General features: G+C 39.6%; 3 protein-coding genes and 1 long non-coding RNA gene across 11 annotated transcripts; 1 reads left to right on the top strand and 3 right to left on the bottom strand.

Moving 5' to 3' along the window:
* Window positions 1-1,250: 1,250 nt before the first annotated feature.
* Window positions 1,251-8,743, bottom strand: LOC307014441. 3 transcript variants are annotated; one of them, XR_013801217.1, is made up of 5 exons: window positions 6,884-8,743; window positions 6,333-6,415; window positions 6,107-6,177; window positions 4,481-4,574; window positions 1,251-3,749 (listed from the first exon to the last, which is right to left on the bottom strand). It is a non-coding gene; the product is annotated as an uncharacterized lncRNA (long non-coding RNA). The 3 variants fall into 3 exon arrangements; XR_013801218.1 differs by having other exon boundaries at window positions 1,251-3,461; window positions 6,333-8,743; XR_013801219.1 differs by having other exon boundaries at window positions 6,333-8,743.
* An 8,589-nt stretch (window positions 8,744-17,332) lies between these two features.
* Window positions 17,333-53,230, bottom strand: LOC307014437 (uncharacterized protein). Of its 3 annotated transcripts, XM_079642333.1 has the most exons (4): window positions 52,804-53,230; window positions 50,445-51,013; window positions 38,847-40,013; window positions 17,333-17,471 (listed from the first exon to the last, which is right to left on the bottom strand). In XM_079642333.1, the coding sequence occupies exons 2-3, from the start codon at window positions 50,811-50,813 to the stop codon at window positions 38,880-38,882; spliced, it is 1,503 nt and encodes a 500-aa protein (XP_079498459.1). In that variant the 5' UTR covers window positions 50,814-51,013; window positions 52,804-53,230; the 3' UTR covers window positions 17,333-17,471; window positions 38,847-38,879. The 3 variants fall into 3 exon arrangements, with proteins under 3 accessions (XP_079498459.1, XP_079498458.1, XP_079498460.1); XM_079642332.1 differs by lacking the exon at window positions 17,333-17,471 and having other exon boundaries at window positions 35,986-40,013; window positions 52,804-53,229; XM_079642334.1 differs by lacking the exons at window positions 17,333-17,471; window positions 52,804-53,230 and adding an exon at window positions 51,891-52,775 and having other exon boundaries at window positions 35,986-40,013.
* LOC307014435 (zinc finger protein 862-like) lies at window positions 17,479-29,960 on the top strand. Of its 4 annotated transcripts, none has more exons than XM_079642328.1 (15): window positions 17,479-17,937; window positions 18,192-18,271; window positions 18,436-18,598; window positions 18,708-18,791; window positions 18,872-19,308; window positions 19,386-19,561; window positions 19,661-19,830; window positions 19,941-20,179; window positions 20,267-20,524; window positions 20,608-20,817; window positions 20,894-21,124; window positions 21,241-21,393; window positions 21,461-22,500; window positions 22,638-22,781; window positions 24,026-29,960. In XM_079642328.1, exons 2-13 carry the CDS (start codon window positions 18,194-18,196, stop codon window positions 21,635-21,637), a joined length of 2,376 nt encoding a protein of 791 aa, XP_079498454.1. In that variant the 5' UTR covers window positions 17,479-17,937; window positions 18,192-18,193; the 3' UTR covers window positions 21,638-22,500; window positions 22,638-22,781; window positions 24,026-29,960. The 4 variants fall into 4 exon arrangements, with proteins under 4 accessions (XP_079498454.1, XP_079498455.1, XP_079498453.1 ...); XM_079642329.1 differs by lacking the exon at window positions 18,192-18,271 and having other exon boundaries at window positions 18,872-19,042; window positions 19,133-19,308; XM_079642327.1 differs by lacking the exon at window positions 18,192-18,271.
* On the bottom strand, window positions 30,111-34,482 carry LOC307014433 (uncharacterized protein). The gene is made up of 2 exons (XM_079642325.1): window positions 32,757-34,482; window positions 30,111-32,398 (listed from the first exon to the last, which is right to left on the bottom strand). The coding sequence occupies exons 1-2, from the start codon at window positions 33,151-33,153 to the stop codon at window positions 30,261-30,263; spliced, it is 2,535 nt and encodes an 844-aa protein (XP_079498451.1). The 5' UTR covers window positions 33,154-34,482; the 3' UTR covers window positions 30,111-30,260.
* Window positions 53,231-62,533: the final 9,303 nt, after the last annotated feature.

Here is a 62,533-nt window from a genome sequence, read left to right on the forward strand (position 1 = left end):
TAATGGGTGTAATTTAAAAAAAAAAAAATTTATTTAACCTTTATTTAACCAGATAAAAAGCATTGAGATAAAATCTCATTTACAATGCTGACCTGGCCAAGAAGGCAGCAACGTTACACATAACACATAACACAAACATATAAAATACAGAGAACATAACTAAGAAAACAAAAGACGAAAAAAAGCAGTTACTACATTGTGCACATTAGGACAGTAAGAAAGGCACTACTTATTACTGCAAGAGCAGCTGGTGGTAAGGACTTCTGACAACTTCAATTTAAAACAGGCTATAGAAACAAGTGCCGTCAGTTTGAGGCGTGATTGAAGGTCATTCCAAGACCAAGGACCATAATAAAAGAGACTCCTTTTTCCAGCCTCAGTCCGCACAGCAGGAACCTGGAACCGTATCAAGGCACTGGATCTGAGGTTGTAAAAGTCACAAACTGGAGCAAATCTGGCACATATGTAGAGTGGAAGATTTCCTAAAATGGCTTTATACATTAATAAAAACCAATGCTGCATCCTACGCATAGTGAGTGAGGACCATCCAGTTAGGCTATACAGTGTGCAATGATGAGTCCTATAGGGTGCATTTGATATATAACGCAGTGCAGCATGGTAGAGTGGGTCAAGTTTGGCCAAGACAGTGGGACAGGCAAATCTATAAATGGTGTCACCGTAGTCCAGCTGGGACAGGAATAAGCCAGAGACCAACCTTTTACGGGATGAAGTTGAAAAACAACATTTAAGTCTGTAAAGGAAGCCAAGACTGAATTTCAATTTCTTTGTTAGAACTTCGATATGGTGTTTGAAGTTCAGATTACTGTCCAACCAAAAGCCAAGATATTTGTAGATATCAACAAACTCAACAGAGACGCCATCAAGGGTGTCAATGGAGAGGCAAGAGGACGCTGACTTGGGAGCAAAAAGCATTGCTTTGGTTTTCTTAAATAGTTGGAGCTCTCCTGTGGATGCATATTGTGCAGTGGAACTGTATTCAATCTTAAGAAATGAAATACTTGAAACTATTTAAATAGCCCATCATAATGGGTACTTTGTTTCTGCACTGCCCCGGGAAATACACTTCAAATTTGCAGAAACAGTCACCTATTATTGTAACCTAACTATGTTAACATTACAGACCCTTTGGAAAGTCTATGTTAAGGAAGGCGCAGAGATAATAAGAAATAAATCATATTTAAATTCATAAAATGATGGAGCAATGAAAAACAAAAGCATTATACACCTAATTGGAGCAGTGATATTGCTTTATTGCAGAGCCAGTGATACATTGTATAATCTGTGTCCTGTGCTGAAAATAACAAAGATATTATTGTATATGTAATATCGACAAAATGTCATTAATGTTTTACTCATCAAATGTATTTAAATAAGAAAAAAATGACCTTGTGAGTGTTGAACAATATTTTACTCTGAATGAGTAAGTACAAGTACATTAAGTACAATTATGTCAAACCTAAAGAGCCTTGAAAACCGTTGAAACCATCCATACTTTAATAAAAGAATTACCCAAACAAAATACAATTCCTTTTTAGTATGCACATGTACAGTAGGACTAACAGTCATTCTTTCTGTAAACAAGAGACAATTAAACAGTGTCTCAGAACCCTCTTCTGTAATCAACAAGAATGTGTGTGAATGTTAATTTTCAGCATGTTTTAAAGAATGTATCTGTTTTCTTGTGCAAACAATTGTCACACTTACTGTAAGCTTAAAATTAGAACGAGAATGTCTGGCCAACAGCTTTCAATATCAATATTCCTGCCTACACAATGTCCATAATCCAGATGTTGCCCTCTAGAATAGAATTGAACTCCATGCGGATGTCAGGAAAACTGTCATAGTTGTCAGACAGTTGCAATATCATCCCACATGTACGTCCAATTGGCCTTCTTGTGAAACTGCTTTGAGCTATGAACTCCACTTGGATTTCACCAGATGTCAACAAATTAGAGCCAGTGCAGAACCTCAAAAATCTTCCAAGCTTTTCCTCATCAATTTCCCTGATGTATCTCTTCAGGTGAAGTGTGACCTCAGCTTCCTTTGATTCCACCTCTGTAGGAAAGTGTAATACACTTAACACCTTCTTTGGTGTTGGTTTGAGGTATCTGTACATTTTGGTGAGTTCCCAAGAGTTCATATGCATATGTGTCAATGTGATCTCCCTCCAGCAGTCGATGACAAACATTGGTTTTTGTACCTTTTCTTTGTGAGATATTTCATCCAAGATTTCTGGGAGACTAGCAGCACTGACCCTCTTCCTACACTCATAGCTGTTAAGCACGTCAAGAAGTTCATCAACATCAACAGAAGAAAAATCTTCCAAAGCATCCCTGAGGAGATCCTGCTCCTGGCGGCTCACACATTGAAGAAAGCTTGTCTGCAGGTTACTGTGCGCAGCCCCAAACAGCATTTCCTCTAGAAAAGGTGGAGCTAGCTTGATTGGTATGTACTGGCAATCTTGAAATCCTTTCACAAAAATTCTCCCAATAGCTTTCCATGTAGCAGTAGAGAAATCATGCCCGAGGAAAGGCACTTTTACAGTTGTTCCAAGGGTGCATCGTTCATAAAACTCTTCCCAGAAGCTACTGTAGACATCTCTGACAACTCCAGACCCACTACCCTTTTCTACTGATTGGTCAGGAAGTAGACGTTTCACTTTCAATGTTTTGTACATAATGACAGGGTCAGAAAATGCTGCTATCACTTCATTGAAGCTGTTTGAATGGTGTAAAACCAAAGTAATGTCTGGCAAAATCCGAAGAGGGCTTTGGGGGTTATGTCGATTTATGCTATCATCAGGTTGATATATCAGTGTGCCACTAAGACTGTCATCACCCCCTGTTTGCGCTGGACCAAAAGTGTTCTCAGGGTCAGAGGTATCTGCTTCGAAAACAGTATAGTTGGTTTCTGCAGACAAAGTGATAGGATCACTGTTAATGTTGGCAAATGGGCTTGCAGGGTTCTCTCTGTTTACTGAGGACTCTGTGAAGCTTTCTTCTGTGACGCTTTCTTCAGAAATAATGAACACCTCTGGAAGGTAGTCATGAGATTCATCTGTCATCAACTGATTATTTTGTCTCTATTGTGAACTCCAGTGTGGACTGTTTATTCTGTGGCAGTAAATCAGGCTCAGACACAAAACTATCACAGTCAGAGTCATCATGAGCCTCTTCATGCAGCACTGATTTTGGTTGAGTTGCTATGTAGAAGCGTAAAAGTGGGAGTTTGAAAGTGTCATATATCATTTCGATAGAAACATCATCCAGGAAATGATTTTGCTTGAAGTCCCAAACGTCAAATTGAAATCCAATTTGTGACCTTTGCTTGATTTACCCTCTGGGAAGAACAGAGCCTTTCCTTCTTTCAATAATTTTGTTAAAACCTCCATAAACGTTAATAGGGACCTTCCTTGTGCCCCCATCTTGCTTTGCTCTGACCTGTGTTGTTACTTCATCAATAGTGTGAACCCATCCTATTTCTATATTTCTTGTGGACTGTTTATCTTTTCTTCTTGATTTGCGGGACGTTTCTGGCACCTCTTCTTCACTGTGGCCTTCCTTTTTTAGTTTGAGCTTCTGCCTTAGTTTGTCAAACAGACCCTCTTTTCGCTTTGACGTGTTAGTGTGATGCTTGCAAAAATGAAACAGAGCAATCCTGTCTCCATAAGATGGAAGATAATTGGCCAGCTGAGCATCTTCCATCAGGAGGATGACATCTCTGTCAATCTGTAAATAGAGAATATGAGCATGTCTGTCACTTGAGATGTAGGATGAGACACGTACCTTATATATTTAAAAGTAATATTAAGCCTAACATGAAAGTTATCTAAACAGGCCAGTTCAGATGACAAGCACACCTCTGCTCCTCTCAAGATTTAGTTAGTAATACAACCACATATCTTATTCCTACACAACTTGAGTTAATAAGTTTTTTTTTAGTAACACTTTATTCTACTACATGTGAATTATAGCAAGTTCCTAAATGACATTGATGTTGAATATTTGAAAAATATAAATTTATTGAGGAATGTTCAAAACTCACAGTATTTTAGGTATGACTTAATTCCAGAATAACAATAATAATGACCCTTCCAATAAAGTCAGGACTTTTGTATTTAGAAGTTATGTCTTATAAACAAAACATATCAATTAGATAATAATAGTTGACCCCCACCTCAATGATCAGTTATTTAATTGGAAAAAGGTTAATTTGAAGTATCATGTACATACAGTATAATCCAAAAATAGTTATTACATGTGGATTCTCAACGTGGCTGCTAACAATCATAGTTTGATTTTTGAGCCAGCCCAGCACTTTATTCGAAGGGCCACAATCATGATGAAGTAATGTAGAGGTAAATATATTGATTACTGATAATGGACAACAAAATAAAACGTTCAAGATCCTACTCTGAGTAACACAATGTGAGTGGTCCATCTTATATTCACAAAAATACCTTTTGCTCTTCAATGAAATTGACCGTGTCCTCCGGGACACCTCGACCTCTCAAGAAAGTCACAATATCTGACAGTTTCTCCGCCATCATGGACCTGTATAGTACAATACACAAGAGGAAATGCAAACGGAGAATGCAAAGGAGTTGCAGACGAGAGGAATGAGCAGGATGTGAGCAGAACTGCAACTGTACAGTAGAAACAAGTCAATTCTGTAACACAAAATTAAAGTGTTTGTATGAATCTTTTCTCATTATTGTTTGTATATGTGTATAAGTGGATCATTTTTTTAACTCTAATATCAAGTCAAACTCAGTTAAAGACCACAATAGGCGCATTCACACCGCAGTAATTTTCCCACAAAGGTTCATGAGAACTTAGTTCATCAGAACTCTTTAGTTCTGATGAACTAAGTACAGATCGCGGTCACACCGGAATAAGTCCCTGGGGGTGGATTAGGCAAATGAAGCCGCTGACGTCACTTCTTCTTCTTCTGCTTCTGCTTTGGGTTTACTAGCAGGCCGCAAACAACTTCACGGCGTATACTGCCGCCCAAAATCCCCGGCCGGAAGTCCACGGTTGTTGGGGACTGGCTTCAGTAGAAGCTGCTGGGACTCCCAGCAGCTTCTACTGAAGCCTTCCGAGTAAATCGCCAGAACGCCGACACCTCTTCATCTCCACCGCTCCCATGTTTTATTTTGTGTTGCCATAAGTTATTCTCTCTGCGTTTCTGCGCTGGGCTAATGCTAATAATGCTAATAAAATGGTGGCTTCACAACACTTTTTTTGAGTTTTACGGTGCGTGGTTTGCAATCCGCCCAGCCAATCAGAAATATAGCTCTTTTCTCACAAGAGAGCCGCATGAGATTCCCTGCTCTCTAGCAGGGACGGAAAAGGGGGTAAAAAGGTTCTCATGAACTAATTTTAGTTCCGGCTCTTTTTGGTGTGAACGCGACATTTCGGAACTATATCGGAACTAAAGTGGGAAAAGTACTCCGGTGTGAACGCGGCTAATGTTGTTGACTTACTCAGCTATGCCTTCATTAAAGGAAGACTAAAGAATGTTCTAAGTTTGATTTTACAAAAAAAACTTGCAAATGTGTAGGCCTATATGGAAGAAGAAAGGTAATGCACGGGATACATGGGATCAAAACATGCTGTTAGAATTTCTGTATCTGACTATGTAAACTAAAGCAATATGTTTTATGGCAGCATGCGGCTCTGATTCAAAAGCCTGTATTGCTTTGGTAACATTGTTATACTAATATGTTATGTTTATCTGAGTATTCAATTAATGTACCAGTAGCAATATTCTTGCAATTACTTCAGATGCCTGTGCCTCTCCAAACTGATCAAATATCATCATAGCTTGTCTCTGACAGTAGTATGTCACACAATTCCAAATACAAGAACCTGTCTCAGGCTTTGAACTCTAGTTGTGTTCCCATTGTGACAAAAGCAATATCAGTAATGTGTTTTCAACTATTTATTTGTTTGGTGTATAGTATATCAACAAAACATGATTGCTGCTATACTTCCAGTCAACATACTGTAAACCAGACATACACAGATAAATTAGAAGCTAATGCCAGTTTATCTTAGACCAGTATACCTCACCTAATGCATACCTGTTATTTTGCAGGATTCTGTTGAATCTTTTGAGTAGAGGCCATGTAGCTCAGGGTACCTACTGCCAACACTGAAAACATGATACAGCAATTCAGTTCGATATAGAAGTTTGCATTCTGCTGTCCTAACAGGCATCTTTAATATGATCACACTGGCCATGAAACACAAAGGTGACAACTAACATGCCGTGTCAACCAGAAACGAAATGTACTGGGCCTACCATACCTGTTCCCAGGGTGGTCTGTTTACTCCTACTTGGGCTGCTGCTGTAAACAAACAGATCTGCCTCTGAAGTTTACTGGCCAGGCCTGAGAGAGACAAGTAGAGAGACCAGCTAAACATTATGTGCACTGCAGCTCAGCCTGTGTAAGAGTATGTCTGTCGCACTACAACGCCAGTAAACAATATATTGAGTGGATTTAGACGTTCATGATGAATGACCGAAAAATAACTGGGGAAACTCGCACAGGACAGGCTAACGTTATCGGCTACCATCTCTAAAATCACGGTTCTCTAAAATCACGGTTCGGCTCCTCCTAGGGACAAACAGCGACAAAATACAGTGACTGAAGCCCCGTTCTTGACTCACATGTAGCCTAGCTAACGTTATCTTGCAGTATGTTATTAGCTAACGTTAATTGTTCTCGTCTTCATGTGGCTTATCCAAAATATATGAAGCCCTGCGCAAATTAGCACAACTTCATTGAAGAATAACGAATCTTTAAGCAAAACAGCATTTATCAAACATGTTTTCATTTAAAGTAAAGTTACGTTACCTGTTGACTGGTGAGCTGGAGCGTAGTCTGCTGGAATGACCTCTCAACCACGTATAGTTTCGACTTTATTCTCGTAATATTACGACTTTATTCTCGTGACATTACGACTTTATTCTCATAATTATGACTTTATTCTCGTAATTATGTCTTTATTCTCGTATTATTACGACTTTATTCTCGTAATTATGACTTTCTTCTCGAAATCTCTGTTTTTTTTCTCTTAGTGTGGCCCTAATACTCCGTCGTAAAAACCTGATGTGAGCACTTGCAGAAAAAATATCTGAGCTTTTGTATATACATTTACACTTGTATAAAATATCCACGTATCTGTGAACCAAATTTGAAGTCACATAAGAAAAGAAAAAGTTGTGTAGCTTGTAGAAAAAAAATGAACTTAGTGATGAAATGTTTACTTAATGTTTAAATGTCTTACTTTTTTAAATATATTTTCCATTACAACTGCAACTTGGTTATTACAACCTCTCAAATCAGTCCTTACAACTTCACGAATCTGCTCTGTGGCAGTATAAATCGAAAAATCTGCGGCCTTGACTTGTGCTACACTTCTTGCGATGAATGTGTCGCAAAAGCAATTTTCACCTGTAGATGTGGGGGAGGGAGGGGGGTTGGAGCGAAGGGGCGGAGCTATCAGAACGACGAGGCTCGGGTCAGTCACACACAGTCACAGCCATAGTCAGGTCGAACCGGATGACTGCGGGGCTACCAGTCCGCTGACGTGGCGCGTCAATCAACGGTAAGTTTTACCCATTACTTCCCCAGTATTACTTTGAATATTATTATTGTGATTGAGGATTAAATCCGCTACGAAGACCACCATTTTATATTGTGCAGTTTAGTGGCAAAATAAGTCAGTTAGCCAGCTAACGCTAGCTTTGTTGAGTTTATGCTAGCTAAACAAGTAGTGGTTGTAGTCTATTCAGGAGTTATTAATATTAGCCTACTGCTTTGGCACTAACGGCTGATAACCGTTTAGGAAAATAAAACCAATTGAACTGTACTGAAATAATGACACGTTTTATAATTGTCTTGGGCTCCTGCTGTGTTTTTAAAGCCTTTGTAAATTATCAATGTTATTTTCTATTTAGAACGAAGACTTCAGAATCTTAAAATCCCTTGACGTTTGTATGCAATTGTGCTAAATTCAACACTGGAATCAAGCAAATATGAATATGTTTGCATGACCTTAGTTATTTATATTTCGCTATCACTTAATTATAAGTTTAATACATTTAAGTCAAGCTAAGGTACATGTGATGGTAGCTAGTTAGTGTTCTTACCTGTGAGGCCTCCTCCAAAAAGCATAATAACCAGACTGTACCATTAAAACTACAAGTACCAGTTCTAGATCCTTGACTTTAGACAAACAATTCAAAAGACAAAATGTATTTAAAGACCAATCTTTATTTGAAGGTGCCTCTTAACCTGGGATATTAGTTATACAGTAATAGGATTGACAATCTAAAAAAACTGAGCAACTCAACGGTTCACTTTTATATTTCTTATTGTCTAAAGCATTTATTATTTTCATTTTTCCCCTCTCATATTCAGTGTGGACGGATTGAGACAGCGTGGTGTCCAGAGAGCTGCAGAGTTTTCAGGGAGAAACCTCCGTGTGATGTCCCTAGTTTTACTGCTATAGGCTTAGTTTGTCGGGGGACACCTTACTTCTTCCTTCTCTCTGTCTGTACCTGTGTACTCTCATGTTCCGAATAACCCTTTTTGGTGTCTATCTACGGCGGGATCCTGAGTCGTGGATGATCCTGTTGCTGTGGTCCTGAGTCCTGGATCGCAAGCTCTGGATCTAGAGTCGTGGCTGTGCCTGTTGCTGTGGTCCTGGATCGTAAGTCCTAGATGGATATCCTCATGGATTCATCTTCTTATTACAGACATATGCATTTCCAAACATTCGGTCTACCTACGCTGTACAATGTATTATCTCTTTGATTTACACACTGCATCTATTGCACGTCTGTCCGTGTTTTGAATATTGCTCAATTAATTTATATTTTTCAACATTCAACATCAATGTCCTTTAGGAATTTGTTATAATTCACATGTAGAAGTAAAGAGTGTTACCAACAAAAGTAATTATTAACTGAAGTTTTCTAGGAATAAGATATTTAGTTGTATTACTAACTAAATCTTAAGAGAAGCAGAGGTGTGCTTGTCATCTTAACTGGCCTGTTTAGATAACTTTCATGTTAGGCTTAATATTACTTTTAAATATATAAGGTACTTGTCTCATCAGACATGCTCATATTCTCTATTTACAAATTGACATGTCATCCTCCTGATGGAAAATGCTCAGCTGGCCAATTATCTCCATCTTATGGAGACAGGATTGCTCTGTTTAATTTTTGCAAGCATCACACTAACACATCAAAGCGAAAAGAGGGTCTGTTTGACAAACTAAGGCAGAAGCTCAAACTAAAAAAGGAAAGCCACAGTGAAGAGGAGGTGCCAGAATCGTCCTGCAAATCAAGAAGAAAAGCTAAACAGTCCACAAGAAATATTGAAATAGGATGGGTTCACACTATTGATGAAGTAACAACACAGGTCAGAGCAAAGCAAGATGGGGGCACAAGGAAGGTCCCTATTAACGTTTATGGAGGTTTTAACAAAATTATTGAAAGAAGGAAAGGCTCTGTTCTTCCCAGAGGGTAAATCAAGCAAAGGTCACAAATTGGATTTCAATTTGACGTTTGGGACTTCAAGCAAAATCATTTCCTGGATGATGTTTCTATCGAAATGATATATGACACTTTCAAACTCCCACTTTTACGCTTCTACATAGCAACTCAACCAAAATCAGTGCTGCATGAAGAGGCTCATGATGACTCTGACTGTGATAGTTTTGTGTCTGAGCCTGATTTACTGCCACAGAATAAACAGTCCACACTGGAGTTCACAATAGAGACAAAATAATCAGTTGATGACAGATGAATCTCATGACTACCTTCCAGAGGTGTTCATTATTTCTGAAGAAAGCGTCACAGAAGAAAGCTTCACAGAGTCCTCAGTAAGCAGAGAGAACCCTGCAAGCCCATTTGCCAACATTAACAGTGATCCTATCACTTTGTCTGCAGAAACCAACTATACTGTTTTAGAAGCAGATACCTCTGACCCTGAGAACACTTTTGGTCCAGCGCAAACAGGGGGTGATGACAGTCTTAGTGACACACTGATATATCAACCTGATGAGCTCCCCCAAAGCCCTCTTCACATTTCGCCAGATGGTTTTACACCATTCAAATAGCTTCAATTAAGTGATTGCAGCATTTTCTGACCCTGACATTATGTACAAAACATTGAAAGTGAAACGTCTACTTCCTGACAACATCCACTACAAACTCCTGGTCCTCACTTACAAAGCCCTCAACCATCTTGCCCCCCCTACCTCACTGACCTCCTCATCCTCTACCAACCCCCCCGGTCCGTCAGATCCACCTCAGCCGGTTTGCTTTCCATCCCCAAGGCCAAACTCCGGAGCTTTGGGGACAGAGCCTTCTCTGTGGCAGCCCTGAAGCTCTGGAACTCCCTCCCCCAAGACCTCCGTGAGTCTTGAGTCCCTCACCCTGTTCAAGTCCCGCCTCAAGACTCATCTCTTCAACTCTGTATATCCATAAGCCCCCCCCCCCCCCAATCAACTTCCTCATGACTGCGCTTTCTGTTTATATTATTTTATTTGTTTTATTAATTTATTATTATTTTTGATTTGTTTTGTTGTTGTTGTTTTTTTTTGCCTGTCCGTGTTTGTCTACCCTCCCCCCGACTGTAAAGCGTCTTTGAGTTTGAGAAAAGCGCTATATAAATATAATGTATTATTATTATTATTAACTCAGTAGAAAAGGGTAGTGGGTCTGGAGTTGTCAGAGATGTCTACAGTAGCAGTAGAAATGCTGTTTGGGGCTGCGCACAGTAACCTGCAGACAAGCTTTCTTCAATGTGTGAGCCGCCAGGAGCAGGATCTCCTCAGGGATGCTTTGGCAGATTTTTCTTCTGTTGATGTTGATGAACTTCTTGACGTGCTTAACAGCTATGAGTGTAGGAAGAGGGTCAGTGCTGCTAGTCTCCCAGAAATCTTGGATGAAATATCTCACAAAGAAAAGGTACAAAAACCAATGTTTGTCATCGACTGCTGGAGGGAGATCACATTGACACATATGCATATGAACTCTTGGGAACTCACCAAAATGTACAGATACCTCAAACCAACACCAAAGAAGGTGTTAAGTGTATTACACTTTCCTACAGAGGTGGAATCAAAGGAAGCTGAGGTCACACTTCACCTGAAGAGATACATCAGGGAACTTGATGAGGAAAAGCTTGGAAGATTTATGAGGTTCTGCACTGGCTCTAATTTGTTGACATCTGGTCAAATCGAGGTGGAGTTCATAGCTCAAAGCTGTTTCACAAGAAGGCCAATTGGACGTACATGTGGGATGATATTGCAACTGTCTGACAACTATGATAGTCTTCCTGACTTCGGCAGTGAGTTCAATTCTATTCTAGAGAGCAACATCTGGATAATGGACATTGTGTAGGCAGGAATATTGATATTGAAAGCTGTTGGCCAGACATTCTCGTTCTCATTTTAAGCTTAAGTGTGACAATTATTTGCAGAAGCAAACAGATACATTCTTTAAAAAATGCTGAAAAATAACATTCACACAAATTCTTGTTGATTACAGAAGAGGGTTCTGAGACACTGTTTAATAGTCTCTTGTTTACAGAAAGAATGACTGTTAGTCCTTGTATATGTGCATACTAAAAATGAATTTTACATGTCATATTTTGTTTAGGTAATTTCTTAATGAACGTATAATGATTTCAAAGGTTTTCAAGGCTCTATAGGTTTGAAGTAATTGTACTTAATGTACTTGTACTTACTCATTCAGAGGAAAATATTGTTCAACACTCACAATGTCATTTCTTTCTTATTTGAATACATTTGATGAGTAAAACATTAATGACATCTTCTTGATACTACATATACAATAATGTGTTTGTTATTTTGAGCACAGGACAAATATTATGCAATGTATCACTGGCTCTGTAGCTTATATATAGACATCTAAGTTTTTTGTGCCCCACCACTTTTGTACATATAAAAACGCCACTGGCCATAAGGCTTTAGTTTGTCATATGAGTCCATATGCCACAAGGCGTTGGGACCTCTACTGTGGTACTGTCGGCGCCGTAGACGTCTTGCTCGTCGTAGTTCGACTCCTTCTGGATCCAAAGCCTTGATTACAAGTCTCATCGTTTCTTGTGAAACAACAAATCCCCTTTGAACAGCTCGTAGATGTAACCAACGATAGCCTTGTAGTCGGTCAATGTTACGACTTTATTCTCGTAATTATGACTTTATTCTCGTAATTATGACTTTATTCCCGAAATCTCTCAGGGTTTTTTTTAGGGCCCTAATACTCCGTCGTACTAAAGGGCAATGATTAAGACATTTTATTTCCTAAATGTTCTCGTGATATTTTATATTCTTTCTCGTTAACACAAGTTGTCTATATCTTAAAATAACAAATGTTTTGTTTCCACATATAATGGAAACCTTTTCTCAAGACAATGACAAAATTAAAGATCCAAGAGAGAATTTCATAAATAACATGTAAAAATACATCTTGTTATCTCTGGTTCATTTGAGTTTGTATCGAAGACCGTGAGAATAATGGGGAAACAATTTTCTTCAACAATATTAAAACTAATGTAACTAATTTACATTAATTAAGAAAGCTTTTTCCATGCCTTCCCAAACAGTTGAGTATTTAACGTAGGGCTGTGCAATTAATCGTATTTTAATCGCGATTACGATTATGGCTTGCGACGATTATGAAAACAGCATAATTGACAAAATACGATTATTTTGCTGGGTGCGCTTTCGCCCCTCCCTAAAAGCCCACCCGGCCACGTGGGAGTGACATGTGTTGTGAGTGTTCAGCGCGAGCGAAGATGTCAGAACAAGAGCAGCAACTCGTTAAAAAGAAGGGTCGCGGGGAGATTCCCAGTCGATCGCGAGATGTGTCTAAAAATAGAACAACAATGTTCTGTTTTATCGTTAATGTCCTGTAACAATCTTCCTGTGCCAGAATAATGCACTTGAACGCATCAAATCTTTGTGATTGGCCGGCGTCACCATAGGCGTCACCCCATGTGTCGGGGCGTGGCTGGTGGGCAGTGGGCACTAGTTCGCTGATGTTGTCCTTAGCCACATTCACACCGCAGGACTTTCCCTGGTACTTTGGTTATTTAGTTCCGTTAGTACCAATAATGTCGCGTTTACACCGCTGGGACTACTCAGTGCCGGGAACTCTTTTGGCCGTTTTCAGTCCCTGCCAGAGAGGTGGTCCGAACCTGGTGATAAAAGAGTGCCAATTTCTATTCTATTTCTATTGGCTGGGCGAATTGCAAACCACGCCCCGTTAGACTGTTAGGCAACCATTCTTTTCCTCGCTACAAAACCACATCCACACCTGAGCGAGTAGTTTTTTTGTACTTTAAAGCAGTTATGACCACACGTACTACAACACCGGAGCGGTGGAATGATGAGGAAGTGTCGGCGCTTTTGGCAATTTACTCTGAGGACGGGATGCAGCAGCTTCTACAGAAAGCAGTTCCCAACTCCAAATGTTTTGAGCGATGTTCGCAAAAGATACTTGAGCGGCGTAATGCCGTTATTGTTATGTCTTGACTGTGCAATAAAACAAACAAACTGGCAAAGCTTTATTTATTGTGTCCCACCCCAAATTTGCAGAATAGAAGAATGTGAGAGCAGACAGGTGTCGGTGGTTGAATTTATCTACAATGTTGCAACCCTTGGGCAGCAATGGCAGGGGCAGAAACACATGTCTTACACACATAAACACAAGTAATTTATCATGTCATTTGTTTTAGATAAATAAGGGAAAAACACCAAACAACGGTTAATGTCCTTTTCCAAAATCAGCCTGAGGGGGTAATAAATAATAAATACATAAAGATAAAGTCCATTGTTATAATGGGGTACTTTATTTGTAAATTACCCTTATAACCCAGCCTCATGGTGCACATGATTCTTTGCTTGGACATTTTGTTGGTTTGAGTCATTTGAGCTCGGATTCTAGTATCTTCACGTATCTTAGGAAGATAGATATGAACTTCATCTTGGTGAAGTTGATGCTGAATTCACTATTTAGTAGATAATCATGTGACACTTTATCTTTGCACTACGGTCTGTCTGCTGAGCCTACATATTATATATATATATATATATAATGTACAGCGGGTGGGCTTTATAGCCCCTCCCCCGTGTAGTTCTTCTTCTCGTTTTTTTTTGTACTCACCGTGAAGTGGTTTTGCGGCTTGCCAGTAAACCCAGAGAAGAAGAAGACGAAGTGACGTCAGCGTAATCTTGCCTCAGGGAAAGTACTGCGGTGTGAATGCGATTGGCACTAGCCCCTTTGGCGGATTCAGTGCCATGGTACTTTAGTGCCGGCACTAAAGTACGGCAAGTCCTGCGGTGTGAAAGCGTCTCTTAGCTCTTAGAACGCGACATTATTGGTACTAACGGAATTAAAAAACCAAAGTACCAGGGAAAGTCCTGCGGTGTGAATGCAGCTCTTGTCAACAGGAGTGACAGTCCGCACAGACACACACAAGACCGCAATTATGGCAGAAGCAAAAAATCCCCAAATATATATTTTTCACTCTGAGTGGGAGGATGATTATTTTTGTATATATTCCAATTCAAAGTCCATCTGTCTCATCGGCAATGCGAGTGTGGCTTTATCGAAGAAGGGTAATTTAGGAGCGGCATTTCAAAACAGTGCACAAACGCTACGAGACGGAATTCCATCCTAATCCTGCCCTACGCTCCCAAAAGGGGAGGGACCTGAAAGAACAGCTAAATGCACAGCAGTCCATTTACACCAGGCCCAACAACAAGAGCAAGGCTGCTACCATAGCATCTTATCGTGTCAGTCACGTTCTTGCGAAACACATGAAGTCTTTCAAAGACGGCGAAGTTGTGAAAGAAGCATTCCTGTATGGAATGCCATTTAAGCCAAAATTAAATACATAAATAATTAAATAAATACATATATATATAAATATGCCTGTGAAATAAATTCTGAAATAAATAAATGAGGCAATAAATATGTATACATGTACATTTAAATACACATTTATTTATTTCACAGGACTTTTATTTCATAATGACACATTCATTTATTTCAAGAGACTTTTATTTCATAATGAGACATTTATTTATTTCAAGAGACTTGTGTTTCATAATGACACATTTATTTATTTCAAGAGACTTGTATTTCATAATGACATATTAATTTATTTCAGATGACTTGTATTTCATAATGACACATTCATTTATTTCAGGGGACTTGTATTTCATAATGACACATTTATTTATTTCAGGTGACTTGTATTTCATAATGCCACATTTCCATTCCTTATATGCAAATGAACGGGGCGCGGTTAGCTCACAGATCCAGACCAAAGCAACAGCACCACAACACTGACTCAATAGCTTTTGTTTCACACTCCAGTACTCTTAAGTGGTTTGCAAACTGCCAATAAACCAAACCGGTTCAAGAACCATTCTTGTGCTTTTCTGGTGCTTAACTGGTTTTTCTCTGGTCTTATCTGGTCCGCCCAATGCTGCTCTTTTGAGAGCATCCGCTCTGACAGCTCTCTCTAGTCTCGACTGGGAAACAGCTAAAAGTCCTTCTGGAGGTAAGCAGCAATTCTACACAATTACACCCAGTCTGAGAGTAAAAGATTTCTCGAAGGTTCGTTTTGCTTTCTTATAACGTAACCTTAAGTTTGCTAGGAGGCTATTGTTACGAGCTAGCTGTCTTAGCTAACAACAGTTAGCAGCTAACGTTTTCTGCAGTTTGTGTTGCCCCTGAAAAACGTGATGTAGTTATTTAAGGGTATGTTAAATTAACGTTATTTTACAAGTTGAGAGAGTTAAGTTGTGTTTAAAATCGTCAATTTAATGCACGTTAGAGGTTTTTAGTTGGACATGAAGTTAGCTAACGTTAGCTAACTCTACCAGGTTAGCATGTTAAGCTGTACTTTCTGTGGCAGATAGCTTAATACAAAGAGGGGTTTTGTGCTTCATTGCAAACTTTTCTTTGTTAATCTGAAACTCTAGGGACAGTTTGTTTCTACTCAACTATACAGACCATTGTTGAGGAGATGCAAAACATACTGTACATGAGTTGGGTCCAACATATACTTTGAGTAATGTTACTTTGCTGCTAAAAATGAAACATCAATATCAGATGAGGACATCACCAAAGTGTGTGAGCCTGTCAGGGGATTTGATCTGTTCTCTGCATGTCGTACACACTGCTCTGGTATTACTTATCTTGTCAAATGTAAGTCTCTTGCTCTTGTCATCGTTCAGGCTTTGCATTTGAACCCCTATGACTGGTTGCGGACTTGAAGGGAACGACTTCCTGGCCTTCCTGACATCCAGGAAAAAGGTGAGATTCTAATACATTTGAATGCCAAATGCAAGTTATTGTTTTTAACTTTTTAAATATGATTGTTTTGGGGCATTTCTGTTGTATTGGACAGAGGCAGTAGAGATCTACTGGAAACAGTGGAGAGGGAGGAGATGATATGCACCAAAAGGCCCAGCCGGATGGTTGCTGCTCCGTGTGGAACGTGTTCTATCAGGTAAAGCACTTTGGTACCCAGTTCTTTATGGTATTGAGTTTGAATTTAGCATTTGGAATGTAATTTCCAACAGTGCATTGTAAAGACTGAAAGATGTAAAGCTTGACATGATTTGGTCTTTTACTTAAGAAGGTGTTTCTCCTCCTGTGTTGTCTTATTTCCTTATCTTTCTTTCAGGTGTAACATCTACCAATGGTTGTACATGACAGAGACCTCCACCACCTCTTTGCTGTCTTACTAGTCAATCCTTCTGATCAGGTCCTTTCCTAAATGGTACGTTTTACAGTTCAGTGTGCGTTAATTTTTCAACTTAATGCTTTACCGCTGTTGAATAAACCCTATATTGTTAGTCATTTTATAAAACTACGATTTGTAAACTTTTTGATTCCAATTACAATATGATTTTTTGTTATAATTGTAAAACATATTTTAACATCCATCAGCAATCAATACAACAAATCATCCAACACAAAATAGAATAAATCAGGACCTATTTCTTTTTATACAGCAGCATGTTTTGGGACTGCTCATTGATGTCATCAAGAGCCATTGAGTCTACCTTTTGTTCAATCAGGAGAGACGTGATGTATGGAATACATGTTTATTATCGGGTCACAATATATAAATGAAACATAATGATGACAGTTTATAACAAGTGAATGAAATGGTGTTTGGCGATTAGGCCCAGGTTTTGTAGGATGTCATTCGGGAAGGGAAGAACCGTTTCCGATGAACCCCCCCGGGTCTAGACACTGGTGGTGGTGATGATAAGTGGTTAGGTCCGGTTGGAAGGGAGAAGGTTGAGCTTGGCCCTGAGTTGGAAGCAGGAGGCGAAGGGGTGGAGGAGGGTTGCGCGTTGCCACCTGGAAGACAGCTGATGGAAAAGGGGAGAGCATATATAGAGGGATTAACAGGTGCGATGATTAGGCTTGTGAACGGAGGGAAGTGATAGGTTAGCTGAGGAGTGGCGCTCCCTATCATTTAGTGAAGGGAGTGAGTACAGTGTTTCCCACACAATGTTAATACTTGGGCGGGCCGCCCAGGTATATTAAGGCCCGCCCAAGTATATTTCGGACCTTTTTTTATTTTTTTTATCCGTCCGCGAGCGACGCCATCTGCGAGTGATTAACTAATGGACAATGAGCCCTCGCTCTACGTCTCCTGTGCCTGTTCGCTCTGCGGTTGATTAACTAGGGGACAATAATCCCCCCCTGTTCGCTCTGCGATCGATTAACTAGTGTATGATCCCTCGCTCGACACCTCCTGTTCGTGCTGCCATCGCGTGGAGGGAAACGAAAAACGGAGAAGACGACGTTAATTTAGAAGACGCGGACACTAAGGTAAAGTAACTATTTTCTCCTTATTGTGTTGCTGTTTTCTGACTTTGGTAGGAGATTCGAATTATTTGAAGTTAGTGGCAACTAAGAGTGTATTTAACGTAACCAGGCCAACTTTGCTGCGTGCAAGTTACGTGTGCTAAATTAAATATAAAAAAGATTATAATTCGTTTTCTCTTCGGGCTATGCCAGTTAGAAGGACACAGATGAACTTTAGCTAAGGTTAGACTGTTAATTTCCCCTGCATTACTCCTCAGATATGAGTATTCAAAAATATTTTAAGAGAATACGGCGTGAGGATGAGGAGGAGAGACGAGGAGAGGAGGAGAGACCACAGGTAACTTAGCCAATGTTAGCATTTTGCTTGCAATGGCAATAATAAATGCATAAGTCTCAATAATGATATATGTCGGTTCATTTGACCTGAAATTATACAATTGCAGTCAACAGTGAGTTGCAATGCAGAGACCAAACTAGATTCAAGCTTGTTTTCAATTCTAGCCGGTGGTCAGTGAAGATGCTGGCACAACTAGTCAGAGTACTGAGGGAGAGGCAGCAGGTCCCAGTGTGGTAGAAGCAGCAGCAGGTCCCAGTGTAGAAGCAGGTGCAGGTCCCAGTGTGATACAAGCAGCAGCAGGTCCCAGTGTGGTACAAGCAGGTGCAGGTGAACAAGCAGCACAGTTCCAAGCATCACAGACACAGACACAGACATAGTATAATAGCAAGGAGAACTCTACCATTTAAATGCAGTAATACCAATGCATTATTTTCAGATTCCAAGCATCGCCACTCAGGATGGAACCCTGATTGGCTTAAAATGCCACAGTTCAAGAATTGGCTCTACCTCACCCAGCATGGTATGAATGGCATTTGCAAGTTCATATTTGTAATAAAACTTATTTTTTGTAAGAATTAACACGTTTTTCTTTTTAAAAAGGAATGTTTTGCCGAATCTGCAGGCAACACAAGCCTCCAATAAAGAAAGGCCCCTTAAAACGGGCTTTCATAGAAGTTGGGATTCTTGTTTTCCGCAAGGATTATATCGAGCGCCACATCTCCTCAGAGCCTCATCAATATAGTGTAAAGCATCAGGTCTCACTTGCATCAGGTATATCATTTTTTTATGTAAAGCTAATTTCTGCAACCTATCAACCATGTTTGGCTCATATAATGAATTATGTCTTTGCCCTTGGTCTAGGCTACTCAGTGATGCAGGCTTTTGAGCCCACAGTTATTATGGAGCATGAGGCCGTCATTGGTGGATTCAAATGCCTTTACTGGCTAGTAAAGAATGAGATGGCTCACCACACCAACTACCCTAAGCTCTTAAGTTTAGCTCAGCTTTTGGGTTGTGATTACTTTGAAAAGCTGAAGGTAAACCTAGTACAAAATGATGCTTGTGAAACTAAGAACTTTAACCAGCTAAATGTTAAATGATCTTTTTTTCTCAGGTGGATCAAAGAAACAATTATCAATCACACAGAATAGTGGATGAAATGCTGGAGATCCTTGCAGAGATAGTAGAGTCGCCTATTTTGGAAGAGATAAGGTCATCTCAAGCAATCAGCCTAGAGGTTGATGAAACCACAGATGTATCTGTAAACCGCCAGCTGGATTTACATGTTAGGTGGGGTATTTTTTAAAGGAATGATGTGCATTTAAATAAAGGCCTAGTTAAACTTAATATTTATTAATATGTGTGAAAACCTATACATTTTTATTTTAGACACCTGGATAAAGAGGGTTATATTTTCAACCACTTCCTTGACCTGGTAACTCTGGAAGATGGGAAAGCTGACAGCGTTGTTGCTGCCATCAAGAGTGTACTACAGAAGAAGGATCTCCCGGTAGACAGGCTCTACGGACTCGGGACAGACGGTGCAGCAGTGATGACGGGTATGGAGTTTATTGTTAAATCTAATGGATTGTATGAAATGTGTATTGTCAGCTGTTATTAAAGGAAAAAAAATGACGCCCTCAACACTGCATTTAATTCTTAAACTTAGGCCGTCTGAATGGAGTGGCAAAGCAGCTCACGGACAGTTTTCCAAAGCTGGTTTCTGTAGCGTGTGCTGCTCACAGACTAGCACTGGCATGCAAAGATGCCTCAAATGCTGTCAGGTATATGGCAAACTTCAGGAACCACCTGCAGGAACTGCACCTATTCTTCCGAAATAGTGCAAATAGGTCAGCCACACTGAGTGCTGCCGCTACCACTCTTGGTCTGAACGACTTGAAAGTCAAGGTGTGTTTTCACCTATTTTCATAATACTATTGTGGTGTCATATTATTTACATATATTTTACTTACCAGTGTTTCTACTTGTTGTTAGGAGGTGAAAGATACAAGGTGGCTATCGCAGCACCTAGCCGTTCAAGACCTCCAGAGGAACCTTCCAGCTGTGCTGGCTGCTCTGGCGGAAGAAGCGAGCACAAGGAAGTGCCCAGTGGCCAAAGGTCTATACACCTTCTGTGCCACATACCGCTTTGTGGCTGCCCTCTACTTTCAGGCAGATGTGCTGCCCCACATTGCAATGCTGTCCAAGGTGTTTCAGAGAGCTGATGTGAACTTTCTCCACATAAAGGAGCAGGTAGATTACAAAAAAATGCATTTGATGCTCCCAGTTATTTGCATTATCCATCCTATTATATTGTTGTCTTTTTCCACATTTAGGTGCCAGTCACACTTGTTACTCTGAGGAGAATTCTGGAGGCAGGCGAGACCCCACTCCCCGGAACGTTCCTTGCTCGCCTACACCAAGACTTGGACAACCCAGGTGGACTTGGGGCGTTTAGCATTGCCGGAGAGGAGGAGAGGATCAGGAGGGGACACGGAATTCTGGAGCGCCCCCGGGAAGATATGTGGGCCAGATTTGTCAGAGATGTAAATACATCCCTTCTTACTTTTACATTCCAATATTTATTTTCCTTGAACTGAAAAATGTATAATATCATTCCAGGTCCTCAAACCTTACATCTGCAGCCTGGAGAGCAACATTGAGAGCAGGTTCCAGCATATTGAAGTGCTGGGGGCCTTCAGTGTCCTGGGTCCAAAGGCAGTTACCTCAAATGATGTAACCAACATTTCAATGTTGCAGACCCTTGCCAACAAATTCATCCCAGGGCAGGATGCCACAGTTATCCAAGAGTGGACCTCCTACAAGCAGCATGTTCTTGAAGGAACATTTAAGGTTGGTAAATACTTAAATTAATATGAACTTGACGGTTAGAATTGCTTGTTTTGACATCTGTAAATGTTTCAATTATACTTTATACTCATTTGCCCTGCCTTGGCTAATCTCTGAAGGACAAGACACAAGCTGAGATCATGCAGCTCCTGGCCAGTGAGAAGGACGAATGGGCAGAAATATACCCAAACCTCAGCCTTCTCTCTTCAGTGGGGTTGGTCATCCCTGTCTCCAGTGTAAACTGCGAGAGGGATTTTTCTACGATGAACAGGGTAAGTGTCATTCCCTGTTGCATGTCATTCTGTATAGTTCATTTAAAACAAACTGTCTGTTTTACAGGTGAAAACTGACATGAGAAACCGACTGAAAGGGGAGCACCTGGCTGCATGTGTGCGGATAGCAGTCAGTGGACCAGCACCAGAGGCGTTCCCATACACACAGGCGTTGGAGCTGTTCTTCAACAAACCCAGACGGATTAAGTGCTCTGACAAACAGTGCCATCTTTGTACAAAATGAATATTGCCATACAGTAATGTAAAGTTAATGAATAAACATGTTGTTAAAACTTGTTGTTTGCCACATGTGTTGCACATCACAAAGCCCGCCCCGCGGTCCGCCCGCACCGCGCTCCGCTCGCAGCCCCCCCCCTGGCACCTTGCCCCCCAAGTATATTTCAGATCTGTGGGAAACACTGGAGTATTGCCATGACGCGCAATACAAGTGATAGGTCTTCCTGCCTGAACTTGCGCTGAGCTTCATTAGTCGGCCTCTTAGAGTGTTTATCATTTCTTTGTCTCTTAACATTCCTATAATCATTAGATTTTTTATTGTTGATATTGTTTTGTTCTTTATTTTTGTTGTGAGAATCACTTTGCAATTGTGTAAGTGCTATATAAATAGTTATACTAATATTATTGTTGTTACCATCATTACTATTATTAATAATGTCTTTGTTTTCTTTATTGAGAAAGAACACTGAGAACACAGCAGCCAAGGTTACAGGTGCATGTGCTCAGTCAGGACAGTTTGAACTGATAAACTGGGTCAAAGTTATGGACCTTGGGAAATATTTCCCCAACAACTACAACAACAGTCTTTCCGTTTATTCCCTCTGTTCTTTAAGTGTATATTTTCCCATTTAATGCTTAAAAACGTTGAATAGCAGCTGCACATGATGCTCTTTTGACCCCTCTTTTAATTTTTTATTTCAGGCTCAAGCTCGGTGTCATCGTTTTGGCCAGTCTAAGGCGGTGAAGGTGTACCGTCTGATCACTAGAAACTATGAGAGGGAAATGCTGGATAAAGCTAGTCTGAAGCTCGGGCTGGACCGTGCTGTCCTGCAGAGCACGAGTGGGAACAAAGAAGGCAACAAAAACGGGGTGAGAAAAAGAAAATCTGTCATATTTCTAGATGCCAAGTCATTTTTGGGTCAGTCGCTGTTGCAGTACGCTTAGTTTAATTTCAAAAAGAGTTTTCTAAATCCACTTGTGTAAATGTCTCTCTGCGTCGCCTTTAGCCGGTCCAGCAGTTCTCCAAGAAGAAGATTGAGGAAAGGAGCCTACGCCCCCATCATGGATGAGAACGATGAAGGCAATCGCTTCTGCTAGGAGGACATCGACCAGATCCTGCAGCGAAGAGCCACCATCATCACCATCACCAGGTATCTTCTTAGCAACACTAGCCACTTGCTCTTTGTGAGATACCAAGTACTTGGTTATTTGAAATGTAATATTGATGATGTAATAATTAAAACTAGGGATGGGTACCGAGCCCCAGTATTAACGGGGCCCAGGGCTGAATTATTAAAGGCCGTGGTACCGTTAAGGTCCAACGTTATCAATCTTTTTATCGGTACTGGAGACATTTAAAAAATAGATGTCATATTTATTATATCTACATAAACATTATATCGCATTCTTACTGTCGCCAACTCCGTTTCTAATATGCAATAAGACTACAAAGTGCGTCTATGATTTATTTTTGATCTTTCCAATCCAGACGAGAGATGTGCGCACACACATGGCGGAGAGAACTCAGCGCCCCGAGGGTAGTTATATGTTACCCGTCTTGAGCATGGATGTATAATAAGAAATGGATACAGCGTCGGAGGAGGGGTCTCGTTCATTCCTATGAGAGCTGCTCATTGGCGCATGAAGTCAAAATGGCCCAACTTTTGAGAGAGCGAAACGTCACAGATTACCTGTCATGCCTGACTGTCAGAGCAGAAGAACCCGTATGTGTGCTCACAGAGCATGCGCCCCTTAAGCCCCGCCCCCGAGCTCACACTCTCGGCTCAGTAGAATTAATGGAGACCGAATGATTGTAATAAGGGCTATAAAATAGTTCATAGAGGGTAGGTTATTTAGTTTCAAAAAAGATTATCCACCGATTTACAGACCTCTCTTTCCCAATGTTAGTCAATGGGAAAAAGTATTTCTGGGCCGGGCGACGTCACAGACTGATAAGGAAATTGTAGTACCACCGTTAATTCGACACAACGAATATTTTCCTCAGAGTCCGGCGCACTTCCTGGGGGCTTGGTCTTGAGGTGGACAATGCTCGTTACCAAAAGTGCAATAAGAGTTTAGCATGTAAGGGCGGTAACACGAGCTATTTGTCTAAACATTTAACAAAAGTGCACCACATTCAGACGGAGCAATGCACCGGGTTCGACTGTCTTTCTAGTAGCTCTGTAGCCCCATCCACGAGTAACGTTTCCACGTCAGCTATATATTATGTATGCTAGCAGCAGCACACAGAGTTAACTCAATGATACAAATATGGGTTAATGATTAGAGGTAACTGAGTTATTTATTTTGTTAAAGTTTCAGCTATTCTGTTTACAGTTCTATCATCACATAATTTAATACGATTTGTTAAAACATTGTTGTTTCTTATTTTCAGTTTGCTTCAAGCAGTGGCTGTACGAGAAAGACGTGGAGGACCAAGAAATGCTGGCCAGATTGGCAAAGACCGGAAGATACATAACAGACAAGATCATGGATATTAACAAGAAAAAGAAAACAAATGTTTATAATTTCTTTGTTGCTGTTTACATTTTGAATTATATTTGTTATTTTTAAATCAAATGCATCTATTTTAGATGATATATTTATTTAGATGTAGGTTTCTTTTGTAATACTATTGTATTAAGTATAATTTATTAAATAAAAATACTGTTATGAACACTATACAATGTCTTTATTTTGATAGTTACCAGAATACATTGTATATTTAATACTAAGCTGGTGATAGATAAATGCTGGTCGGCTGGTATGCCAGCCGACCAGCATGATCCAGCATGATCCAGCATGATCCAGCATGATCCACCAGCATGGTCCATGCTGGTGGATCATGCTGTTCCATGCTGGTGACCAAAACACAACATATGCTGGTCCATGTTTTTTTCAGCAGGAGCGCAACCACACACAAAAAATAACACACTTTATAAAGTCAGGCAACTCTAACCAGGCTTCGTGTGATTCTGTTTATTTGTACCTTACTTTGACCACCCGTTCGCTGTTATTGATCATTGTGGAGAGCAGGCAGAAGTGTTGTTTTGTATTATAGCAGCTATCGGATGGAATCAATACATGGGCTGAACAGGTTGTGCTATCACAAGTACAATCATAATGAAAAGGTAAAATGTGCCTGTAGAAAACGGCTTATGCCACAATAGGATAGCAACAAGTAGTCAAGACAGTCAGTTTAGCTTCGGTTGCTGTTGCATAACTGCGGTCAACTCAGCCGTCTCTCGCGTTCGCTTGGTCAAATCAGCAGCTATTCATTTTTGAGTGCGCAATTAATAGCGCCTTTATGGTAATCGCTGTACAAGAGTAAAATAATGCATGTTTTTTCCTGCTTTATTTGTAATACAAGTCATTTGTACCATAAGTTCTTAATAAAACTGACACTGTTTGACTCAGTCCTAGTTTGACTGCTACAATAAAATGAAGTTTTTACTGTGTACTTTTTGGGTAATGCTCTCTCAAAGCCCCCTCCTGAGAACAACATTATGCCACTTCTGCTTCCCCCTTATTTTCATTTAGTAGTTTGCCTTATTTTGATTCAGTAGTCCTTCTCCTCCTTTTTCTTCCTCTTCTCGAGTAGTCAGTGTGGTGCTATTGCTTTGGTCTGGTTCTCTGGATCTGTGAGCTAACCACGCCCCGTTCATTTGCATATAAGGAATGGAAATGAGTCATTATGAAATACAAGTCACCTGAAATAAATAAATGTGTCATTATGAAATACAAGTCACCTGAAATAAATAAATGTGTCATTATGAAATACAAGTCACCTGAAATAAATAAATGTGTCATTATGAAATACAAGTCCCCTGAAATAAACAAACGTGTCATTATGAAATACAAGTCTCTTGAAATAAATAAATGTGTCATTATGAAATAAAAGTCTCTTGAAATAAATAAATATGTCATTATGAAATACAAGTCCCCTGAAATAAATAAACGTGTCATTATGAAATACAAGTCTCTTGAAATAAATAAATGTATCATTATGAAATAAAAGTCTCTTGAAATAAATAAATGTGTCATTATGAAATAAAAGTCCCATGAAATAAATAAATGTGTATTTAAATGTACATGTATACATATTTATTGCCTCATTTCAGAATTTATTTCATAGGCATATTTATATATATATATATATATATACTGTATATATATTAATTTGAGCTTAAATGGCATTTCATATTCCTGGAGGCTGCCAACGTGCTTTTGGGGGACAGTAAAAATAACAGTAGCATTTCAACAGGTTTCTGATATAATAAAATCTCAAGTTAGATACCGTTATTAATCAGCTGTAAGTTTTAGTTTGTTTGAACTTATTCATTATAATTATTGTACAAAATGGTATAAGAATGCAAACATTAAGATCTGTTCTGTTTAAATTGATTATAGTCTATTATCAATTCAGGTTAAGAAACTAGTGTTGCTTGCATCCTATTTTAAAGGCATTTCTTTTTATACTCCAGTAAAATGCAACAAAAAATGGGTTTGATTCTATTAATCTTGTCTTTTTTATTGCACTTTGGCAGCAGATTCCTGTGTAGCTTCAGATCTGAGTTGTCTTACTAGTAAGCCTAATTTATACTTTTGTAGCCACACTAATTTTATATAATGGCAAAGAAAGGTTTTTTTTTTTTTTTTTTCCTGTGTCATATGTGGCAGCATTGCCACAAGTTCCTCTTCAGAGAGGGTCTTCAGTACAGGTGGCAATATTGTCACCTGCCTGCGCTCATCTCTGAAACCAGACCATGTAAACAGGCTGGTGTTTCTTGCAAAAAATCTTTAAGAGATGACATGAGCAGCCCTACCAGCATTTCCCATGGTGGCCAAAACATTTGTATTTGGTCTTAAATTGTAGTTCAACATTTATTTCCTGTTACTTCTGGACCATGACGGTTGCCCAGCCTTCAACGTTTAACTGAGTGGAATATGTTGAATATGTGTGTGTCAAAATGTTGGCTATATGTTAAGGAGATTTCTGTAGGTTGTGACAGTGCACTGCAACATATTTGATTTAATTTATTTTGGTCTAATCCAGGGTCGGCTTCATGGGGGGTCATTCGCGGGCCATGCCCCCCCAAATGAGTCACTGCCCCCCAAACGCAGGGTGGGCAAACCTTGCCACTTTGCCGTTTTTTTTTTAATCATATAGCCTAGGTGAAAACGTTTCCATTAAAGGTTTTTTTTGTGTGAAATACATCAGAAATAAAGAATACAAATATAAAACACAGCCTGAGGTGTGCTCACTGGTGCTCTCTGATTGGTGTGTTGCTTGACCAATGACCCCCGACCTTTATTTTGTTATCATTGCGTGGCTGTATGTTTAGATCAGGGGTCACCAACCTTTTTGTCACCGAGGGCTACTTCAAGGGTACTGAGTAATACGAAGGGCTACTTGTTTGATACAAACTTCCTGAATAACATAATTGCACGGTTCACCATTAATGATAATATTATTATTAATAATAATCAGAATACATATTAATTTACTGTATGTGAAGGACTGTCTGATCACATGTTAATGTTAATTATTCCTCACAATAATTATTAACAATGATTTACCATTGCTATAGCAACCCCATTGTTTTGTTATGAAAATGTATCTATATTTATACACATTCTCGCGAGATCTATCAGGGGTAGTTGTAATGCTGCGTTCACACCGGACGCGACTTCGCTCTAATCGCTTGAGTTTCACCGCTGCTGCCAGCTGTGTTTACTCGCATCATTCAAACAAGACGCGCTGGCTCGGGAGCTACAACTAAAACAAAATGAACATATTTTACCGTGATTAAATTGTAATACACGTTTCTAAATGATGCCGAAGTAACAACATACTGATACCGTTTAGTAAAAACCATGAATTAATGCTTGACAAGTCTGCAGACAAGACGCTAGGCGAAAAACCTTTTAAAATGCTTGTTTTCTGAATGGAGATTGGGTCGACCAGGCTAAGCTAACGTTGTATATGCTCATTCCACACTCATAACAACGACCTACAGACATAAATAAACCAGCGACTGTATTCGCCATGACACAGACAGTCTGTGGTTTGTACTTGTTTAACTTTTGTCCAGTTTCTGAAAAGATATGAGGAGCTGTGATCTCTGTGTGCTAACTGCTAACAGCTGATGTTTTCTGGTTGAACGTCAGTGGCAGGCTGAGATCCTCACCACTGGTGTGTGTGTGTGTGTGTGTGTGTGTGTGTGTGTGTGTGTGTGTGTGTGTGTGTGTGTGTGTGTGTGTGTGTGTGTGTGTGTGTGTGTGTGTGTGTGTGTGTGTGTGTGTGTGTGTGTGTGTGTGTGTGTGTGTGTGTGTGTGTGTGTGTGTGTGTGTGTGTGTGTGTGTGTGTGTGTGTGTGTGTGTGTGTGTGTGTGTGGTGATGAGGCCCATGAGGCCCATGATCGTAGCTGCTCATGCTAGCTTGTCTCAGCTAAAGGTGGAACGGAGATTTGGTGCGTGGAGTTCAACTCTGAACCTATCTGGGGTCAGAGTTCAATTTCACGCACCAAATCTCCATTTCACTTACATATGTACATACAAAATGTGTGCTTTTAAAATGTTATATTCAATATTGTCATTTTAAAAATTAAAAATGTATTCAATAATTTTTTTAGACAGAGCTCCATGGTGACTTGTGCTATTTTTAGAACATGCACGCGGGCGACCAATTTCCCCCCTGCAGGCGACTTAGTGCCCGCGCGCACCGCGTTGGCTACCCCTGGTTTAGATGAAAGCCCAGTGGCGATCTGTTCATCTGTTACACTGATTATACAGTAAAGCCATCGAAAATAATATGATATACAGTACAGTAAAAGTAGCCTACTTCTGGGTCTCTGTGTTTCATTCAAGCTCGGCTCTGTGTGTGTGTGGCTCGAGTGCATTTTGTGAGTGCGCGAGCGGTAACGTGGAATATTGTCGTTAGCATCTGGTTAGCTAGCTATGCTAACGGATATAAAGAGCTGTTTCTACACCAAGGTGGAGGAGAGTCCTCTCCTGTCAGACTGAGAGGATCTTATAACCTCAGCTCAGTGAGGTAAGGACTCTCAGTGTTTAGATAGTTCACTTTAGTGTAGGTTATCTCAGTGGATCTCAAACGGTTTGGTCACCATTTATCTAAACAAGTATTTGCGAGGAACACCTTTATATTATCATTATAGTTATTAAAGAACAAGAGAATAAATGAAAAACGGTTATGAAATACTATAGGACAGTAACACAAGAATACAGTTTAAAAGGGGAGTGTTTAGTAAAATATCCATAAAGAAAAAGTAAATCTCTGTAGCCTATAGTTCTGTTTCATATGGATGCTGAGAGATGTAGGCTATCCATAGATATCTTAATTTTGCTTTGAAAGTGCACCAGATTGATGCATTTAACTTCAATATTTAAAAAAAAATGTTCCATATGTTCCTGTTTTGGTGGTCGTGCCACAACCGTGCATGTATGCACAAGTCATAGGTGCGCTATACAATAGCACTACACCCCTGCAATGTGTGTGAAAGACAATAGACTTCAACTTCAAAAAACATGCTTTAAAGTTGCGTTGGTGTTTGTGTGTTGGTCGTTGACGGCAGTGTGTGCCCCCCCTTGGTAAATGATTGCCCCCCCATTCGATTGCGGCCCTGCTAATCTATTTTTATTTATCATATTAATATATGTTTAGTATGGTTTTGGAAGTGCGCTCCAACATATTTGTTGATCTTGTTTATAGGTAAAATATTATTTGTTTTAAAGTTCAATAGATGGTCAATGAATAATCGTCAAAATAATCGCGATATCAATTATTGACCCAAATAATCGTGATTATGATTTTTGCCATAATCGCACAGCCCTAATTTAACGTCAGGAAATGTATTTGTCATGTTAAAGACAAGATTAAAACAGGATGCTGTCATATTTTGCATTTCTATTAAATACATCATTTAGATTTTTAAACATTTGACAAAAAAGGAAGACATTTAACTGTAAAGTCAAACAGAACCTAAGGCTCTAATTAATTAATAGAAATTAAAACGGACAAATTATAATCATAAATATATATAAAATAGCAGAGCTGCCAACATTGTGTTATAGAAAGTAGTAGCATGCAGAGCGGAGGAAGGCAATTTTTTTTCCGGCGGGGGGTCCGAGGTCCGCCGAAGCCCCCAGAATGCCCCCTTATTTCATTTTTACTTTACTTATTTCTATTTATCTTTTGTATTCAACTGTTTCTATTTTACTGTAAATTGTATGTATATATAGTTCCCTATTCCTTTTCCTATCACCCTGCTGCTATAACATGTGCAATTCCCTTACAGGATTAATAAAACTTATCTTATCTTATCTTATCAGAAGCCAGAGACTTTACATGCTCTGAGATGCAATCTAGGTCATATTAGGACATGTTTTTCTGCAAAGTAAATTTTTTGTGTATAATTTCTCCTTTTCCCTGTACTGTTGCACACAATTAAACACCAACATACACAAAAAAATATTTTTATTAACCGAACAGAATTCATCATGAAACAATACTGAACAATAACACATGAAAAACCTGTACACAGCCTTTTTTAGAACAGAGTTCAACTCAAGGGAACCTTTGGCTGTGACATGACCATCTGATCAACCTCTCACTTTAGATGGTCATAGGTTGCTGACTTGGCCTTGGCAAGAGTTGTCTTGGAGTACGCCTGCTTGTAGCAGACAGACCCCTTTGCCACCATGAATTGTTTGTGGGTAATGAGGTTACTCAGGGTCTCCATTCCCATACTAGGTCTGAACTCCGTTCTGTTTTTTGTGACAAGACTGAAGATGCGTTCGCAGTCTGCATTGGAATGGAAGATGCAGAGGATAGCCAGCATTACCTTGCAGAGTAAAGGGTACTTGAGATGGCCATTTCCATCCTTCAGCTGACTCATCAGGTGCCACTGTGTGTCTGGTCTGTCACAGCTGGTGATGCTTTCTGGCAGAGCATCGGTTTGGTAGGTCATGAATTGACCCTCAAGCTTGTCCATCTCCTCAGCATTCATCTTCAAGCAGGGGAATCTGCCTGTGAAGTACCTCACAGAATTGAAGTCTGCGCTGTCCCGTGCAGACATGTCAGCCACAGAAGCATTCCGTAACACTGGGTCATCATAGGGAAACTTCTTCACCATGTACTCAACAGCCTTCATGTAGAATGCCCGCACAGCGCTGAAGACCTGGGCCAGCTGCAGCTCCTCAAGCTCAGGGTGATCTGCTATGAAGTCTCTGGTGTTTTGCCCAATGAACAAGGTCTCATTGCTCTTCTGGTTGCTTGGTTCCCTAAATGGTACCTGGTGAACCTTAGCAGCTGCATTGATCACCTGAGGCTTCACAAATCGGTTCAAGAGATTCTTCAGCTGTGTGGTCAAAGTCCTGTGTAGTACTTGTATGCAGGGTTTGTCTAGCTGCAGCAGAGTGTTGGCCTCATCAAATATCGGCAGGACCGCACTCAGAAAGTAGCAGTAAAGATGGAATGTTGGGTCCTGCAGATGTTGACATGCCCTCTGCACTCTCTGTTGTGCCCCTGTCTTGGGCTGAGTGGGTGCAGTGCTAGATGTCTTGGGCTGAGTGGGTGTAGTGGTAGATGTCTTGGGCTGAGTGGGTGCAGTGCTAGATGTCTTGGGCTGAGTGGGTGCAGTGCTAGATGTCTTGGGCTGAGTGGGTGCAGTGCTAGATGTCTTGGGCTGAGTGGGTGCAGTGCTAGATGTCTTGGGCTGAGTGGGTGCAGTGCTAGATGTCTTGGGCCGAGTGGGTGCAGCGCTAGATGTGTTGGGCTTTGCCGTTGCAGTCTTGGGCTGTGTGGTTGCAGCTGCTGGTGTTTTCTTTCCCTGACTGAATTTGGCTAGGTTTTGTTGGCGAAAGAGATAGCCTGCCAAATCAAACTGAGAATTGTCCTTGCTGCCGCTACTGTGGGTTGATGTGTCCTTGCTAACACTGTGGGTGGACTTGTCCTTGCTGCTGCTCTGCGTGGACTTGTCCTTGCTAACACTGTGAGTGGTCTTGTCCTTGCTGCTGCTCTGCGTGGTCTTGTCCTTGCTGCTGCTCTGCGTGGATTTGTTCTTGCTGCTGTGCCCAGACTGTTCTGACTCAAAGTATTGCAGCAATGCAGGCCACTGCTGCAACAACCTGGCGATGCATTTATCTAAAGAGAGCCACCTCGTACTTACATGTTTAACAATCTTTCTCATTTCCACTCCACACAGATCCTGAAATTTCTTCAGTCCCTGTTTCCTCTTGCTGGATTTGTCTAGGTAGAAGTATATGTCCACCAGCAGCTCTTCAATGGACACTGGAAGCTGAGCAGCAGCTTTTTCTGCAGCTAGATGAATTAGATGGCACGGGCATCCCAGCACATATACTGCACTGTTTTTTTTGTTGATGTAGCCTGCCGTGCCAGCTTTGAGTCCCTGCATCACCATGGCATTATCTGCCCCAAAACTCATGCAGTTGTCCCAGGATATGCTACGTTTCTCAAGTTCATTGTCAATGAGTTTGAATATGTTCTGCCCAGTAGATGCCTCATGACACTCTGGCAAAGATAGCAGTACTGTCAGAACACGCCCAAGTCCTCGATCAAAGTACTTCACAACAAGAGGATACAGCTTACAGTCTCCATAGTCAGTGCTCCCATCCGTGGCTAGGGAGTATGGAGCTGTCCTCATTGCCTCCGTGATCACAGACGCATCCTCCTTGGCAAGGGCTCCAACAATGGCGCTGCTCTTTGTGCGACCAGACCCATACTTTCCTGCAATTGCAATCACAAAAATATTGAATTGTATTATCATGATTATACTCTAGATTACACAGAATTGCAGAATTACAATCATGATATTAATCCTCTGTAGAGTAAGTTGGCCTAGGCTATTTTTTTTTCACCTTTACATAAAATGAAAAATGTTTATCAGAATGATACAGAATCAGTATAAATTAGCAATCATTAATTTGCAAGATTTAAATCAGATTATCAACCAGGGCAGTACTGTAACTGTTTTATATAGGCTAGTCTGTACAGATTGTAGAGTGTATTGTGACAGTATACAGATATAAATCTATGCCTATGAATGCTTGAGATGAATTGAGGCTATTTGTCATTTGAGCCTTACCAGCGATTTTCGAGTCCGGAAACATCTTTTTCACCAGTGGCCCGATGTGGTCGGCCACCGCGATCGGGATGTTGTGTTCCACCAGAAAGTCCACAGCGAGCACTTCGGCATTTATGACACTGGTGTCACTGTCAACCGTAAAGAAGCCCGCGATGGGCCTTGTAGCTTCCACTGCCGCCTTGTATGACGTGTGTTTAGCAGTCCTGGTGTGCTTTTCAACGTCGTGTCGGCCCCCATGCCTCACGCTAAAATCTGCCTTACACAACATACAGTAAGCGTGGAAGTCGTCCAGCTTCGACCGGGTGATGGTCGGCCATTCTGCGTTATATTCTAACTTGAAGCGCTGTTCAGAAATTCGCCGCTTTTTCGGCGGAGGACAAGTACGTTCACCATCCATTTTTGATAGACTTCAACTGACAGCTCGCTCCGCGATTTCGCGGGCATAGTGTATTCACGAATTATCATTGGTCCATTAGAAATTAAGATAATAAAAACACAACACATATGTTAAATTATATAATGAAATAAAACAGATATTAATATTTTCTACTTATCTGTGCTATAAATGTAATTTTTGTATGATTCCAATTATCTTAAATAATTTTATAACCAAAATAGCTGAATTTGCTCGTGACCTGTTCAAACCAGTCTATGGTTCAAACAGAGAGGAGACAAGCGGGGTAAGGCAGCAAAGAGCGGCGCCTCACGTCAGATTGAGCAATCCCTCACAAACTGGATTAAACGCATGCCTTTTTCTCTCATTGTCTGTGAAATGTTTGTAGACACTCGTATTATGTCCTTTCTATCCATTGAGTAGGTAATGTATTTTAGGTAGGCCTATGTGTTGTAGTCTTGCTGATCTGACATAAACCCGCGGTGAAAAAGCAGAGGGGAGGCAAACAGTAGGCTATCTCTGTCTCAATGAGGAGGGCGTGCGAAAGCCTGGACACTAGACTCCATTAATCACTTCACGTCCCGATTTACTGAGATCATTGCTTGAGCTAAAATGCTTGTTTCATACGACGGGACAGAAGATAACTCGATCGACCAGTCACAGTGTGATTGTCTATGTTAGACGGCACGCGCCGTTGAATTTAAGAGAAAGGCTAGCGGAGCTAGTGAGAAATTAGCACCTCCTGTATAATGCCTCCCTGCTCTGTAACAAAGATGCTAGTGAGGAAATATCCCCTCCTGTATAATGCCTCCCTGCTCTGTTACAAAGATGCTTGATGGTTTTACCCCGATATATATATGTAACAGTATGTAACCATAATGATTTACCCCGATGAATCTGCCACAAAATACAACAATGCAAATGCAGAAGAATGGAAAGCCACCAGTACGTTTAATTATTAGCCAAGATTACATTGATATCCGAGTGTTTCCGAGGGGATTGTTTAATGTCTGTCATCCATTTAACATCATACAACGTCGTTGTGATCACTTTGAACCCAACAATCTTTTTTTTTAATGTATTGGTGAGCTGAGTTTGAGAAATTAAACTTTGCTGCTAAAGTTGTGTTTTTTGGTTGCTATAGTTATCTAGTTGCTATGCTAGCTAGCTCAAGAGACTTAAATAACCTAAACGATTTAAATGGAAGCGTTCAATTCGCATGTAATGATAGCTAGTTATATAGAATATGAAAAATAGCCAGTAGTCAATGTGCAAGCTGCCAATTGAATTACCGTAATTTTCGGACTATAAGGCGCACCTGAATATAAGCCGCAGCAGCTAAATTGAATGATGTGTACATATATAAGCCGCACTTGACTATAAGCCGCAGGTGTTTTAATGTTTAATTACCATATGTAAGGGTTCGTGCACAGAGGGGATTGTCGGGAAAGAGATGGCTGTTTGAGGAAGCTCCCATTTATTAACATTTCAACAAACAAGTTGCATATTTGCATAACGTATTCAAGTGTTAGCATTTATTGCAATAGTAGCTACAGAACATGTACTGTGCTGTGTAAACTGTACTGTATCACATAGTGTTTCAGACACACAAACTTTTCAACTTTCAAAATTAAACGGTGCGCTCCCAGCGCACGTACCGGCAGTGATCTAGAGCAGCGGTTTTCAACCAGTGGTACGGGGACAAACTGTCTCGCTCTCGTAATGTCTGTCTGTCTTGCTCTCGTTCTGTCTCTCGTACCACTCTCGGTTCCACTTTTACTTTTGCGCGCTACCTGTCTCACTCTTTTCCGACCTCCAGCTTTTCCTGCTGGAACCCGCCGCTTAAAGGTGGGGGTCCGCGGACCGGCCATAGAGCCCATAGAGTTAAAGGCGGTGGCCGTTAGCTTTAAAAATCCATAGATTAGCCGCACCGTTATATAAGCCGCAGCGTCGAAAAATGGGAAAAAAGGCGCGGCTTATAGTCCGAAAGGTACGGGTATGTTTTAATATACTCTATTGACTTCACATATTTTTCACATAGGCCTATCTGACTCTGAAAGCCAACTACGAACCTCACCGCACGGCACTGGTCTACATGAATAGAATTCTTCATCAACAGCGGGAGCCAAAACAGCATAGCATCCTGGTAACAGTAGTGAGGGCATTACAAAAAAGAAGTACAGCCGATCCTATTGGCTCTTTGCCAACGCAAGGGACGAATCATAAAACGGCTTATATGTGAGCTTTAGTGCTGGTTGGATGTCAACACATGCACGAGGCTGCCAGCTCACCGATTCATTTTTCAATTTGTTAGGTAATGCGTAGGATATTCAAGTCAAGCGTAGCGGCGTAATTAGGGCCTGGAAATCGTATCTGCTACGCCAAAATCATGTATGTTGGCAGCTCTGAAATAGGTATAATATTATATTTCTTGGAGAAAACTCAGATTTGAAAATGATTTCAAAGCTACGTAAAACAGTTAAGAGTGATTGACATTAGAATATAATACAAATACAGTTCTACTGCTAATAATATATATATTTTTTTAAATAGTCAGAGAAATAAAATGCTATTAGTTTATTTTTTTAAATGAAGGTAATAAGAATAATTGAACAATAGAAGTTTGTAGAAGTATTTCAACATTAACTTCCACTGACCCCTGGCGGTCAAGATGTAAACAATTTATGCACAATTACTTCATACTTAAGTTTCACTCGTAGGTAGTCATGACAAGAAATGTGTTGTAATAACATAAAAATGTGGTGTTATACCTTGAAAAATATGAGTGCCAAGTTAAGTCTAAAGAAAATGAAATAAAGCAAAAACACAGCTGGCTTGTCATTAGTTTCTTTAATAATCTTTTTCCAGTACAAGACGCTCTTTCTTTTTTTTCTTTTTTTTTACATTTTATTAGGAATGCGGTAATAAAGATGTGTCCACAGTGAGCGATCGGTGAGTCGGGCTCTTTGTGCTGCCGTCAGGTTTTTTTTGGTCCTTGTGGAGCCCGACGATGCTAAAAACTGGAATGATTTTTAATCCTGCTACAAAAACCAATAAGAGGAATGTCGTATCAGCAGATTATCGTCCTGATCAATTCTAGTCAATAAAAAATAACTAAATGATATCATCAGGTTTTTAACAATACAGTAAACTCCCAACACAGGAAGGAAACACGAGTAAACTGGCAGGAAGTACTCAAACAGGAAGTACTTGTACACACTTAGCAAAAGATTGAAATGTACTTTAACTGAACCAGGACCCTGCTTAACAAAAATACAAAATGATTTATAGTCTGCATGTTTCTACAGGGATTTTTCCTGAAAGCATCTTAACTTATCTTAAATGTTGACTTTGTAATCATGGACACCGGTGCTGTCTGAGGTAAAAACCAGCAGAGGAAATTAGGAAAAGCAACAAAAAAGAAAAAGCCATTATTTCATTTTTTGTGGTTAAAGTATCTATATGGTCTATTTGCCAGCTCATATAGTCCTGTTGTGAACAAATAAATGAACTTTTATGTTAGGAATGTATAGCTTGGGTCCCCAGCACATAGAAACTATCGGATGCTAACTTGCATATGCTGGGCAATTTGTACAATCGGCATAAGTCCGTTAATTACCATTATAGACTGGGACAATAATTTAAAAATTGCTTTGCCAATTTTAGACTCGTTTTTGCTGTTACTTGAAGATGCAGAGTCAATTTCTGACATTTTCAGGATCAATATGGCAGTTTTAACCAGAAAATGCCAATACTTGAACTCTCAGTGGACTGATTTTTATAAATTATGGGTCGATCTTTAAGATTAAGGGGACTCTGAATCATTCGGATTGGACAGATTGGTTATTTATGTGAAAAAGAATGTTCCACAGTAGAGATAATAACGTTCATATTGTACTCTATATCCAATGTCCGCAACACTACTCATGGTATTCATAATCAGCCCACTGAGAGTACAAATATGGCCACTTTCTGGTTACAACTGCCATTTCTGATCCTGAAAATTTCAGAAAATGAATTTGGTATTCTAAATAATATTTAAAACCACTCCAAAATTGTGCTAACTATTGTTAAGAGGTTATAATACATTTGACAACATATGCAAGTTAGCATCCGGCTGTGGGTCCCGTACTATATATTTCTAACATAAAACGTTGAGAACTCAACATTTCCGGATTCACTAAGCTGCCAACTCGACTAATAATTAATTAAAAAAATTGTAAAACTTGTCAAAGAAAAAGGTTTTTATATTTTGGTTGAATGTTTAATTTTCAATACATCATTTATTTTAGTAGGGATGCACACTATGGACGTTTTTCAGCCTATAGTAACTTTAAAAAAAAGAAGTTCATAACTTGATGAAATATTCAAATGAGATTTTTTTTTTTAAATACAATAAAAATCAAAAAGATGTTGCACACTGTACTTCTTCTATAGGTTTGAATATATTTGATTTCCTATAGTAATAATGCTTTATTGGGATTATAATTCATAGTATAGACATCCTTATATTGCATTCGGGATTGTGGGAAACTGTATTTTGATTTCTCTGTCTGTACACACAAACTGAAAGATTGACAATAAAGTTGACTTTGATATTGGGTCCAATAAAAATCGTGCTCCCTACTTTTATTTTATTTAATATGATTTGAGTTTAGTTCCCTATTTACTCTCATAACTATCTACTTTAATTTTGTAAATAGAGAAAAATAAAATGTGATAATTTGACTACCCTGTTAGTTGAATTGCCTTCATCATTTAAAGATTAATAAAAAAATACAAATGTAGTTCCCATTTATTTTCCTTTCTAGGTTTTTAAAGATTAATTTGCTCATGTTAACGTAAATTAACATTTCTTTTTTTTTTCAAATCTGCAAATGTTCATTTGTACCAGCTGGCGAATAACATTCGTACATTTACGAGCTAAAAAACTTGTAATTTTCTGAGATTTGAATAGTCAATGTAAATGTAATTTCGTGATTTTTTTCTCCTTTAATTACAAGAGTTTTTTAAACAAAAAACTACCACTTTAATCTCAGAGAATTTCTCAGGTTTTTTCACTTAAGTCTTTTGATTTATTTCTCGTAATAAAGTATTCTTTCATATATGTACCACTTTAATTAGTTATTATTATTTTTTAAATGTAACATCACCTCTCTCCATCATCGTTTGTGTGCAAACAGTAGTGAAGTAAAATGCCTCTGGATTTAATCCAGATAAGAAACATTTGAAATGAGACTATAAAAGTACAAAACATTTCTGTTACACATTATCATGTACAATTACTCACTGTGAACTACTGCGTAAGGAAACACCTGAGCTCTGGTGAAATATAATACTAATATTAATAATACGACTACTAATAATGATAGTATTGAGGATGAGTAAACAGCGTCCTGGTTCAGCTGCTGGTCTCTTTCAGTAAAAAACTAAATTAAGTACTCAAGATTGGTCACTGAAGTATTTGTGCTTGTATCAGAATAAGTTGTGGGACTTCAGTTTAAAGATTATCTACAGCCCCGCCCCACCCACACACAAACACACAGTACATGAACACACACGCAGACACTTGCATAAGAGCAAATCAGTCAGAGCACCCTGCCCACAGATATAATGCAAAAGGTATGAAAATGTAAGAAAAGATTCATAAGGAAAAAACTTTATATATAGTATTTATAAAAAAAGAGGAATAATACTTTGTTTCTCCGAGAGGTTAAAGGGTGTGGAGTTTAGCTGCTGTCGCTGCCCCCCCCACTGCCGCTGCTGCTGCTGCTGCTGCTGCTGCTGCTGCTGCTGCTGCTGCTGCCGATGCTGCCGCCGTTGGCCGTGTCGGCACGATCCCGCTTGTGGATCTGCTCGTGAGCTTTGAGGTGGCCCGACTGGCTGAAAGTCTTCCCACAGTGGGGGCAGGCGTACGGCCGCTCCCCAGTGTGGATCTGCTGGTGAGCCTTCAGGTGTCCAAGGCGGCCAAAGCTCTTCCCACACTGCGTGCAGCCGAAAGGCCGCTCGCCCGAATGGATCTTTTCGTGGGTTTTTAGTACGCCCGAGTTGCTGAAAGTCTTGCCGCACTGCGAGCAGGTGTAGGGCTTCTCGCCCGTGTGGATCTGCACGTGGTTGCGGTAGCTGGACTCCTTGGTGAAGCTCTTGCCGCAGTGCTGGCAGCAGTACGGCCGCTCTCCTGTGTGGCTCAGCTGGTGTGCCTTCAGCTCCTTGGACTGGCCGAAGCTCTTCCCGCAGGTGACGCAGATGAACGGCCGCTCGCCTGTGTGCAGCCGCTGGTGCGAGCGCAGGTCGTCGGCCTTGGTGAAGCCTTTGGGGCAGTGCGCGCACACGTAGGGCTTCTGCCCCGTGTGGATCAGCTGGTGGCGCTTCAGGTTCCCCGCCTGGCCGAAGCTCTTGCCGCACTGCGAGCAGGTGTAAGGCCGCTCCCCGGTGTGGATGCGCTGGTGAGTTTTCAGGTTGCCCAACGTGCTGAAGTTCTTCCCGCACTGCGTGCAGGAGAAGGGCTTCTCCCCCTGCATGTTGCGATTTTTTCTCAACGTGGCGTTCTGGGTTTTTGTCGACCTTCCCTGCCCCGCCGCCTCCCCTGCTGACTTCCCCACCTCTGACGGCTGCAGCTCGTACAACGCCCCCCCTCCGAACTCGGGTTCGAGTTTTATGCCTTCCAAGAGCAGCGCGTCAGGCCGCAGCTTGTTGAGCTCGGTGCGCAGCTCGGCCATGTGGATGGACTCCAGGCCGTTGTGCGGCAGGTGGCCGGACATGTTGTCGGGGTACTCACACTTCAGGCCGCTCAGCTCCGTGGTGTAGTAACACTGCAGGTCCACGTGGTGGTCCGACTTTATGTACTCCAGCGTGTCCGTTACCTGCAGCAGACAGGCAGCAAACCATTAAGTACTCGATAATGACACCAAATAACATCATAGAGTTAACATAGAAAAAGTAAACATAGAAAAAGTAAATCGAAAATATTGTTTACATTTCGTGATTCGTTTTGGCACATTAGATTAAAGACATTTTAAAGCCACTCAGAATAAAATTGTCAGTAAATCAACAGTGACATTTTTGCGAGAGGCATTTGGTAAATTATTTAAAAAATATATGTGTATCATATTTATAAAATCCCACATTTAATCACTGAGAATTTGTAACACTTTTGAAAGATTTTTTGAAGACATTTTAAAACCAATTAAGTTTACTAATTAAATGCCTATAAGACTTAACCAATTATTACCCTGTGTTAATAAACACAAAGTGATTCCTTCCGTATTTCCTAGTCGTTTGTAATCTTGCGGACCTGGGGCAAATGTTTCTCTGGACACTTTCACACTGCAATAAAAAGATAAACACAGCCAAGTCCTATTTTGGGCTACATGGAAAATCTAAGTAAAAGTATGTGATTATAATCAGGAAAACATATTTTTCAAAGTACTTTATCGATCAAAAATGTTTCTTATACACTTTCCGTCAGTTCACTTAATGATTAATTTATAAAGACTACTTATAAAGCGCTCAAATAATAAAAGTTAGGTAAAATTACAATATCTCCTTGTGAAATGCAGTGAAGTAAAAGTAAAGAGTAGCATGAAAAGAAAACATTTAAGTACCTTACATTTGGACTTAAGTACAGGATTTCAGTAGATATATTAAGTTACATGCCACCACTAAATGTGTATATTGAGAAGTGTGAATAAAATCGATTGAAGTTGAGTGAAACCAGCAGTTATAATCCTGTTAAAGCCAACTGAACAGTAGGGCTGTACCCAAATATCCGAATATTCGGTTTTCAATTTCGTTATTTTCTTCTTTTTTTTTCTAAATGTATGCTATCAATAAAGGCAAATTGCCACATTCTTATACTATATTTATACTTTTTAATTGCACTGTTAAAATGCGGAAATATCTCAGCTGGGGTACCTGACATCGCTTTCAATAGCTAGATCTGATCGATATCGACATAAACGCGAGTGAAGTCTAATCTGACGGGAGAGAGGGATCAGCTGCTGCTGACGAGTCGGCACGCAGCTCTGCATGATCACATGCAGCGGTGAGCGGAACAAAACACACACTTCAGGTTAGAATATCACACGTAGCTATTTTAATTATCTCTCAAACTACAGTACCTAGTTATAGATCCGGGCCAGTGACATTTTTATTATCACTGGCCCCACCATTGTAACCCCTGGCCCAAGAGCATTCGTCCAAAGAAATCGTCTAATAATGAAGAAAATTAACACATTTGTTGCCATGGTAATTTATGCACAAACTACATTAGTACTTGTACTACAACATTTGAATCATCAGTTCTTCCTCATTTTCCTCAATTGTTCATATTTGGTTTATTAAAATAATTATATTGTAGTCATTGTTAAAAAATGTCTGATATTATTATGAGTATTATTATTTATATAATGAACTTTCTGCCTTCCTGTCAATAGGAGTTAGAAATGTAATGGCTATGTAATAGATTAGATTAGGAATTTCATTATCCTAAACTGCTGGGACATTTCCCTATAGTAGGGATGGGAACGATTAATCGAATATTCGAAATTATTCAGGTTCTCGAATAATGATTCGGGTATTCGAATATGATTTATTTTTTTGGGAGGGATGCCTGAATTGATTACATATTATCAAATTGAATAATTCAAAGTATACGACAGTGCCATAGCTAAATGTGTTAGGTGACGTCTAAAGGTGTGTTTTGCTCCGCTCACCGGTCCCTCACAGCGGACAGAGCTGTAGGTGCTGATCTCTCTCTCTCGCGTCCGGTTATACTTCACTCGCATTTATGTCCAAATCCATCAGATCTAGCTAGTTCTAGCCAATGATATGGCTGCTGCCCCTCCCTACACGCAGACCACGCAGACTCAAACCTCATCTTATGACCAAATGCGCTCCGCAGCCGTTGCGAGGTTCCGGCGCTAACAGTTCATGAGCGTGCTCCCCCGCCCCCTGTCAACACTCGCGACACATGATTGGCCAGCCTAAACAACAATAGGCGCTGCTTGGCAACAATAGGCGCTGCTGTGTGGCGGCAAAGTACATAGACATTTTGACAGGAGAGATTTAGTTTTGCCGGTATTCAACATATTTTACCAGTCATAGTCCGGTAATTATTTACACTCTAACGGCCCCTACACACGGCGGCGTGCGTTGTCGCTTGCCAGCGGGGGGGCTGAAACTCGACCAACAACCAATGACATGAATCTCCCGCCCCAAACACACAAGCACGCGGTTTTATTGGCTAGAGCTTGTACTGGCATATGATTCGATTGGCTGACAGCTCCGTCAAGGCGTCAAAAGTAGAAAACATTGCTCTACTTTTGCAGCGAGCACCGCGAGAGAAGCTACGCTTTGCTCCCACAATGCAGTTTGGTGAATCGTGACATCACCCCATTCAAAGTGAATGGGCAGAAGCGTTGAAGCGGCAACGCACGGCGCCTTGTGTAGGGGCCGTTAGAAGAGTCCTACACAACAGACATGGTGTCAAAAAGGAGTAATGTGTGGAAATACGATTATGACTATATATTACGACTCATTTGATAATCGATTAATGAAACGATTAATCGACTATTCGGACTATTATGCCTTGCACAATTTATCAAACGCTCTTATTTAGCCATCAACTGTTAGATTTAGCTTGAGGCTGTTTTAGGCATGTGTAAACCAACAATGAAGACAATAAATATGAATACTTGATTCAAAAATATATATATTATTAAATTAACTAAACACATTTTGAACAAAATTAACATTGCTTTTTATTTAAATTAGATAAATAATATTTCCCATCAAAAGAAACAGTGTTTTAACAAATCGTATTAAATAATCTGATGACAGAACTGTAAACAGAATAGCTGAAACTTTAACTAAATAAATAACTCAGTTAGCTCTAATCATTAACCCATGTTTTTATAATGTAGTTCAGTGGTTCTCAACTGGTGTCGCAGACCCGTTTCGAGTGGGTCACAGATGTGTGAGTGAAAAAAGAAATTGAAGAAAACATTTTTTTTTTAAGGCCCGATTTTCTAACGCTTTGCATGCAGTAGGCTCTGGACTGGAAGTACCGGAGAGCATAAATGGTTTCTCAATAAAACGTCTTTGCTGAGGTTTTTTCGAGTCTTCTGGCCAATCAGAATCAAGATTGTTGCCGGAAGTCCCCACGGAGAATAACTTTGCGTTAGAACTCTTCTTTATACATCCATGGGTACAACTTCAGATAAAAATGAACACATAATGAAATATGACCCCTGGTTTGATGATTGACAGGTCACAGAACAATGGGGGCTATCTACCGTTACCCACAATTTAAAGTAAGTCACACAGACTATCTCCTCTTTACTCTTCTCGCAGCAAGATGTAAGAACAAAGTGAAAAACAAACAATGGCATAAAATATTATTAAAATGTTGGGTAGTAATAGATTTATTTATTTTCTTCTCAGAGTGTACCTGAATGCGTAGTTTATATGTTAGTAATTTAAAAAATCTCCTGGGGGAGAATCCCCCCAGACCCCCTGCTGGGGTTGAGTTTTCAGCATGTGTGCCTTTTTATACAGTTCAGCTTTCATTCCATCATCTCATTAAGCCTTATTTAAAAAAGGCATACTTTTGTTCTGTGAAGGGATATAAGGGATATATGCACTGTACTTCACTTTATTTAATAATGTATGCTGAAAAGCGTATATTACGGCACCATTTTTTGTTGAATAGATTTGAGTGGTTCAAAATTTCGGGTCCCGATCTATTGACTAAGGAAAAAGTGGGTCCGAGGCCTGACCAGTTGAGAACCACTGATGTAGTTAACTCCGTGTGTTGCTGCTAGCATACATAATACCTGACGTGGGAACGTTACTCGTGGCTGGGGCTACAGAGCTACTAGAAAGACAGTCGAACCCGGTGCATTCCTCCGTCTGGATGTGGTGCACTTTTGCTAAATGTTTAGACAAATTGCTCGCGTTACCGCCCTTACATGCTAAACTCTTATTGCACTTTTGGCAACGAGCATTGTCCACATCGAGATGGGTAAAGTTTAACCACACCTCGGAGCGCATTCTCTCCGCCATCTCCGCAGTGTGTTGCTGCATGTAGCAGCCGTGTGTGTGTGTGTGTGTGTGTGTGTGTGTGTGTGTGTGTGTGTGTGTGTGTGTCTGCATGTAGAGCAGCTGTGTGTGTGTAAACTGCCCCGCCCCCTCGGACACATGTACGGGGAAGAGAGGTCGCGTCTGGATTGGAAAGATCAAAAATACATCATAGACGCATTTGCTTGTCTTTTTGCATATTAGAAACGAGTTGGCGACACTAAGACGATATAATGCTTATGTAGCAATAATACATGACATATATTTTTTAAATGTCTCCAGTACCGATAAAAAGACCAATAACGTTGGAGCTTAACGGCGCGCAAAACACACGTGATGACGTCACCAACGAATTGACGACTGAATTAGTTGGCAACTAATTTGGTAATCGATTTTAATCTATTAAGTCGATTAGTTGTTGCCCCCCTAGTGCAAACTATGCCAAATTAAACTTATATACATATTATACCTTGCTATACCCGCAACCTCCGTTCCAGCTGAGAGGGTCTTCTCTACAGCTGGCCTGATTGTGAATCGCCTCCGCACATGAAAGCTGTAGGCCTATAGCTGTCAAACTGGGATCACCAGTTCAATACATTTGACAAATTCGACTTAGTTTCTATACTTATTTGAACATATATTTATTGATTTCCAAAAGTTATTGAAAAAAAAGTTTAGTGAAGCTTAGAATTTTTCTTTTTCTTTTTATAGGATATGTACATTTTGGTTAACCGGATAACCGTTTTTTGGGTGGTCGAATATTCAAATATACATTTGCTTTCAAATTCCCATCCCTACCATATAGCCAATATCTTTATATTTTCTACTCTTCACTTACTTGTCAGCATAGGTCGGCATTGATGTACAGAGCCGACTAAATACCTTGTTTATATTGGCATCATATAGAGAGGTGCAGTGACGCGTCCTAAAACCAGGAAGTAAGCTGCTGGTTCCCTCGATAAAAAAGCAATGGGATTTCTCCACAGGGTTCTGGAAAATAGCTGGAAATAAGGTCTGTGGAAAACTAACCTGTATGATAAATGCACGTTTTGTTCAGCCGGATAATCTCCACATACTACTACTTTGATAATCATAAATCTAATCGATAGATAAGATTTATGATTCGAAATTATAAAAAGGGTTTTAGGAACGCGTCACTGCACCACTCTATAGAAGCCAACTCCATCGATCAAGCCAGTGTGGCTGAAACTTTCTCTCCCTCTTCTTCTCATGCTCCCTGTCACTCTCCTTTAGCTCCTCCGGTGACTTTCTTTTATTTGAAGATAGTTTTTTGCCCGGTGCTTGGCCGGTTACCGCTGGTATTAAAAACATTTTGTCGAATGGTTAGGTGGCACGAAAGTCTGTAGTGAACAAGCGCGCTCTCGCCCACGGGAGCCTGCTCGCGCTGCGATCCGCAGCAAACAGCTGTTTGCTTTTCACCCAACAAGGACAACCGCCTCACGAAACGCTATGTTCTAGCGTTAATAAACGAAACAATTTAACAAAATTGCTAGTCAAAATACCAATACCACAGGACAATTTTTTTTTTTAAAGCAATATTTTTAGTGGCCCCAAGTGGAAAGTAAGTTATGCTGATCCGGGGGGTCTAAATAGTGCTTCAGGGCCAGCGGGCCATTTATAATGTCAAGCCCTGAGATATGTTTATTTTTACTGTCGGGTCACTCCTTACTGGATCCGCGAGCTGCACGATACTGACGGGCTATCAGGAGAGGGAGAGAGCGCTCCGTTTATTATAAATTACTGTACACTTTTGAATAATGTAGTTAATCTACTATAATTAGTTTGTTTAATATTTAAATTATATCAATTTGTTTTAAAGCTCAATAAATAACAAAGAAGACCTTTGACCGGCACTTTTCTCATTTTGTCTGGAAGATTTAAACTTTAACGGACATGTTGACAGGCAAAAACAAAAACGGAAACTCTGGGCACAACAACTATGGAAAGTCACCTGAATGCTGTAAGTACCGGTAGTAGCTTAGCTTAGTTGTTGTCCAGTTGCCATGATGAAGGCTTTAACCGCTGAAAACAGTAACGTTACACATGATAAAAATGTGCACGCGCGCGCCAAATATTCGCTGCTTATGACTAACACCACCAACATTTTTCTAGTCAAGCGATAGTCGTCTATTAAGACGATTAGTCAAGTAATCGTCTCACGTTTATGATACATTATGATTATAAATAAATATATGTATTTTTTTTTGTTTCAAAATGGTTTCAGTTTCAAAGGCTGATGAAAAGCGCTATTATAACAGCATGGTAAGTTGTGCTTCACATCAAATATAAAATAAAACTAATAATGAACCTTTGAAATATAAATGAAATTTAGAGAGCGAATGAGAGTCACAGCGCACGGACGCAGCGGTATAAACAGCAGAAGCTCCGGTAAGGATTCTTATTGTGTGTGTGTGAACAAGCAGTGAGGACACACACGGAACATTTAGTTCTAGTTTCTATTATTCATATCTGAATATAAAAACCCAATAAATACTACAGAGGAAACGGAAACACTGAAAATATGAGCGTCGGCAAAAATCCCTCATCATGAAATGAAAGCTTTATCGTTTTCTGAGGTCAGAATGATTATATATTATAGGTCTATATATGTTGATACAAAGCTAGGCTACTGCCCGACTCACTGCTGCCGTTTTCCTCCGAGTCTGAGAAAGTAACACACGTTGGGGAGAATTAAGCTCCGTGTTTTATTATGAAGCCGGCATTCAGGAAGCTGCGCTCTGATGGTGTGGATTTGGAGGAGGCTTTTTGCCGTCGTAGTTTGCCTTTACTCGCTCAGAAAGTAGATCCACACTTTGGATTTCCTGCCCGACCAAATAAAGTGAATGACCAGGCTCCGCTCTGAATGAAATCTGAGGGTTTGCAGCGAGTTTTAAAAAAAATGTTGTATATATATATATATATATATATATATATATATATATATATATATATATATATATATATATTCTTTTTTAAACTAATCGACTGATGAAAAATTGCCTCGATTATGACTTAATTAGTTGCCTAGTGATTCATCGACTATTTGGGGGCAGCCCTAGAAGACATGAACAAAACATACGAGTATCATAAAAGCTTTTTTTGCCACAGATCTTGTTTTCTACAATAATCTGAGAGAACTCTTGCGATAGTAACTTCTGGGTTAGTCTTCACATCAATGCACCACTGTGTATGGCTCCAGTCCCCCTAACCTGCTGTCTGAAGCAATACTTGATGCTGTATTTCTTAGCTTACAATAAAATGTGTCATATAGAGCAGTGCTTCTCAAACCTTTTAAAGTAATGTACCCCCTTTGAAACATTTTCTCAGCCAAGTACCCCCTGACCGACCCCAAACACTTTTGATAGAATAAGCCAATATAAATAATTAGAATATAGTGATGTTCCATCAGTGTGTGATTTATTAACTCCATGCACGAATTACAACAAACTAAGGATATTTTCATCTTTAGTAACAGATTTTTAAGCAATATATGTTATTATATATAATAAAATCCACTGTGGTGCCTGATGTGCAACTATACCATTTGAAACCCCATGCATAGAAAACAGCATTACATTAGCAGTCTCTAATGTAGTGACCACAATGCATGAGAGGGTAAAAAAAAAAAAAACGTTCTAACTGAAAAAGATGTGCAATTATAAACAAACAAACTAATAACACTGCAATTTTCCACCGCAGCGGAGCCGGCTCTCAGTACCGAAAGCCGGTTCTTAGCTGGCCCCACTCGGCTGCCGGCAAGTATCAATACTTCACGCTTACGTCTGAGGGGGGCGAGATTAACCTGAGCAATAACAGTTAATCGCGAGTACGGAAAATACAAGTTGTAACAAGCAGTAGCGCTGAGCAAAGTGACTGCGTGACCACACACACTTGTAAAAACAGAGAAGAACCAGTTAAGCACTAGAAAAGCACAAGAACGGATCTTGAACCCTTGGTGGTTCTAGGAATATTTTATATACAATTGTGTTTTCTATTTAACTTATTGTACTATGATTATTTTGTAATCATGCATGGTATTTTTTTAATTAACCTTTTTTTTTTTATCTCACGTACCTGCAGTACCCCAACGTACCCATAGGGGTACCCCCATTTGAGAATCACTGAAGAAAGTAGCACTGATGAGCATTTAACATGCAAGTATCATAATCGTCTGTTTACCACAAATCTAGTTTTCTACAATATTGCAAAATCAGATGGAATAATCCCATTGCTTTTTGTCCAGTGAGCCGTTGTGATGCTTAGTTCAGGCTCGGCCTACAAAAATAAATCATCACTACACCACTAAATTATGAATTGGATACAGGCAAACAGCATATAATGTGGAAAAAATCTGCCGTCGCCGCTATTTGTATATAGGGAAAACACTGGGGTTGGGTATCGTTTGAATTTTAACGATTCCGGTTCTGCTTTTCGATTCGTTATTTTCAGTTCCGGTTCTTTGAGAGGGTAAAAATAAGTCCCATGACAAACTGGGAGAAAAATATATTTATGAAAACATTAAGTCAAATCTGTATTCCTATTTCCAAATCACTTCATACTGTTTAATTTGTTAGGTTATTGAATACAATTATATAAAAATAATCTCTGCATTGTTTAGTCTCCTCCGATGTTACACTGCAACCTGCCTGTGAGACAGAGTCCAACCACACATGTCCAACACATAGGCCTAATAATAATAATACATTATATTTATAGCCTATAGGCCTAGCGCTTTTCTACAACTCACAGACGCTTGCACGCTTACACATGTCCTGCAATACACATGCTGCAGCTGCCCAGCTGCTCACTGTTTGTAAAAGTAAATAAATAGTATTCTCAATTCAATAATTTACTTTCTTTACCCTGCTTCATAAACAATACTGACATCCCTTTGCTCCTCCGAGTCTGGGGGTCCGGGGATGTGAGGAAAGCGCGAGGACACAGACAGGGAGGCTGCTTTACTTCACAAAGGAAATGGCGGTCAATATTAACAACATAGGAGCTAAAGCGCTTAATAACTTTCATTACGTGTTAGAGAAAGAACATAAGAAGGTTTGACAAAGATGAGGCTGTTAAACGGGCAGCGGAGCCGCTGTGTGTAGAAAGAGAGAGAGAGAGAGAGAGAGAGAGAGAGAGAGAGAGAGAGAGAGAGAGAGAGAGACGCTGAGCTGCACCGTGCAGCGATCAGATGATCCGGAGAATAGAGAGAGAGAGCTACGGTCCGCGGGGCTCGGCCTCGCCTCCTCACAACTCTTATTAATCCCAGGACCGGACAATTGTTATTTGTTCTTACTTGGAACCAAGTTTTGCTTCCCAACCCTGCCACTGTGCTCCACTTCCCGCCCTGCCCCGTCTAACAGTACAGAAAGCGGAGAGATGCATTTCCTTAGGAATCGACAAGCAGAACCAAAAGTAACATTTCTAAACGGACAATTTGCGAATGAGTTCTGCCTTTTGTAAACTGAATTTAACAATCATTTGTCAATAAATGAGGGCGAAAAACGTCACTTGTCCACCGGACAAGTCAATTGAAAGATCTACGTGTCCGATATTGTAAATGACACGTCCCGGACGGTGGGACGTGTGCTTTTTCGCACACTGGACTCATTACATTCCTATTTAGAGTCAATACAAGTATGAGTTTTGTTTAATACGTCTCACTATGTTGCCAAAAAAAAGAAAAAATAATCATGTTAAGAGATGAACATCCCTTACGTTTTAAAAAAATATATTATATAATATGGTCACATTACTAAAACTAAAATAACTTGACATAAATATAAGGTCATATTGCACATATTCACCATGGTAACGGCATAGTGATACTGCTCTCAGTAGACCGCACAGATCTAGACTCACAATTAATCCAATATCAATTTTCAGTGCAATACTGTACGTGTAGTAATTTTATTTTAACTACTCAGTCTACTTTTTTTTTAACAACAAAATAAATGTATATTTATAATATTCCTGTATTTTTTTCTTATTTATTATATTTTGCTTTTCTGTACTTCTTATCATTGTTGTCCCTTTGCTGCTATGACACTGCACATTTTTATCGTTGTGGGACTAATTAAAGATACCCCTATTATAGTAGGATTATTGGAATTAGAGTAAAAACGTTCTGCCTTTACTGTTACCTTTAGCTGACTATCATAAAGGCAAAAGTAAACCTACTGTGAGCAGAGGGGTACCTGGGAGATGTAGTCAAACACGGAGCTGGGCTCGTAGTGGGACTTGTAGTCCAGCTCCGTGGCATCGCTGTGGGTGAAGTGGCCCAGGTGCTGGTCCCCGTGATGGCCGTGGTGCTCCGACTTGATGTAGTCGAGGCCGCTGATCTCCATCTTGATCTGCTCATGGCCCAGCTCAGCGGTGGACAGCGGCTGGATCTCCGACAGGTCCACGGTGCAGATGGGCTCCAGGTCTCCGTCCTCCGGCTCACTCTTCACGCATGGCAGCATCACAAGAGGCTCGGCCACCTCCGGGACGTCTAGGGAAGGGGGAGGGGAGCTGCACTCAGGGGGCAGGCCGAGGCTCAAACAATCGGCCTCCAAGTCCGTCATGGTGAGGGGCGGGGCTGATCCTCCTCACCTATCTGCGGTACAACACCTCGGGTAGCGCTTGGGACCAAAACCTTCTCCGCCCTGGTCCTTCCTCCCTCCCCTGTAGAAAAATGTACCCGTCCTGAGTGGCGGTGGGGGGCGTGTTCCTCAGAGTGTGTCCTCACTGCTGTGGTCACCACCCACACCGGACTGGCACCAGCCTGCAACGACGTGAAAGACACAGTTTAAAGACACTTGTAGATCAATTAAGCAGCCGTAAAGATAGTGTGTTCTATGCACGGTTGTTTTCCTTTTTGGTTTGTTTTTGATGCGCGGAAAGTGTGCTCAAATGAGAGTGATGCTGTCGTGTATTTTTCAGGGAGCCCATAGTTAAAGTATATTAACTTGGAATGCAGCAGTGCGCATTACTTATCATTAGACGAGGATAAACCAATCACAGCCGACAGATATCTTCACTTTCCCTAAGTCTACAGTTTGTACCGACCCCTAAAGACAAATAACTTCATGTAAAACATAATTTAGGCATTTTTTTCATACTTATTTAATTGCTTTAGAAGCATGAAGTTATTTTCTATTATACATATATTTTCCACATTTAATTGTATTGTCACTCCTATGTCTCCACTTTGTGGATCAGATTGCAGGTCTTTGTCTTGAGGATGGGAAGGTTATATAGATACAGATAAATCCTAGTTATACTACAGAAAAGTAAAACCAGCAGTTCAAGCTAAAACAAAAGAGCTATGAGAAAGCGATGTATTTACATATCTTTAGTAATTTTATGCTGGATGAGTGTGCTGGAATTTATGTCTGTATAACTTGTACTTTCCTCACGTTTCCAACAGTGTCAGAACATTGCACTACATAGTTTTATATAAAACACTGACAATACATATTTTAATGCAAACATATTTGTAACTCTACATACAGTTTACTGAAAAAAATGACTTCACTTTAGATAGTTCAACTTCATTTAACTGTACATAAAACATGTATTAATTAACTACCTGCACAATCATTTCTTTAACCGTCAGTAGTTAATTTACATTTTACTGGTAACTCAATACTTTTACTTACATTTTAAACGCAGGACATGTAGTGCAGTTTTTTTCACAATGAAGTGATAATGCTTTTGCTGAAGAAGAGTTTCAGAACAGTTCTTACTCTTGGTGGCTACAGAGGCCACCCCGCACACACACACACGTTAAAGTGTGCAGGCTGGTATCAGCCGTTAACGTTAAACTCCGACAAGTCTTCACTTTTCTCTAAAAACAGACCGTTACATTCCTGCCGAGCCCCGGCTGCAGCCCCCGGTGTGCCCGCTCAGTCCTCTCTCTCTTCGGGCTGAATGTGAAGGGGTTACCTGTCTCTGCAAACACTCAGGTAGCCTTTCAACCCGCCACGCAGCCTCCCGCAACAAACACAATCTGGCGGTGATTTACCCCTCAGAGGATGCCTTCACAATAACACCGCTTCCCCTGGTTCATCCGCGGGGAGGTTTAGTTTCGGTGGTTGTTCCAATCGGGGGAGAAAACTCCACATGACAGAGGAGGAACATGTATTTAAACGCGCATTTCTGACATACAAAGACAGGGCAAGATGCCATGTCTAACAAGCTAGCAGAGCTAACCAGTGGCCATCTTGTTTATCACACAAGCAGCCTGCTAAGCTAACTAGCTGATGTTAGCACGGAGGGGAGAAAGTGAGAGTGGAGCGGAGACGAGAGGCAGGCAGACGGAGAGGAGTAGCTAGCCTCCACCGCTGTCCTGGGCACTATCTCTGTTTAGCATGTGGGGTGGGCTCCGTTGGATGCTGCTGACAGCTCAGAAACAAAAGGGTCAATTTATGAAATCTGTGGTGCGACCCGCGAGGATCTGTCAGAGAGCGGTACAGGCTGTGAGGAGAAGCCGGAAACTGAGCAGAGCGGCGCGGAGAGAAGCAACACACCGGGGCAGAGCTGTAAAGATCGGAGGGGCTTGTAGTACGTTACCTGCGGGTGGTCCGGTGCATTGCTGTCCGCCTCGGTCACTTGTAGCTAACTCCGCCGGACCCGCCACGTCCACCTCGGCATAACAACCCGCCGCCTCGCCTCCTCTCCTCCCCTCTATCGCTGACTAATTCCGCTCCCTCCTTCCTTTCCTCCCTTCCTTGCCTCTCTCCCCCTTCGATCCTTCTTCCTTCCTGCCCAATGGTCGCTCGTGCGCATACCCGTTCTGGCGGGTACACAGGTAACTACGGCAACGGTAGTGGTGAGAGGTGGGCTATTGTCGCGCGCAGTTGCCCGAGCGGGTGCGCGCACGGTAAAATTGTTTATTGTTACAGCATCATATGTGCTCGTGTATTTATGTTAGCTCCACGCGCCCTGTGTATAATCACAAAGGAATGAATGAGCGTGTAGCACACGCCCCCGCTGATCCGGGTCAACGCGGTCAAGTGGCGGGTGGAGACGTCACTCCGCGGCAATTAACAAGCTCTTTAAATAAATGATGTCATATTTAAGAGAGACACGACAGGTGAATAAATATCACATACGCAGTTGAGTATTTACATTATGTTGTATTACTAAGTTTTCTGAAATGTTACATTTAATATGCAAAGGACGGATGCATTCTCTTATTATTTTTAGTAACAACGTGTTCTATTAAAATTAATTTTAGGCTCTAAATGATATTTGTAAAACGCTTCGGAATATAGAGAGGAATGAAACTAGAAAGTTTGTATGTAAGTAAAATCATGTATTGTGAAACTCATACATTTTGTACACACTACAGGTGGAAAAGAGTTAGTGTCTCACATAATTGCATGAAATGAACCCCCCAGGCAATATGATTGGCAGAAAAAATGTAGACTAACTTTAGTTTGTTTATTAATACATATCTTATCAACTATTTTGTTTATGCTCAATTTAGACTTCAGCTGCAACAGCTTATCATTTTTTAAATTAGCTTTGTCTTTTGTTGTGTTTTGGTATTTCGTTTTTTTCTTGCATTAAAATAATCCTTTACCCATAAAATGATCATTTATACAGTTGCTCAACCATGTAACTTTAAATTCGTAAAGATGACATCTTTAAGAGTGTGAAAAAATGAAAGAGAAAAATCCATTTATTAATCATGATGTGACAAATCCCAAATGTTATTTAATCATGTTGTTTTATACCTCAGTAGCTGTTAAGCAGCGTTGATTTACTCTCTCACAAGAATACACATGTTTAATAGGAGTCGAATGTGGTTTTAAAAGGAGTTTCTATGGATCTTCTTATCCTCTTAGGAGAAATTCGGCTCATATTCAGGTTCATAATTGTATTTTGCACTGGCCAATAGAAGCCCGAGTGTAATGATGTCACTATGTTACAGAAGTAAACAAAGGGTCGCGTTTGAATTGTCAGTTACGCGTTGGAAGGTTCCTAACGGAGTGAAATTACACGGTCATACCCAAGTGGTAGCCATGAAAAGAGCTGTTCGAATTCTCTAGACTAGAGGGCAGGAAAGGAACTTTGAAATGTCCTTTAGTTTAGGAAACACTGGACCTTTCTTTACGAAAGGAAAGGAGAAATTGCTGTCCCACAATACCTTGCGGCCGCAACATTTACCGTTGTCACTACCCGATCTGCAGCTCTGCCCGATCTGCAGTGCGCATGTGCGAGATGCTCCGCCATATTGGACAACTCCGGACGGCAACCCAAGTAGGACACTTGACACAGTGGCTTTTGGCAAATCACAAAAACAAAAAACTCGAGAGAGATGAGTTATTGTTATTACAACGTGACTTCACTATTATTTAACAACTCTTTTTATTGAGTTCTTTTATTTGGGGTTAAGTACATTGTCAGAATAAGTGAGAAATGGATTTAACTTCTGTTATGCCATACATTTTTGCATACATTCACAGTAAATATTTATTCAGTATGACAGCTGTCTAACAGAAGTTAAATCCATTTCTCACTTATTCTGACAACGTACTTAACCCCAAATAAAAGAACCCAATAAAAAGAGTTGTTAAATAATAGTGAAGCCACGTTGTAATAATAACTCATCTCTCTCGAGTTTACTTTTTGTGTTTTGCCAAAAGCCACTCTGTCAAGTGTCCTACTTGGGTTGCCGTCCGGAGTTGTCCAATATGGCGGACCATCTTGCACATGCGCACTGCAGATCGGGCAGAGCTGCAGATCGGGTAGTGACAACCGTGACACAACATTCCGCCGTTCACGGAAACAACCGATCATGATCGAGAAATTACATCATGCAAGTTACTGTGCTTATAGTCCCTGTGCCGTAACTTGCCAAAGTGCTTTGTTTTGTCCGTTCAACACCAAAAGGCGAAACATAAACATTACTTTTTTACTGAAATGATCAAAAGTCAACATTTCACAGTATTACTAAGCAGCATGGGGTTTCTTAAGGTGTGATGCACAGAAACCTATATAAACACAGTACAGAAAACCCCCAAAAAGCATAATTAAAAAGAAAAAGGTTTTTGTTCCCCCATCAGCAGAGAGTAAATCAGACACTTCAGGCCAAGCTGGTCGTTGAGAACATTTATTGGTTTTCCTTGAATTTTAACACTAAAAAGTACCCAGTCTCATTGACTAAAACAGGTAATAGAAATGAAAAAACGCACCATCACCATAGCCGTCATCATAACATTATCATGGCAGACAGTTTGTAATGTGGCATATTTGACATTCAGACGGTGCTGCTGTGATCAACACGGGCACAAAAACAGCCAAACATACAGTGAGAATTTACTATAGTCCACTGGTTAATGATGGCGAAAGTTGGCAATAATGAACTCAAAACTGACATAGGTCACAAAAAAGTCAAAGGTCATATCAATTCTGAGTTGATTTTTTTCTGACCGAAGCTTCAACTGCCTCCCACTCAACTTCAGCACTTTTTAAATGTCATTTTTAAAATAGGAAACTATTGAAGATTTGGTTTTATTAGACTGGTAAATTACAAAAAAGGGCACATTTTTTTATCAAAAGTATTGCATCAAATCCAAGAACAATATGAACTTTCTTCGACAGAGAAGAGCAAGTCAATTCATTGAGATTATACAGGGAGTAGAAATAGATATTTAAAAATTAAAACTTAAACATGAGTCACATTTGCCTGTGTCAATACAAACACACAGTCTGCTTAAAGTCAAACATTTGAAATTAATAAAACAATCCCTTTCAACCCCTCATTCCCGCGTTGCATCGAATAAAAACAGGACCTTGAATCGTTCCCTGAGGAACCCCGGCATGAAGTTCCATTAATTCGAGCTTTACTTCTACAAACTAACCACGAAGGATTTTAAGGAACCCTTTTTTTGTTTTTAAAAGAGAGCGGTCCCCTCTGCTGAAACGTAAAGTTTGTATTCCCTTAGCCCGTAGTTCTAACGGAGAGGCTGAAACATCATAATCCCTCCAAATGGGAACCACATAACCACTTTTCAGAAAACTGCCATATAAAATGAAAATCAAAGGAGCCGGGATCTGCTCTGTGATATGAACACATGAAATCCATCTGGTGGAATTTATTATAATTGCAACGAGACCCTGAAGAGTTTTTATAAAAGTCTTGAGTACGACATTAACATTTAATATTATTCCCTTGTCAATGTTGATTCAGTAATTTACTAAAAGTCTTTGCTGTGACACTGTATGCTGTATAATTCTGGCTTAGTATTACTCATATTAGTATAAGATCCATTTTTAAATAAAATCCAACGTACTCACTTTTACAATTTGTGAATGTCAGTTTGAAATACTATATCATTTCCTTTGCATTTGTTTGTAAGCAGGAGCAACAGAAACATTAATAGCATGATGTTTTATGAAACGGGTTGGATGATTTAATTTATTTTAGCGCAGGTCTTTGAGGTCCCTTTCAGTTTGTTCACAATTGTCCCTTTTACGTATTTTCAACCAGAAGCATTTCTCTCTTTTTCTAGTGTTCTGTAAACAACAGGTGAAGCATTGATTGATTAAAAGGTCCCATTGTGTCAGAGAAAAACCTCATTTTCCACCCCATTTTCCATTTGTCACAGACAGTTCATTGCAGATTTTAATTTCAGTGAGAAACGTAAGATCACATTTATAGATACAAGATTTTCTCCGACAGTAGCTGAAAGCTTATTCACAGAGCTGGCATGTAAAAACCACATAACTACTCACTTGTTGTGAGTTTTTGATTTAAAAAAGAACATCTCAAATAATAGTTTTTTTTACAATATTTAGTTTGGTGCTTTTTCACACATTTTATATTTTTCATTTGGTTACTTAACTGTATATCATTACAATTTTATATTCTCATCTCATTGTATCCTACCGCTGTTATTAATTGCATCTTTTCCGAAAGTAAATCATTTATTTTGTTTTTCTTTCCCTTTTAAGTGCTTCTAAAGCGCTCAAAGTTTAAGTCTAACGAATGGAAAGATTCAAAACATAAAAATAAAAATAAAGTCAGACTCTAAGTAAAAAACTATAAGCTATTATGAAATACACCTAAACGTTAAAATTATAGCACAGTGAGTAAACATTTTTATATTTCTAACCATTGTCAAATTGTCCCTGCATTCTTATCCTTATTAGTATTTTTGAAAAAGACTCTTTAACCATTTATTATCTTGGCATAAATGGGCTTCCATTATTTGGGGCAAACTCTTATAAACATGTCATAGTTTTTTATTTAAGGCCTTTACATTTTTTTGTAATGATAAAAAAACAATCCTTAAAGACTATCTCTTTGCAGTTTTGTGTTTTTCACCCGATTCGTTTTTGAGACAAATAAAAGAAATAATAAACAGAAGAAAAAAAATACATATAATACACATAATTGTAGTCAAATGAGGTAATGAGGTCTGTGTGGTGAGGAACATTTAAAACACTTCAGATGTTTTACAAAATAAAATGAGGTATGTGCATAGCCGCGGGAAGTCATTTTACTTAGGTGGTGCGGCCAAAAGTGGGGAGAGATTTCAACCGTAACATGAACATAATAGTAACCGGCAAAAAAGCCCTACAATATATACTATGACTATTATATGCTACTGTATACGGCTAATTTTATTTTAAGTAAAATCATAACTATTTTATGTAGTTTAATCATTTTTAATTAGGTGGTCACGCAGTTTTTCAAATGTACACCATTGGCCAACAGGGGGTGCTGCAACATGTCCAGCACCCCTACTTCCCTCAGCGATATGTGTGAAAATGTGGAGGCTGAAAGTACAACAAATAAAAAAAATTTTTTAAAAGATAGACGCTTTGCGTTTGGAGAAATGCGGTGCGGTCATTCAGATGTTAGCAGAGCAGATAATTAGCTTTTGTTATTAAAGTAGAGGCAGTTCAATTAATCAGTTATTATTAGGCATCATTAGCATATATCAAATTGCAATTATTATACCGGAGAGCACCCGTGGTCATGTTGCAGCAAAATCAAATCACATGTGTTTCGAAAACGGTGATATATTTTTGCGCATCATGACCACTTTCAGCTCTCTCCGACAGTAAATCAAACTCCAGCCGCTCGTCAGAGTTTTGGCTTCATATTGCTTACATGTTTTTCTTTTCAAGACAAGTAAAAACAGAATCACCTTGAGGCTAGAAAAACGTTCAGTTTGCACATTTACAAAGCTTAAAGAGGATGGATACGTCTCGATTGTTCGTGCTGAAGCATCGTGGAGCAGAAACATGAAAATCATGAGATTTATCAGATATTTGTTTTTATATCCGTCATCTAATCCTTCTAGTCACCAACATCCCTCCATCTCTTCCTGAGGTATGCATGCTACAAAAGATAAAGTCACAAACAGATGGAAAGGTAGGAATGATTAAAAAAAAACACCAACACAAGTTGGGGCATTTTAGATTAGTTGTTCATAGTTTAATGTTGATCTTTTGGGGAAATTAAAACCAATTATTTTATACACTGAATCTGTATTTTTTTTTTAATAGATTTCACAAACGTATTATTTCTGTATATGTTTTTCTTCCCCTGGCACCAATGGGCTACCATATTTTAAATGCCCATTAAGTGAAGGAAATAATAAATATTTGAAGCCAGTTTGTAGAAAACAGCCATCAAAGAAAACATTTCTGGCAGAAAACATTTCTTTGTTTATTTTCTGAGATTTATATTTTATAAACTCAACTCATTTTAGTTTTCTTGGACAGCATTACTATACTAAATATAGATTTACATTTCTGACTCATAGTAAAAAAAAATCAAATCCTAGAAAAACGCAAAAACTGATAAAAAGCTAGGAACCATTAATAAAGCAAATGGTGGAATTGGCGTTTCATAAGCTTTTTTTAATTTAAGTTTTAAAAAATGGATCTAAGATGTCTCAATCTTTATAGGTTTGTATAGTATTGTTTTAATACAACTCAACATTTTGAGGCATCTTAAGTTATCGACTTCTATTTTTTTTTGATTATCTTTATTTTTTCAATTTCCTGGCAGTTAAGGGCTTCCATACAGATTTGATTAATATAAGTAAAGAAAATGTAATAATAATCAGATGACAATATTTGTAGAAGCAAAAAACATGTTCTGTAGTAAACTATGTGTGGCCAAGTTGATTTTGTTTGTCATTTATATTTAAAATCTTTAATGGAAGCTTCTTACTTGTTTTGCCAGGAACATCTTTCAATAAAAAAAACATACCGTTAATTAAAATGTAAATTATTTGCCTGGCACAAATGGGAATCAATGCAGATCAGATCCATTAAAGCACATAAAAGCAAATGATTAATTAGTTGAAACCAGAAAAAAAAAATAATAATAAATAACGATCAGAAATCGTATATAAAAAAACGTGGTTGTGTTTTTTTCAGGAGGTATCTGTGTGTCAACATGAGGTCGCTTAACTGAAGAATGAGGGATGAAGGAAGGAAGGATGTAAGCAAGGAGAGAAAGATGCAGAGGAGGAAACCGTTGCAGATTTTAAAAACCTTCCTCTATTCTGTTGTTTTACCTTCAGTTCTGTATGTAAGTAAAAACTGTACAACAAAAGATTCACATTCATTTGAGTCCAAAACAATCGATGCCACTGACAAAGTTTCTTTTCCTTTTGCTCGCAAAACCTTGACAACAAAAATGCACCTGACGATAACCAAAAATATGTCTGTTAAGAGAAACAATAAAAGGGCACTTCCGTTCAACAAAAACGGATAGAAAAATCCATCTTCCTGCAAATTCACGTTTTACAGATCCAACACGAGAAGGAGAAAAACAACGATCATCAACAGGAAGCTCCGACCGTCCGACTGCTGAGGCCACGAGCTTGTTGCAACAACAAAAATAAAAAATAACATTTCCTGCTGGGACTCAAGCTCACCTCATGAGGTGGGGCCCCGTATCGTGTCCAAGAGGGTATTTTACAGAATTTAAAAACATGGAGTTTGAAACATGAGGTTTTTCATCTCCGCTTATTCAGCAATTATTCCCCGTTCAGGTTCTTTATTTCCCGTTTTAAATCCAGAGTTGGGATTAATAAGTGTTTTGGGGAGTTCAGATGTCTACAAATCTTTTTTATCAAATCTATTCAGCTTTCAACATTTGTTAAGAGTTAAAATAATTTTAAAAAGCCACTTAAATTAGTTTTCTATCCAACATACTTTTCAAATGATTAAATGAAAGTTAAATGAGGGGGGAAAAAACTATAATTTTCAAATAGTTTAATCTAAAAACACTCTTAAATTGCAGCCTGGAGAAAATAAGCAAACTATTTTCCAAATAAAAGCCCCCGTATAACATGAGTTCAACGGAGAGTGTCGAATTTTCTAAATAAAAAGACCTCATTTGGTAATACTACATTAACAGGGTGCCCCAATAAAGCTTATTTTAAAAATAAAAGATAGCATATCATAACAGTAGTTTAACAAAGGGGGCTTAGACAAAGCCACTATATTGTTTCCCTATTATAATTAAATTAGAAATGTCCCTTTAGTTGCAGAGAATGGGAACAATCTCTACATGTTCTACCTTTTATGCTTTTTAAAATAAGAAATCATTTTTTCTTTAAACCTATTCACTTCAATTTTAACTTCCCCTTTTTTGATAGTACAGTTTTTATCTTTTATAGCAATGCATTTCAATGGTGAAATAAAATAAATATTTTCCCTCTTTGGCAGATTTGTTTGTTTACTTGTCGGACCCCATCGCTAAAATGAATCCGATGGGGGGAGTCGAGTCTATGGGCTTTTTTAGTGTTTTGTTGGCTTGAAAATGTACATTCAAAATGATCAACGTGGAAAAAAGCTGAATATTTTGATACTCAAAAAAAGAAATGGAGCTTGAGTAAGCGATTTGACAGCACTTGATAAATCTGGAGCCGGATCCAAGGCAGAACCGAGATTGGACCTGGACTCCTTCTGGTCCTGGGTGATCATCGATCATGTGACCTTCTTCCATACGCTCTAATATGGTTGTCGGGTACCAAGGACAAGGGATAGACAGATTTTAGACCAGAGTTTTTTTCAATCTTTATCTGTGATGATTTTTAATCTTTTTAAAATAATAATTTATGTTTTGAGGGTCTTAATATTAAATATTATTGCTCAAATTTGTTTTAAACCTTCTTTTAGGAAAGAAAATCAAAAGAAAGTTTATGTTTTTTCATTATGTTAGCGCTGCTACTTGAACAATTTGTAAAATAGTAATACAAAAATAACTTGTGTTTCAGTTGATAGCATATTCACTTTAGCTTTTTGTAATTTCATACAGTAACTTCTAATGGGAAATATAAATAAATAGTGGAATAAATAATTTAGTTGCAGCTCTAATAATAAAGTGCTCTACAGAAGCCCTGGAGTTGGCTTCCATATTTCAGAATAGAAGTACTTTAGAGTTTAAAACCGGTCTATCCCTTTGGTCATGTTTGTTTTTTCTGGAGTGGGATCCTGATGAGTTTCCCTTCATGGTTCTGGTTCTGCTCTGTGGATACTGCTGTGGTGTTTGTTTAGCTTCTTGTTGGACTCTGTTGGAGGTCAGGTCCGGGTCCCGGGGTGCTGGGCCCGGATGTGGCTGTGGAGGCGGGTGGCGGAGGAGAACCTCTTACCGCAGGTGGAGCAGTGGAGCGCTGATGCGTTGCTTGTGGGCGCGGGGGACGCCGTGTCGACAGCGGCCTTGTTTTCCGCTGCGTGCGTCTGCCGGTGAGCCTTCAGGAGAGACATCCGGCTGAACCTCCGGCCACACTCCTCACACTCCGACCAAACCCGCCGCCGCTTCTTCTGCTCACACAGGACACAGCAACAAATATTATATTGAAAAAATCTGCCGTTATATTGATCCTTTCTCCAATAACAACAACTTAAAATTAATAACGACAGAGATAACAAATTGATTAAGACACCAAACATAAAATCTAGTATGGGATGACATTTTGTTATAATGAACCTATAATAAGCGTATCGTTTATTTGAAAACTAAAAACAAACCTCTTTCCTGGCACACATATCAGTAAGAAAGTTTTTTAAATATCTGTTTTTAGGAGGTTCCCCCTTCCTGTGTCCATGCTTTGTGCATTAATGAATAAAAACACATTTTTAAAACAATATCTGCAGTTTAAAAAATAAAAATAAATAGTTTAAAACTGGAAGCTTTCATTTCAAAAGGTGCTGGATTATTTGCACAACACTATGATGATTTTATTTTTAATATTAAAAGTTTGTATACTCAAAAACATAACTTTCAAAACATATAATCATTATTTCACTTACAATTGTT

Source organism: Notothenia rossii, assembly GCF_949606895.1.
Source record: "Notothenia rossii genome assembly, chromosome: 8".
NCBI lineage: Eukaryota > Metazoa > Chordata > Actinopteri > Perciformes > Nototheniidae > Notothenia > Notothenia rossii.

Excerpts from the sequence above, each read along its gene's own strand:
- LOC307014435 (XM_079642327.1), top strand. The coding sequence starts at position 17,839 with ATGATCCCTCGCTCGACACCTCCTGTTCGTGCTGCCATCGCGTGGAGG. Across the intron at positions 18,599-18,707 it reads TGTGGTACAAGCAGGTGCAG|ATTCCAAGCATCGCCACTCA; the intron begins GTGAACAAGCAG and ends CATTATTTTCAG. Across the intron at positions 21,394-21,460 it reads ATTTTTCTACGATGAACAGG|GTGAAAACTGACATGAGAAA; the intron begins GTAAGTGTCATT and ends TCTGTTTTACAG.
- LOC307014433 (XM_079642325.1), bottom strand. The coding sequence starts at position 33,153 with ATGGATGGTGAACGTACTTGTCCTCCGCCGAAAAAGCGGCGAATTTCT. Across the intron at positions 32,399-32,756 it reads TCCGGACTCGAAAATCGCTG|GAAAGTATGGGTCTGGTCGC; the intron begins GTAAGGCTCAAA and ends TTGCAATTGCAG.
- LOC307014437 (XM_079642333.1), bottom strand. The coding sequence starts at position 50,813 with ATGACGGACTTGGAGGCCGATTGTTTGAGCCTCGGCCTGCCCCCTGAG. Across the intron at positions 40,014-50,444 it reads TGTTTGACTACATCTCCCAG|GTAACGGACACGCTGGAGTA; the intron begins GTACCCCTCTGC and ends TGTCTGCTGCAG.